Below are 72,089 nucleotides of genomic sequence, written 5' to 3' on the forward strand. Positions count from 1 at the left end.
TTAGAAATGGTACCAGTGTACCAACGATTTAGTTAATTAGAAGAGTACAGGTGAGACCGGTTTATAACCTATAAGTGATGGACTTCATTCCCATTTTATATACTCGACCATATTGACATGTACTATGGAGAAACAATAGGCTCTTTATGCAGTCAAGAATTTGCATGATTGTGCATTATTTTAATGGATAGAGTTGAAGAATATACTTTCATTAGAAATTTAAAAAAAAAAAAAAAAAAAAAAAAAAAAAAATCATGGGAAGTATTTATGGAAAAACTTAAAGAGACATTTTGCAAACAAGATGAAGTAAGAGAGTTAAAAAGTGAATTCTTGAATTAAAGAAAAAATGTGATCTTCGAACAATATTCAACTAAAATTTTAGAATATATAAGTTTTGCTACATGTATCATGTTGGGTAAATCCTCTAAGGTTAGCTTGTTTCTATAAGATTAGCTTGGAGAAATCAAGTACAAGCTCACACCGTGATTACATTCCATGACACTATTTGTGTAGCTAATAAGATTAAGAAAATTCACATTGAGGGCTAGTAGAGAAAAGATGAAGAATGAAGGAAATTCAAACAACAATACCAATCCAAATAATGGGAAATTTAAAATTGAGCCGAAGGAAAATTTGGGGCTTTAAGTAGAGGAAGGAATATGTAAAAAATAAATAAATAAATAAATAAATCTTAATTACAATGTGGTTAGAAAGAGAATAATGCAAGTTTATGTTTAAAAAGTGATAGTAAATATTTTGAGTGCAACGAGTTCATACACATTGCTATAAATTGTTCTAAAACGAACGATGAGAAATGAAATTCATCGAAATCTAAAAACAAAGTAAATTTGTTTGTAGATGACATTATTACTAGAAGTACTTTGAAGAAAAAAAAAACCTTAAAAGAAAATTTTCAAGATGTGATTTTTGGATTTGAGAACTTCAAATTTAGGTCATATTATTAACAAAAAAAATGTGTTGACGTTGACCTAGATAATGATAATAACATTATCTATAACCATTGTAAACGTATTATATATCAGGAAATACAGTTAGACTTCATCTCTCTCTTCCTTGCTGATTCTCTCATTTTATTAAACCTTACCAAACAAATAAATTCCCACATTTCATATAAAACACCACAAGTTAGCATAAGATAAAGATTAAACATAAATATGACAATGGTAAAATACCTTGCATCACAAAAATACTTTGATGTACATCATTCAATTGACTAGAATTAAACATTACTAGACAAATAAATTCGGAAGTTTCACATAAAAAACACCAAACAAACATAAGATGAAGATGAAACATAAATAAATTCGGAAGTTTCACATAAAAATACCTTGCATCACATTTGTACTTTGATGTACATGATTTAATTGCCTAGTATTAAACCTTACTAAGCAAATAAATTCCAAAGTTTCATATAAAAACACCAAACAAGCATAAGATAAAGATGAAAAACAAATATGGCAATGCTAAAATACCTTGTATCACAATAGTATTTTGATGTACATCATTTAATTGACTAGTGTGCACAAAAGCACCAACACATCAATATTTTACATATCTTCAAACAAATCAAATAATACAAATGTCACGCAATAAATACTATCAAAAATACATCTCCTCAAAGAAGAAATATATTTTAAATATTATTTACCATATCTATTATATTCCAAAATTTATATTTTAACGACAAAATATAGTTCCGTGAAAAAAATTTAATAAACTTTTTTGGCGAAGAGGTTTCTCAAATTGAACATATTAGTGCCACGTAGACCTTCACCGTCGGGTTGAACGACGGCGGCGCGTGTTTCATTACCGGTGTTTCCCCCGGCAAATCGTAGAGTTTTTTCTACTTGAATTTCCTCACTCCGACAACTGAAATGATGGCGATAACCGATACATGTCTGGACGTTAAGATTCAACACCATACCCTTTCCTCCGACGCCGGACACGGCAGCCGTCGCATCTCCGCCGGTTGTAGATTTTTTGCTCCGACGAGTGTCGGGTTTTTCCTTTTTGAGAACAACCTTCTCAGCAGCATTCCTGACCACGTTGTCGTGTAAACTCCGACCAGATCCGACTCTGTTAATTTGCCAAACTGGGCTGCTCCTACCTACATGAACCCCACCACGGATTGGGCTGTTTGGCCACTTCCTAGACTTCGACTCTCCGGCGGAGTTGCTCCTCGAGCACGGCGCACTACTGACTTTCCGGTTGCCAGCGATTGGTGGCCGTGGCCTATTCCCGCCGTTCCCAGCTGATTTACTCCTTGAAAAAGGCCATAGATTTATATTCAGCTCCGCCATGCTCATCCCGCCACCACCTCCGAAGCCGGAAACACCTTTCTTTTTCTTATCTTTCTCTTTATTCTCTGGGTTTTTCTTGAAAATGTCTTTCCATCGTTTCGACGCTGTTAATGTCGATGTCGACTCGGATGCAGGTCCAGAAACGGGGCTAACGACGGAGGCAATACTCGCAGAGTCAGGAGGCTCGTCGGAGCTGCGGGCATTGAGTAACTGAAGAGGAACAAGAACACCGCCAGAAAACAATTCGTCGGCAGAATGAAGGAAGGTTTGGGGGCAAGAGGGGTTTCTGACCATCCAAAACTCGAATTCCGGCGAACTAGTTTCACTGCTTCTTCTTCCACTGCTGCTCGTGGAAAGAACTGTGGGATTTTCCATTTCACAGAGAATTTTCAAGATGGAAATTTTTGAAGATCGAAATTGTGTTCAGAGTATTGAAGGTGGATATGACAGTGACCCTACACGTACGTGTGTGTATATATATATATATATATATATATATATATATATATATATATATATATATATAGCCAGGTTCAAATGTTTTTGATAACTATTATGTGACTGAATGCACCAATAGGAATTAAGAAATAATTAAATAATTAAAAAATTGAATAAGGGTAATTATGTAACTTTAGAATGATAATTAAAACAAAATCCCTTAATTAATGGGAATTGCCATAAAAAAATTTCTTTGACCAACTACTTAACCCTAGCCCTAAATCTAACTCATCATCGTTTCTAATACACGGCTTCTGCTTCTTTTTCTACAATCAATCATCAAGATTCAAAATTCATTACCATGTAATTATCCTTCTCCAATCAATTATTAAGATTTTCTTTCTTTGAGTCTCCGATTGCGTCTTCATTCTGTGTTCAAGTCAATCTTTCCTGTTTGTCAAAATTAATAATTCGATGATTGACTGATGCTATTGTCTGTAAACGTTTGAATATAGATCGTTTCTTTAAAGCTATTACAATCGACCCATATGTAAAAGACGTATCTTGAATTTGTTGTTCATCCATTCTGTGTTCATCATTTTCTTTTATTCTCGTTATTTCTGTTGACTTGAGTTCATTTGTTTCTTAAAATTGCTAATGATTTCTAAATGAAATTAATCTTTTAAGTATTAACGTGGTGTTGGATGAACAAGATTTTTGGGTTCTGTGATGTACAATTGTCGAACAGTTGGTCAAATAATGAAAAGTCAAAATTAGATTAAACAATTGAAGGTTGGTGTTGCAATGAACTGGCGATTTTGTTTGTTAATCTAGTTTTTGGAACAAGCCTTTACAATGGTGCGATGCCTTGAAGACTGTCATAACATAGGCTATCGAAGCACTGTTAATTCCATCTCGCAATTTGGTGCTTCACATTTTTCAGGTTCGATGTGTTATAGGTCTTGGAATCGAGGCATATGTCAAAATCAAATGTGTGATGCGAACCATGAAATTGGTAATTGTACCTCAATTGGAATGATTTAGGGACTCAATCGGGAAGAACAACGGTCAAACGTGGGCTCCTGTGTGGTTGGTGTGCCACTTCAAGTCTGTTGTTGATCTGATAAAGAAGGCTACAAATTCTTTAAGAATATTTAAAACCATTCTGCAAGAATAGTTTATTCTGTAAGAATATTTTTGTTGTATTCTGAAAGAATTGCAATTAATTATTTGTATGCTTAAGGTGCAGTTGTTAGGATGATACAGGAATGATGAGGAAACTTATGAAAAAAAGATATATGATACTTCATTCTCAAAGAATGAAGAAAAACAACAATATTCTTTCAGAATTTCAAGATTCAACATCCAAAAACAGCAATATTCTTTCAGAATTCAAGAAGAAAACATGGCACACGATAGTATTCTAGCGGAATGTTTTTATTTTTTTTAAGAATGTTATTCAATTTTGTTTATATTCTTTTAGAATTTTTATAACTATATTAAAATGTATAAGACTTTTAGTCTGTAAGAATATGTATGAATTTGTATTTAAGTTCGAATGTATAAGAATATATTAGAATGTTTGTTATTTGAACATCTTATTCACGAATTTTTTTTTTCTTCAGTAATATTCTGTTAGAATCAAATTCTGAAAGAGTATCATTCTAACAAAAAAATATTCTGATAGAATAAAATCGGTAAAAATTGAAATTGAATTAATTAAAAAATTCATATTTTTTTTAAATTAGGAGAATTAATCATCCCTAAAAATCCGAAAATTTCCTTTTATAAATGTAGTTAATTGTCCAAAATACCCTTTTGATAAAAAATATGTGATTATATGATACATGCTACCCTATTGTAATATCATAGACCCTCAGATCATGATTGTTGATTCTATTCATCCGATGGTCCAGATCTACGCATTCTGGCACACAATAGTTACTGGAAACAATATAACCTAACCCTATATATATATATATATATATATATATATATATATATATATATATATATATATATATATATATATATATATATATATATATATATATATATATATATATATATATGAGTAGTACTCTAGGGTTGTGTGGAGGTGTATATATATATATATATATATATATATATATATATATATATATATATATATATATATATATATATATATATATATATATATATATATATATATATATGAGTAGTACTCTAGGGTTGTGTGGAGGTGGAGGTGGTGGTGGATGCATTGTATTTGCAAATGTCCGTTTATGGTCCATAAAAAGAAAAAAAGAAATATGGATCACCTCGACCATGTAAAAAATCTAAGAAAGATCTAAAAGAAATTTCGAAAAATGTCTCAAACTCAATTTTATCGATAACTACTAAAGCGTGTATTAAATTATAAAAGGTTATGTTGCATAGTGCATACGGCATATGTATATATATCATGGTTTGATTTATAAATATATCACAACATTCATAATGTAAATGAGAATAAATAGCAAAAAGATTATTTTATTTTTATATCCTCAAAACTTGTTAAAATGCTTAAGAATAAAGAGTAAATGGTAAAATGTTAATCATGTACTAGTAACATGATTTTATCCTACGATAAATGATAGAATAAATTGTAAATGAAAAAAAAAAAAAAAAAAAAAAAGGATAATGACTTTAAAGGGTAACGAACTTTCGATTTTGTTCATATTTAGTCACTAAACTTTTTTTCGTTATCTATTTGCCATTGAACTATTGAAACTGTTCATATTTTACCCTTATGACCGGCTGTTGCCGGTCATAAGGGTAAAATGTGAACAGTTTCAATATTTCAATGACAAATAGATAACGAAAAAAGTTTAGTGACTAAATATGAACAAAATCGAAAGTTCGTTTCCCTCTAAAAAGTTCAATGACTAAATGTGAACAAACCTCCTCTTGTATTATGTTTTAGCTAGTTATTTATTTTTGTTAAATTGTAGCAACATTTGTTGATGAAGAAATCTATGAAATAAAAAAAAAAATTAAAAAAAAAAAAACAAAACAAAACAAAACAAAACAAAACAAAACCCTAAAAATATATTTAAAAACAAAACAAAAAACCAAAACCGAAATAAAAAACCAATGGTTTGACATTTTCCAAAATAAAAAATCAAAATTTCCAATCTGATTTTGGTTTTACAAAAAAATGAACCATTCTCACTGATGTGAATTATGACCATTGGTTTGACATGCGAAATTTGTGACATCCCATGGATATGTAGTTACAACATCATCTGAACTCGTAATTCATAGTAAGGGGTTAGAGTATTATCACATGAATACGTAGTTACAACATCACCTAAACTCGTAATTCATCACCTACATGTTATGGGCCTGCTGGTGTTTCCACTGGGTTGTCTAGAATAGTCCGTGGTCGCCATCTATACTCTGGTAGATGACTACATCGCCACATTGCTGGTTAAGGTTATGGTATCTCCTTTCATCCTACATCACATATTCATCATCATCTATTTACCCAATTATCACACCTTTCTATCATCACCTATCTCTCATGTAACAGCCTGAAATTTCCAGGTATTTATTTTTGGCTTATTTTTGGGAATTGTGAGTGGACTCGGCGAATTGGAGCTCGAACTCGTTGAGTAGGATCGCGGATTTGGGCAAGGGTTCGTGTCCGGACTCGACGAGTCCAAGAGTGGACTCGGCGAGTCCACGTTGTGTGGTGAAACCCTAATTTCCGGGGTTTGAGACCTATTTAAAGGGCCTTATGGCCGTCATTTGTGCTCACCCAACCCTTAGAGAGAAACCCTTGAGTGCTTGAACATTTTGAGAGAGAAAGGAAGCATTTCTTGACCTTGTGTGTGTGATTTAGCAAAGAAGGAGAAGATTCTAGGCAAGAGGAAGCAAAGGAGGTTGCTATTCTGTGGATTTGAAGCTTAGATCATCGATCTAGAGGTATGAGTTCGGTTTATCTTCTGTTTTGTGAAGTATAATGGGATTTAGGGTTTCTTATGGACATTTTTGGGTTGATTTGATGCCAAATAGTTCCCTTCTTGTGTTGAGGCTCTGGATCTGGATCCATAGAGGTCCAGGGAGCCTCACTCATCAAGCTTTATGTATAGCAATGGAGGGTTGACTCAGTGAGTCAGGGGGAAGTCAGAGTGGACAGGTGGACTGAGTCAAGTTGGACTCGCTGAGTTGTTCTTGATACTCGGCGAGTTGAGTCATGGTGGCCCTACAACTCATGCCAGGTGGAACTCGTCGAGTTAGGGGAATACTCGACGTGCCAAGTCGCTATAGTGCACTCGCCGAGTCCGATCAAAGTTGACCGTTGACCTAAGTTGACTTGTTAAAGAGTAGTCAACCTTAGTTGGGAAAGTATTAATTAGAGATGTATTGTGATTTAGGAGGACTATAGCTCGGGAGATCGAGCGCTAGTGATTTCAGGATTTATGACTTACCGAGACACGCGAGGTGAGTCTTCTCACTATACTTTACCTTGAGTAGGTAACCAGAGTTATGTGATAGAGTATTTGTATGCTATGTATGTTATGTATTGTACTGCATTATTTCTATGTGATTTATGTTGTGCATGTTTACAGAGTTAGAACCTGAGGGTTCACAGAGCTTGGGTGCACGGACCCACAGAGTTATAGCCTCGAGTGGCTAATATGTGTTATATGTGGTATTTTGGGGAACTCACTAAGCTTTGTGCTTACAGTGTTTGATGTTATTGTTTCAGGTACTAGTGACGACCGCGGGAAGGCGCCAGCTTGATCCGTACACACGCACGGAGTTTATACATTTGTGATCTTGGGATTTTGTATTTACTTGAATTGGATAATTAAATATGGTTGTTTTCTGAATATTAAATGAATTATGTTTTATAAAAATTTGAAAATTTTGTTTTGAAATTTACGGTGTTACATCTCATCATTTTATTTCATCACATACCAACTATTTATCTACCCATGTTTCATCCGCAACATATTTGTAGATATAAAATAAATATACCGTTTAAATCTTTTAAAACATGTATAAAATCATTCATCCAGCATAGACAACAAGTATTCAAATAATATGCACACATAGTACGTAATTTATATAAAATACTTCATATCTATGTGTAACATGAAAGTAACTATATATACCATAAATGCTTCCTAACTTTGAACCCCAAGGTTTACTTTACTAAAGCTTCATATTCTCGGCTCTCTGAACCTAGAAGGGTCCAGATATATCACACCAAAAAGCTCAAGATATCTCTTCCTCTCACTCTACATACTCAAGCTCGCTAGGGTTCTCACTTATGGGAAAGGTAGTCGCAATTGAAGGCCATAAGTGCCTTTGAATATGGCTCGAGCCCAAAGATTTAGGGTTTCTGCCAACAACACGGACTCGTCGAGTCCATTCATTAATCTGAGTCATCAGTCGCAACCTTACTCGACGAGTTAAGGCGTCAACTCGTCGAGTATCTCTTCTTAACTCAAAAGAAAAATACTTAAATGATGATACCTGGAAATCCGGATGTTACATTTTGTTTTTTTATTTCATAGATTTCTTCATCAACAGATGTTGCTACAATTAAATAAAAATAAATAATTTTGCTAAAACATAATACAATAGGAAGTTTGTTCACATTTAGTCATTGAACTTTTTAGAGGAAAACGAACTTTCAATTTTGTTCACATTTAGTCACTAAACTTTTATTCATTATCTATTTGCCACTAAACTATTGAAAATGTTTACATTTTACCCTTATGACCGTTAACAGCCGGTCATAAGGGTAAAATGTGAACAGTTTCAATAACGGTCATAAGGGTAAAATGTGAACAGTTTCAATAGTTCAATGGCAAATAGATAACGAAAAAAAGTTTAGTGACTAAATGTGACAAAAATCGAAAGTTCGTTACCCTTTCAAGTCATTATCCCAAAAAAAAATTCCATATGGTTTGATGATCTCTGTGGTTATAGCTTATAGTCATGTGGTTTTAAAATTGTAGATTTTCACCTTTTCAATACATATAGTTAGTGTCAAATTTCTATATGTGATTAAAATAATATTACACATTAAAGATAATAATGTATTAAAGATAATAATGTGTCAAAATGATAAATAAATAAACCTATAATGCTAATAAAATTTTATGGAACATTAAAAACATTTTGTGACTAACTGACTATAGTATATCTACAAATACATTTTAATTAATTGTTTGTGTTTAAACTATGAACAATTGTCAAACCCACAATATTATGTGTATAAATGATAACATAGGCCTTAATAAAAATAAATTATTGTTTTGATTATAAAAAATGTTGGTTAAAAAGACACTCTATTTTACCATTTAGACAACTCTAATTAATGTTTGAAATATTTTTATTGGTTGAAATTACATTGTTTTCTGAAAAAACTGATTACAAGTAGTTGATTATAGGTTGATTTTTTATAGAAATAATTATATACATCCTAATTTTCCATTTGAACACCCTATTTGATTTTTAAGGCTTTTTATTGGTTAAATTTACATTGTTTTTTGAAAAAGTAAATTGTAAATAGTTTATAGGGTATTTATAGGGTGTCTAAAGGGTACCAATTTAAATGTTTTGATTACAATAATAAGTATTCCTATCCAGTAGTATTATAAGACGTGTACACTTTTTCAATTGATACAATCATTAAATTTCAATAGCCGCATGTCATCTAAAATGACATGACTTTTAGTTACATTTCAAATAAAAAGAAACATGTGACTAAAACCATATAGACATGGTTGTTTTATGTGACCGATGTCGGTCTTTGTATTAGTGTAGATATACTTTCGAAATAGTGAAATACACTGAGTTGATTAAGTTAAAAATAAAAGTTCAATATTATAATAAAAACAAAAATAATGTCATGTTTAGTGCTGATGTTTGCTCTTAATTATAAAAACAAAGAAATGATTGATATTTATAACCAACCATTGATACAAACTTATGGCAACTACTATAAAGGACATTTCACCACAGAACCACATCTAGCTCTAAACCACAAATCGGCATATCTTCACATCTCGACATTCACATTCATTACCAACCCCTCAAATATATGATAGTGATATACATAGTTTTCCAACACAGAGGTCACCATCTTTATTATTATTATTATTATTTTTTTGGCAACAACAAATGACTTGTATTAATAAAACCAAACTAGCAAGTAACTAAGTAGCTAAGTTTGTGAGTACAACAAAGAAGAAATATATAAAAGATACAGGTGAATAAAGATTAAAGAGAAACAAAAAACTAGATAAGAAAAGGATAACAACACCATCTTTATTTATCATGTACTATCTCACGTTTTTCTTAATTAATGAATATCTTGGTTTCTGATCTAATAACTTTTAGGGATAATGATTTAAAAGGGTAACGAACTTTCGATTTTTATCACATTTAGTCACTAAACTTTTTTTCGTTATCTATTTGTCATTGAACTATTAAAACTGTTCACATTTTACCCTTATGACCGGCTGTTACCGGTCATAAGGGTAAAATGTTAACAGTTTCAATAGTTTAGTGGCAAATAGATAACGAAAAAAAGTTTAGTGACTAAATGTGAACAAAATCGAAAGTTTGTTTCCCTCTAAAAAGTTCAATGACTAAATGTGAACAAATTTCCTATTGTATTATGTTTTAGCAAAATTATTTATTTTTGTTTAATTGTAGCAACATTTGTTGATAAATAAATCTATGAAATAAAAAAACAAAATGCAACATCCGGATTTCCAGGTATCATAATTTAAGTATTTTTCTTTTGAGTTAAGAAGAGAGACTCGGCGAGTTGACGCCTCAACTCGTCGAGTAAGGTCGCGACTGATGCCCCGGATTAATGAATGGACTCGACAAGTCGGTGAGGTGACTCGACGAGTCTGCGCTGTCGGCAGAAACCCTAAATCTTTGGGCCCGAGCCATATTTAAAGGCACTTATGGCCTTCAATTGCCACTACCTTTCCCATAAGTGAGAACCCTAGCGAGCTTGAGTGTGTAGAGTGAGAGGTAGAGCTATCTTGAGCTTTTTGGTGTGATAGATCTGGACCCTTCTAGGTTCAGAGAGCCAAGAATATAAAGCTTTAGTAGAGTAAACCTTGGGGTTCGAAGTTAGGAAGCAATTATGGGATTTTTATGGTAGATATGGTTACTTTCATCTTACACATAGATATGAAGTATTTTATATAAATTACGTGCTATGTGTGCATATTATTTGAATACTTGCTGTCCATGTTGGATGAATGATTTTATACATGTTTTAAAAGATTTAAACGATATATTTATTTTATATCTACAAATATGTTGTGGATGAAACATGGGTAGATGAAATAGTTGGTGTGTGATGAAATAAAATGATTAGAGATATGTGATGATAGAAAGGTGATGATAATTAGGTATATAGATGATGATGAATATGTGATGTAGGATGAAAGGAGATACCATAACTTTAACCAGCAATGTGGCGATGTAGTTATCTACCAAAGTATAGATGGCGATCACGGACTATTCTAGACAACACAATGGAAACATCAGCATGCCCATAACCTGTAGGTGATGAATTACGAGTTCAGGTGATATTGTAACTACGTATTCATGCGATGATACTCTAACCCCTTACTATGAATTACGAGTTCAGAACGATGTTGTAACTACATATTCATGGGATGTCACAAATTTCGCATGCCAAACCAATGGTCATAATTCACATCAGTGAGAATGGTTCATTTTTTTGTAAAACCAAAATCAGATTGGAAATTTTGATTTTTTATTTTGGAAAATGTCAAACCATTGGTTTTGTATTTCGGTTTTGGTTTTTTGTTTTTTTTAAATATATTTTCAGGGTTTTGTTTTTTTGTTTTTTTGTTTTTTTTTTCTATTTCATAGATTTCTTCATCAACAAATGTTGCTACAATTTAATAAAGATAAATAATTTGCTAAAACATAATACAAGAGGAAGTTTGTTCACATTTAGTCATTGAACTTTTTAGAGGGAAACAAACTTTCAATTTTGTTCATATTTAGTCACTAAACTTTTTTTCGTTATCTATTTGCCATTGAACTATTGAAACTGTTCACATTTTACCCTTATGAGCGGCAACAGCCGGTCATAAGGGTAAAATGTGAACAGTTTCAATAGTTCAATGACAAATAGATAACGAAAAAAAGTTTAGTGACTAAATGTGACAAAAGTCGAAAGTTCGTTACCCTTTCAAGTCATTATCCCTAACTTTTATAAACGACGTAAGCATGTACAAGGAAATATCATAAGCTAGACTTGATTTTGTATTGTTACAATCAAATAAAACGTTTTTAACACGGTAACCCTAGCATATTTCAAGTGTACATCCATGCAAGAAGGGAAGATTTTATATGTCTTTTCTAAACGTTAAAATATTGTATTTATCAAATTTAATTTCTAAATATCATATTTATATATTATAGACTTTCAAAATATCTCACTTGTCCGCATCTATTTTTTTTCATATTTTATTATATTTGAAATCCGTATTTGTAGCGATCGACTATTATAACTTATAAATGTATGCTTAAAATATCATTTATACGAAAGATAAACTTTCAAAATATCATACTTATCCAAATTATTATTTTAATTAGTTTTAACCACCGTTTTGCGGGATTGGACACACCAAAGAAATGCACAAAACTGAAACCTTTTGTCTTATCTTGTTTTACCTGTTTTTCGGATGAAACAAATTATACCAATTTGAAGTTCATCAAAATTCCAGCAGGTGAAAAGAAAGGTGTGTAACAAGTGAAGTTGTTCCAAACTCAAGGTTAAATCTAGAATGTTTTCGGGTTGTATTTAATTAATATACAAATCTTATCTAAATGGATGGAAACGCAGAGTAGCATAATCATCAAGCATTCACACAACTTTCTGATCGATTTCCATACTCGTATCTTTAATGACCGCCATGATAGGAACCTAAAATAAAAGCCAAACAATTGCTTAGTTTTTCAAATAAAATGACAGTGAAATGATATAAATAATTAGTTCTAATAAAATCATAGTGCAATGTTATATTTGGTTATTATGTGTAGCAAATAATCGTAATCAAATATTTGAATGATTATCATCTACACAATCAAAAGGATAATCCAACAAAATATACAAATTTTAATACACTCATATTATGCTAAATTTTGTATTTTTGTACATATTTACATATACTAAAAAAATTAAATGAACATTCATTATCTTCTTATGGCCAACAAAACATGATTATAGAATGTAATAACTCATTCAATTACCTTGTCTTCCATTCATTCGTCATTCCATTACATACATCAAATCAAACCCCTACTAGGAAATTCTTGTAAACCACTATCTCGGAAAAGGGTAAACTAAAAAATTAAATTAAAAGGGTAAGATGGGAATTCTGCTCACTAATTGTAAAGATCTGAAACTTTTTGCAAAGTTATGGCTTCAATATCAAGGAATGAGATTCCCTTTCCGTGACAATTCAAACAAATTCCCAAAATTCATTTAAAAGAGTAATTACAACTAAAAACGTAAAAAAATCATGCATAAACTATGAATAATATCATTAGAAAACCCAAAAAAAAAATAACAATTACTAAACAGAATCACCTTATATGTTATGAAAGTTAACTCAGTGAAATCAACGTACAATTCCACAACGCTATCATTGTAATCAGAAAACAAACATAAAAACTATCCAAAAGCATTTCCCTCTAGTTGCCTCAAGCAAGTAAATATTTGATTGGTGAATAGGCTTCAGATCTTTAAAAGGAATTGATACTCTTGCATTTGCACTTGTACCAACAGTTATAGTGAAACTATATTACTGTCCTTTTACAATTACCTGAATCAGGACATTTTCCAGTTGGATGAAGATCTTGAGTCTTCCAATTTTGGAATCCATTGCCACCTATGACTTATTCTTCCAACGTTTGATATTTGATTCATTTGTGAAAATAACCTGCAAAAATTAATGATATAAAACAACGTATTAGTGTTTTAGAAAATTGAAAAATATAATAAAATTATAGAGGAGTATATGTATCCAGTAGAAGTAACATGAGATTATATGGGAATTTAATGTGTTTTAGGGTATGAGGAGAAGAAAGTTAATGGATACCTCAATTTCCATGTTAGGAGGTGTAGTGTTCATCACCTGGATTGAAGGGAACAAATATTATTTATTATAATGTAAGTTATTAATCTCAATTAGGAATTTAGATGTAAAAATAAGGCTAAATGATTTAAGAAATAAGAGTGTGTACTTCAATTTATTTTCTAATAATGGTCTGTTGAACATAATTCAACCATAATTGAGCCTGTAAAACCATTCCGAACAAACATTGTCACTAACAATAACAATGAAGGTGTGTTTGGTTGAAAAATTCCAAGTTGTAGATACTCAAATGCCTGTCTGTTGCTTGATATTTCATATATACCTTATAATTCCAAAAGGCCTTAATAATTCCGTTTTTCCCCAAAGAACGATGATCTCCAAATCACAGCATCAGCCAACTTCCCTACCTACAAACAACAATTTCATTTTCATCAAACACAATGCATATGTAAGTTTAATTGATCAAATGAAAAATAAAACTTTTTTACACACCTCAACCAACCCAACATAGTCGGATAACCCGTTAGGCATGACCTGTTGTTTAATTAATCCCAAAAATAAAAATGAAGCAGGGTAATTAATCCCAATACAGAAATCAAGAAAGAACGAAAAAATTATCCAGGTCGTTACTGCCTTTTCGGGAGGAAGATGTTAGCTTCAACGGGTTTCAGATAACCTCAAAACCAAAAATCCACATAGAACAACCACCACCTACAAATTGAACAATCCGTATTTGTAAAACACCAAAATGGATAGTCAAATTAGGGCATGAAATCTTCAAATGAATCTAAATAACTGAAGTCGATGTAATTTATTGAGAGATGAATATGTCTTTGATGGGAAATCGAGGGTTGAAAGCGGTTGAAGTGACTAATCAGATGAGCAGATGCATGTACGAAAGAGGCCTAATGTATTGATGAACATACCTTCAAAACCAATTCAAACAAACATACGTAGAAAGAGATTTGACGATTGTTGAGTTGCCTACATAGAGATTCGATTCGGTGGAGGACACCATCCTAAAAATGATTAGGTGATAGCATCGGGGGCATTAGGCGATATCATCAAAATAAACAAATAGATACAGTTGTAGGAGATGTTTTTCGAGATATATATTGGATAAACATGCAGTGAAGTGATAAGAAGGAAGTTTCTGGTCGTTGCCGGTGATGTAGAGGGAGATGGTGGTTTTTTTTTTTTAAACAAGGTCGATTGTAACCCAGGAAGATATTGAAAGCGGTGGAAGCAACCGTATGTGATTAGGCATGGGAGGCGATGAGGAGGAACAGTGAATGAAACGTGGAAAAATAAGAAGCTACATAGATAGGAACATCACACGTAGTAAGAACTGACCCATGATTTATCAATTAAGTATTATATATATATTAATTTCACAAACTACACAAAAGAGAAAGAAAACTATTTAAAAAAATCAGCCAATCATAGAGAAGTATTGTTGCCTAAGGAGTTCAAAATTAGTATATTATATAATAAGTAAAACACTTAAAATTAATAACCAAACAATTAATTCTTTGATGAAGAAATTTTGCATTTTCATTACTTTTATTTTTATCGTTGAAATTTTGAAAGAGATGGAAGTTCAAAATCCTTATTTATTCTCAAAGATGCACCATAAAGAAATAGAAATAAACCATCATATGTGTCTAAAATTTGCACAAGTGTCCACGATACAATGAGTATGAATATCGTGAAAAGAAATGAAGGAATCATGCATCTCAATGTTTAATCCAAATATGACATTCACCTCCAAAATGATATATAGCATACCAAATTTGAAACCAAAAATTTTATTTTTAAAATAGAGTAAATCATACCATTAAATCATAAAAAGTAATATTCAATTATTTAATACATAAATCAAAGTAATAAATTCATAAGTGCAGAACATCTCGAAAACTTAATAACAGATGCGATGCAATCACGTCACCCTCTTACCCGTACTACCAAAAGACATGCAACATCTAAACTTAAAACAGTAAGTACAAAACTTAGTAAGTTCCATAAAATATCACATACAACACAACACACACACACACACAAACAGTCACACACACACACACATATATATATATATATATATATATATATATATATATATATATATATATATATATACAGGGAAAAGATCAAATGAGAACACCAAAAAGGTTGAGAACGCGAGAACAAGTATATTCATTTGTGATTTCATTTATTCATTTGTGGAGAAATGATAAATTTTTATGCACAATCACCATGAATATGCGTTTTCTCTTTAATCGAAATTAAATGCGTAAAAATTTATCATTTCCAAACAAATGATTACATGCAATCAAAAATAAATATACATTGTTCTCGCGTTCTCAACCTTTTTGGTGTTCTCATTTGATCCTACTTCCATATATACATACATATATATATATATATATATATATATATATATATATATATATATATATATATATATATATATATATATATAACAGCAACGTGTATGTTTCAACCCAGCGAGTCTGCATCAACCCCGAGTCCTCAGCGACTCAAATAGAGTATAGTCTGGTCCTTAGCGTCCCTAAGTCATCAACGACTCAAAGACATCATATAAACATACAACAATAGAGAACTCACTTTTAATACAGCTAGATATATATATATATATATATATATATATATATATATATATATATATATATATATATATATATATATGTAGTCTAACCACGACAACAACATAAGTAATACAATGAGAAAACTCACCTCGCAAACAAACACGCGAATACTAAGAGACTGGTCCCACACATCACCTAGACATTAAATCAAAAACCTAAGATATGACCTAAAAACCAAAATTTTGACCCAAGGTCAAACTTAGTCGAAAGTCAACAACCATTTTGGTCAACTGGCGCACCACTCTTTCTTCTGGGTGACTCGTGCCTATAAAATGACAAAACAGTCGAGATCTTAGGTTAAAACATCCACGTTCCAGAAACCCCTACAGTATGTCGTGTTTATGCCTTTTCCATAAAGTGAAAAGGATAAATCCATTAAGTCTAAACCCCAAACTTTCAAATCTTATCTGTAACAATGTATTAATGAATAAAGTTTCCTACTTTATTCATTAAGTCACTCCAATGAAGCACAATCTAAACTCGTGTGCTCTTAAATGATGTAAAATACCAAATAACTTGCATGGCTTAAAGAACATGAACACGATGCTAATTTTCCAAAATGCATGAGGTTCATAAAGAACTGCTAGATGCTCAAAAGATGTTGGAGTTATCCCAACTCTAAAGCACAACCTTAAAATGTCTAAAAGTCAAAAAAATCAACACATAAAGAGATCTACTAAACCAAAGAGCACGTTAGGAACTTTATAGCCACAAAGGTCTAGAAATGAAGTAACTTTGATGGATCTACATTTTGTCCTTCCTTCAATGGCACCAAGAGAACTTCAATATCTTAAAACTTCTCACAAAATGGGAGAAATACGCTCACAAATCAACCAAATGCTTAAGAAATAGGAAAAGAGAGAGAGAGGGGGGAGAGGGAGAGAGAGAGAAAGAGAGAGAGAGAGAGAGAGAGAGAGAGAGAGTTTGGGTTTCTTAAAAATCACATAAAGGAACATGAAGGCTAAGAATGAAAAAACCCTAGGGGGTTAATAACCTGTAAATACCTCCAAAACCCTAACAAAGCGTACATCCCATTAGGTCGGAGGTGTCTCACGTCAATTAAGAGGCACCCCACGCTTCTTGTGAATAATTCCAAAATTTTGGATTTTCAGCAAATACGATAAATGGCTTCCTACTTTGCCCCATACTTCTAATTTCTTATGGACTATAAAACCCTTAAGTAAGGATTGGAAAAACACCATCGAAAATGACCTCCTACTTTGCCCTATACACTTGAAATAGATTTCGTCCTCGATATCCGCCCTGAATTGAGTTGTAAAAATCAACGTTATGTTTATCCTTCGCGACTTAACCAAACAACACACTAAACTCTTGTATCAACCAAAGATCTCAAAAAGACCACTTGGGAGCTAGACAACACCACCAAAAATGAATCCAAACACATGAAAATGTTGAACTGTGAACACAACCTTCCTTATCATCGATGTTCTGGTCAACTACAACGAATCCACTCAAAGCATAAAAAACACCCAATATTTCAAAAACAACCCACGACCAATAGTATACTCCCAAATACCGGAGAAACAACGTTCTGAAACCCTTAAAATCATACTTTAAGACTGACTATCAATATCTTGATAAACCCATCCTCTAGTCCTTATAACTAGAAACACCTTCATATAGTGTTGAAAGGAGAACCTAACTCATTTTGACCATAACTACCAAACCGATCTCTGATCAATAATTTATGACTGGAAGACCTCGTATGTAAACCTAACTTCAAAACACACAACACACTGCTCCCTTGAGCATAATAATGGATGAACCAAAAGCTCGCATCGTGCCTGGACTTCATCCCAACATAGGTGTGCAACCACCTAATAGATCATCAAAGATACTCACTACGAACTCAATCACTTGTAACTTAACTCACATGAAAAAATTCTTATAAAGTGACAAAACGAAGAAGAATATACTAAGAAGAAACTTAACAACGAACTTCTAATAAACAATCGTAACTGTTCCAACAAATCAACATCCTACCAATGCTCGACTCAACTTAGCGGCTACTGAGCCACCAGTAGTACTCTCATACTGCTCAAATACCCAACTATGCTGAAATACTAACAAACCAACCATACGAGTCTCCACTACACGATTGTCGGGTCCAACTTACATAGGCCATATCCATGATGGTTCATGATATATCATAACACCATCCACTTAATGGAATGAGAAGCTCACGAATCTACATCGTTCTTTCCATCATCCAACCATGGGCATGAAGACTCACAACCAGCACCTTGATAGGTTTACAGACATACATTCATCATCCCACTGACCTACAGGAACCTAGTCGACATCCCTCTCATCACTCTACCAAACACAACTTGAGTCATTCCATACTATAACTATAACACCTGTATTCTAGATTGTTTTGGCTTATTATTTATCAGGGACTAATGATGGAGTTTTAGAAAAAGGTATGTGCCACGACATGGTATAAGGATCCCCATGATATGACATGGAGTAAATAAAATGCATGTTTTAATGAGTTTCACGGCGTAGTAGTGGGTTGGCCACGACATGGCAGCTGTTATGACCCAAGCCCGTATTTTTAGGGTTTCCTCCCATATTTAAGCAACATTTATAGAGGATTAGGGCATCCTCTTCAACCTCTAACCATCTACCTCAATCCCAAGCCTCTCTTAGAGAGTTTTGGCTTATTTTGGTATTCTTGGTGCCTTGAAGAAGAATAAGAAGATGGTGTTTTGGGTACATTAATCTAGCAAGCAACTTCATCATCACCATCTGGAGCATATTTTGGACCCTTGTGAGTATTCAAGTTCCAAGATGTCTACTTTATGTTTCTATATCTAGGGCTCTTGTACCTTTTCTTCATTATGTGAGAGTTTGAAGTAATAGATTCCATAAATTTGGTGATTTTATGGATCCTTAAGGTCCATTCGAAGTTATATGTTCCAAATCTAGTGTTCTTTGGTGTATTTGGCCTCATGTGCAAATTTAAGCCCTTTTTATTACTTGGTTTTGACCTATTTTGGGGGAAACATGAATTAGACATGCATGTCCATAAAGCACAACTTTTCTATGGTGTATCGTGGGTATGAAAGTCTTCTCGAAAGTGTGGTTTGGTGACATGGTTGATTAAGAGCTTAATAAGTTAACTCATGTATTCAGATGGCATTAAGAACTTAGGGTTAAAAGTTTTAGCTTATTGGTATTTCTTAAGGGATAAAGTTGAAAACTTTATCCATTAAGATCTTGAGGTGTATCAGATATGAGCTTTGGAGCTATTAAGAACAAAGATAGCAACTTAATCAATTAAGCTATTAAGCCCTAATTAAAATGCCATGGTACTTTGGCCACCACGACACGGAGACTGATAGGCTACTCGATAGTTTTGTCTTTATGTTGCCAAGATGTGGCCAATGGAAGGCCATGACATTGCGATCAGTTGAGGTAAATGTTTAAGTTATTGACTTTGTGGGTTGACCTTTGACCATTGACTTGTTGACTTGGGTTAACTTTTGGTCAAGATTGTTGGATTCAAGGTGTAGACTAAGATTGGACCTTGTATGTTTTGATAAGAGTGTTGTAGAATCAGTTGCAGAGCATTCAGTTATGGTTTAACTGATTTTGTGAGTAAGGTGAGCCTTCACACTATACTACGTAGGATGCTAATTGTCTATATCAGTCTTGCATGCAAGACCCTCGGGGGCAGCCTGTGGCCTTTGTTTGAGAGGCCATGGGGGTAGCCCATGGCAACTGCATGAAAGACCATGGGGCAGCCGATGGCCCTTGGTTATTAGACCGTAGGGGCAGCCCATGAGATTTCAAGGAAAGACCATGAGGAAGCCCATGACACTTGGACGTAAGACCATGGGGGCAGCTCATGGAATTTCCAGGGAAGACCATGGGGGTAGCCCATGACAATATTGTTGATGAGTTTGTGCAGTCACGCCTTCTCCTTCCCACAATCACTGATTGAACCTGAAAAACAATAACAAGTAGGTAAGCACAAAACTTAGTGAGTTTCCCCAAATACCACACATTGTAAAACATATACAACATGTATACTAGGTCTACAATCATCGGATTGGATTACCCTGCGTTTGTTGGCCTGATGAGATAACCCAACCGCTTCCCGAGCCTCCGTGCCTACAGCTTACAGCCAGTCTGCTCCAGGTATCTTGGCTTCCCGCACACAGCAGGACCGCCTCAACCTCACCTACCACAATATGTCGACATATAAATAAACAAAAAGTCAAGTAAGTATATGCAATTACCAATCTACCTATCATATAGTTCACTATCGCCTATTAGTCCCCTCACAGGACACTGCTCCGCTACCAACAAATCTAAATGGAATTCATAGCAACAACTAAGGTTCTAAATAATATAAGGCATGACTTGCCAGTAATGTCAATCCTCAAGCTTTTCTGAGCCTTGGCGAGCCATGTAGTTTGTAAGGCATGACATATGGCGGCAATTTTGTATGTAATTAATATTTTTATATGTATTTTCAACTATTATTCATTTTTATACATATATATGAGTTAAGGCAGCCTTTTGGTAAATCTTGGTGGCAGGTACAAGCCTTAGAGCCGTAGTGCGCCATGGCGAGCTTTTTAGAACCTTGGCGACAAGTAACCAGAGGTGAGATAGCCATCCGAACAGATGATCCGACTCTAGAGCCACAACCAAACACAAAATAGGAAAGAAAGCCTGGATCAAGAGTTCTCAGGCTATCCTATGTGGTTATATATAATAGCCCCTAGGGAATTCCACTAGATGATAACCAACCTACCATCATATTAATACTCCCACATCCTAACATACAATAATATATATATATATATATAGAGAGAGAGAGAGAGAGAGTTAGGTTCAAATGTTTTTAGCAACTATTGTGTGCATGTATGCACCAATCACAAATTAGTAAACATTAAATAATTAATTAAATCAAATAAGGGAATTTTTGGTTTTTTGTATTTACAATTAATGAGGTCATTTAATTTAATCCTACAATTAAGGAAAGAAAATCAGTATTTTAAAACCCTAAAAATAACCCATGTCATTCATTTTCATCTACAGATATTCTTCCTCCAACGGTTTTTTCTTCCTCCAACGACTCTCCCCTTCGACGACAGAAACATTCTATCGATGCCTCCTCTTTAACAACACCTCCCCCTCATGTTAGCGGTGATGACCCACCACCGTCATCAAGCGACCACCCTCCTCTGTCGGTCTTCATCTTCTTAAGTAAAAGAGTAGAAATCATCAGCCAGCTCACATCTTAATCTTTAATCAGAAGTCAACATCTTCTGTAATTTTTTCTAAACAATTTTATTTTTTCTTCATGACTTCAAATCACTTAGCTTTTCAATAAATTTGATTGTTTTTTATTGTTTCTTTTTCTTTATTCCACATTAGGTCACATATATGTGGTTGTTTCTATGGATTCTTCCTATGTATTTCTATTTCATGGAGTTCCCCTAAGTTTGAGTTTTGATTGGCTCAATTCGCAGTTGTCTGCTTTTGTTTTGTTGGGGCTCCACTACGATTCTTGCTGTTCGGAATGGTTTTTAGGGTTGTTGACCTTTTTACCCGTGGTGTTTTTTTTTTGCTGTGTTGCTGGTTCTTTGGCTTGTGTGCAATTATTTGTTGTTACTTAGTAGGAGTGTGGTCAGTTTTTCCTGGAGTTGCATGCTTTTTGTTGTTGGTTCATTTTACCCTGTATGTGTGTATTGAGCTTCTCCTTTGTTGGTGGTTTTTCTTTTACACAGAAGCATTTGATAATGCACAAAAGGTGTTCGATAGAATGCATAAGAGATGTTTCAAGCCAAATTCTCGGTAATTGACTAATTCTCAGTAGGATACCCTTAGTGTTTGTTTTTATTTAATTTCTTTCTCTTGAAATGTATAAAAAAAAACCCAATTGGTGATGTTTTTTTAGAAGAAATTAGTCTATTATGATGTGAAAGTTGATTATGAGGTGTGAATGGATTTGTGTGTATTCTGTAAGAATTTATTTATATAAATCCATTCTTTCATAATGTTTGTATTCTTTTAGAATGAATTAGTGTTTATTGTTGGATTTTGATGTTTTTGTTACATTTGTGATAAGAATGGCTTGAATGTATTCTATATATTCTTTCAGAATGTATTATGCCAGAATAAAATCTGTGTATTTCTTCCAGAATATATTCTATGTATTCTGTCATATTCTATTTATTCTACCAACTTATATAAAGTGATAGTTAATTGCAAGTAACATGTTTTTAACCATTATTAGTTTTTATTGTATGTGTGATAGGAATGGCTGGAAGAATGCATTAAAGACCTAATAGGAATAACTTGAAGAATGAATAAAGTTTGATGATATTCACAATTTAAGAATGTTGTTATTTTTTAAGAATTTTATTCATTTTTGTTGATATTCTTTTAGAATATGTAAAATTATGTTAAAATGTATAAGACTTTTAGTTTGTAAGAATATACATGAATTTGTATTTAAGTTCAGATGTATAAAAATATATTAGAATGTTGTTATTTTTCAACCTCGGATTCAAGAATATTCTTCAATAATATTCTAATAGAATAAAATTTTGAAAGAACCTCATTCTAACAAAAAATATTCTGGCAGAATAAAATTGGTTATGTTTACAAATTACTTTAGAATTAAAATTGAATTAATTAAAAAAAATCAAATTTTAAAAATTAGGAGAATTTATTATCCCTAAAAATCCAAAAATTTCCTTTTATAAATATAGTTAATTGTCCAAAATACCCTTTTGCTAAAATTTATGTAATTATATGGTACATGTTATCCCATTATACTATCATACACCCTCAAATCATGTTCATTGATTAATTTCACCCGTTGATCCAGATCTATGCATTTTGGCACACAATAGTTAGTAAAAACTAAATAACCTAAGCATATATATATATATATATATATATATATATATATATATATATATATATATATATATATATATATATGGGAAAAGTGAATATACATTACAGCCCCACCTAAGCTTATGTACTAAACCTCATGAAAATACATTGTTTACTATATAACCTCATGAAAATACATTGTTTTACTATATAAACATTGCAGTTAAGGGATTCATGATTAACACTTGATGATTTAGATTCAAGAGAGATGAAATAGTTTTGATAAGGAAACAAGAATATTGATTATCTTCGACCTTGATGACAATGGGAAAATATAATGTTTACTAGGATGAAGTAATAAATGATAATTGAGGAATGAAAACAGGGATGGTAAAATGATAATGTATGAAAGAAATGTTATCAAGGATGGTATATTACCAAGTGAAAGCCAAATTAGGTATATTTATTAAATTAAAACGACATATTTTAGAGGTTTAGTACCTAGGCTTAGGTACGGTTGTAATGTATATTCCCTATCCCCTATATATATATATATATATATATATATATATATATATATATATATATATATATATATATATATATATATATATATATATATATATATAAACCTTTAATCCATCTTGAAGAATTAAACCCTTAATCCATTAAGCCAATAATGTAACTCCTCCAGAAGGCTTCCTAACACCCCGAAAAGCCAAAAAAAATCGATGCTTTAAGGTCTTGCAGCCTAATGTAAGACTTAAGCTCAAATTAGGTCACGCATGAAGAAAAGGAGGTCAAAACATCAAGCATGAGCTCAAACATCACCCAAACTTCATATCTAATGGAATCTGTCAATCTAGAATCTGTGAACAATGGAATCAACCAATCTAGAATCAGTGAACAATAGAATCAATGAACAATGGAATCTTCCAATCTGGAATAAAAAATCATAAAATTGAAAAGATTAACAACTTTGATCATTCATGCCATTTGGATAAAGCCAAAAACAATTAAAATACAAATTACATAACTTAATAATAAAACATTGTGTTTTAATCAAAAGAAATTATATAACATGATGTCAAACAAGAATCTCATTCAAAACAAAACCAAATTATGAGCCCAAACAACTTAAACTTTTTAGGTAATTGAGTTAATGGTTATGTGACACCAAAAATATAAATTCAAAACTTTTTCTATTTTGTATGCTATATTTCTAATGAAATCAATTATATACATATCTAATTGAAATCTCATATGCAATTCCATTATTCCACACGGTTCTGTCAATTATCAGAACCAAAATTGTCAAATACTATCACATGTTAATTTATTATGAAAAAAATCATTCATTAGACTGCAAATAAGGTTAATTTATTATGAAAAAAATCATTCATATGTAGTCTGCTACTGTCAACATTCCTGGCTACAATCAAATAGATTAATAACTATTGATCGTCTGATCCTACAAGAAGTCAAGACTGCCTCGGTAAATTCTATGTATCGGTTCTTCAATTCTATAACAGTTTAACAAATGACAGTTCATTAAAACTTGAAAAATCAAAAATATGTGGTTATGTAATGCCCATTGTCAAAAGATTAACCCTAATTAATTAGCTATTAACCCCAATTAGATAATTAGAGATAATAGAAAAATGAAAATTGAAAAGTGAAAATTCATATTACCGTTTCTGCATTTCAGTGACAGCATCACAACAAATGATAAATTAAGAAGAATAGCTACAAAGTGCAGATCATCAACAGACAACAGAAACCGAGAAGGCGAGAATAAAGAAGCAAGAAGAAGTGAAGAGTGAAGACAGTTGTGATCGCTCACTTAATTGCTTGAAGCCTTGAATCGATTGGAGAAGGGAGGAAAAGAACAGAAGTTTAATTATCGTGCATATTGATCTAGATTGCAGCGTGATTTTTTTGGAAACTCGAAGCTTAGATTGAAATTGAACAGGGCCCCTTTCAATTGGGGCCCTAATTCCTATCTTAACTCATTGAACTATAAGGTTGGGCCTAATACCTACTTTTGTTTTCCATAACAGGTATTATTCCAAGGAGTATAACTTGTTTATGAGACAGGTAGGAGAAATAAAGCATAGAATTTGCTTTATTTTGCTTATAAAAGATGTATTGATGTTAAGTTGTAATGTAGAAGGAGAATATAAAAAAATTATAAGTAAATTGTTATTGTTGAAAAATCGTGGCGTGTCGTGGTCAATGGAAGTCAATGACTAGATCATGATGCAATGAGGTGTTTGATATTGCACACATGCTAAGAGATTGAGACACATGTCAAGTGAGTATGACACGTGATAGCAGGAGATGATACATGGCAGAGGGTCGGACGTGTGGTGTTAGTTGCGACACAACCGCCTTATGGTCGCGTCGTGATTCCTCATTTCTCTCAAGTATATAAATGAATTCTCGTGTTCATTTTGGAGGTTTTGAACACATGGGGATCAGAGAGAGGGGGGAGGAGGAGTGATAGGGTGATGGTTCTCAAGGTGTAGATTGAAGAGTCGGTACTAGAACGTGAAAGTACAAGATGTTGATCAGGCTAAGGTATCCGCTTGTTCTGTTATTACGTTGTCGTGTTTTATAATGTAATTACGATAAAACGTTAGACCCTAAGTTAGTTGTTAGAAGTTTGTTAGACCCTAAGTTAGTTCTTTTCAAAAAAAAAAAGTTGTTAGAAGTTACAACATGGTGTTGTTATAAACTCTGTTGTAAATCTAATATGTAAATTCTACGGATTTGTTTATTGTGGGTGACAAACTCTAACTTTTGGAATTGTTAGAATTTTGAGTTAGCTAATAGTTTATGGGGTTAAGTTAGTAAACAATTGTATCATAGAGTTTGATGAATTTAATGACAATTGACCACAAAGTTCAACCCATAATAAGTTGTAATAGGTCCGGAGGAACTTGTTGTTTTTTGGATAGGTGTAGGGAAGTGGCAAACTGAAGGGCAGCGGAAACCAAAGACCGGAGCAGGAATAGGTCTAGCAACTAACCATGTGAGTAACTCTACTCTAACACCTATCGTTGTTTGTACAATTTATGGAGAAGGTGCATTGTAATATTAAAATATATAATATTAAAGGTGATATGTGTAGTTTAGTGATATAAAACGGTGTTGATAAGGTTTAAATTAATATGTTAGATGTGATGTTTATTTGTTGCTGAAAAATTATTTTAATATCTAAATATATGTTGTTATTTTATTGTAGTAGTTATTCACTAAACTTTATAGTTAATGTTCGGTTCATATCATGTACTTGATGTCAGCATAATTACCGGTGATAACTTCTATTTCAATGTGCTAATGTACAACAAAATGTTCTATAAGGTTGCAAATAAATATATTTTTAAGGGTATATCTAGTAAGAAAATCTAGATGTTCTCAAAAAAACTAAAAGTCAAAAGCTCTCCAAAAACTAATTAAAGTGACCATTGAATTGCGAGTTTTTGTTTAAAACAAAATTTTTAAATTCATAATCCAAAGTGTTAAGTTCGTAATTCCGAAGATGGTTTTCTTATCGAGTAAACGTTTTTTTTTTAAAACTAAAAATTAATTATTATTATTATTATTATTTTTTAAAGTTCTTTGCCAAAAATACGTTTAAAGTAAGTTAATTTGAGCTGTTACGAACCTTTATATATATATATATATATATATATATATATATATATATATATATATATATATATATATATATATATATATATATATATAGAGAGAGAGAGAGAGAGAGAAATTATAACACTTATCATATTTTAACATAAGATTCAAAGTAAAAGGAAATAAAAAAAGGTATGAACTAGTAGTACAGAAATTAACTTTATGTGAGGGAAATAAAAATTTACTTTTCTTTTAGAATAAACTATACAAATAAACGAATTCATAATTGACAAGCCAGTTTCCCAGAGTGATTATTGCTAACTTCAAACAAACTTACAAATGCTACTATTTTAAATACAAAATGGTTGTTGACATTTTTGTGTGGATTTAAAAAGTTTGTGTGGAGAAAAGAAATGTGTGGAAACAATAACTGCAAACTGTGGATTACGCGTCTTTTGATGTTGGTAGTTAAGAAGCACTTCTGTAACGCTCTTTTACACCGTTACATGTACAGACGTTATCCCATGTGATAGGCCCAAGAGAGACCATTGTGAAATGTGAATTATCCTCATTCCTCATTCCTAGCTTTTTATAACCTGTAACTATTTTATTAAATAATTAAAAGTTAAACTTTTAATACCGAAACAATTTTGATATTATTTGTTAAATATTTATATTTTCAACCATTTAATTATCAATTATCAAATTTATCTTCTCCATTTTTTTATAATCTATCAAATTTATCTTCTCCATTTAATATTTATTTATGTGCACAAACTTTTTTTCGCAATATAATTATATATATTTTTTATATTAAAACTATCTAGAGGTGTAATCGAGAGTCGAGAGTCGAGGACTACCAAATTCATATTGAGCTTGATAATGTAATTGACACTTTCGAACTTCGTCTGATTAGTTAATTAGGAAATAAAATTACATTGAATTGCAATAGAAACACAGTAAAGCTTACAAACTCGACTTGATCGGATTGAGGATGCCATATGAATAAAATAAAAGGTAAAAGTATAAATATTACTTATAAGTTTGATTAAGCTTTCGAAATCGATTCAACTCTACTCGTGTATGTATATTGAATAAAATAAAGGGAAAACATTTAAATATAACTAAGTTTACCAACTTCTCAAGCAACATTTTTTAATACTTGAGCAAAGCTCGTCATTATATTCAAATAGTTCGAGCTTGAGTTCGATTTGACTTAAAATGAATTGATTTGGTGTATTTTTCGAATTGATATCAAATATCTCACAAATTGACAACTCGGTTCCGATTGTTAGTTTTGAAGGTCACCATCATATATTGAATTTCTTTTTTATTTTCACTAAAGGCGTACAAATTTAGTAATTTTTTTAATTGTGATACTAACAAATTTTGTGTTAAAAATATATTTTTTAGAAAATGTTTTTAAATTAAAAGAGTACTAAAGACGCTGGTTTTTGTCCTTTCTGACATTTTTTTTGTTTCCTTTTTATATATATATTTTTATAAAAATTCATTTGTTCTCAAACTAATAATATTTTTTAATTCAATAATTTTGATTTATAATATGTTTTTATTTTTTTTTATTTTTTTGCTTATATGGTATTTCTATAATGTAAAATAGGATGTGTAATTTTTAGATAATTTGACAATATCATATTTTTATTTTGTTAGTGTGACACCCCAAAACAAACGTAGTCATGTTTAATGTATTATAAATGTTTTTTATTTTCACTTTCACTTTTAATGTAGTTTAACATGGTTTATATCAAATTCTTTGTAAAAAAAATGTTTAATTTAACAATCTCCATTGGATCTCAAAGAAGCAAAATACACCCGGTCTTCCCCACACTACTACAATTTACATCAAATTGATAATTACCTCGCATCAACTTTACATAGAACAAATCTAACTTTGTCATTTTAGTGTCTTAAACCCCCAAAATACCTATACCATGCTTCATACAAATGTTTTCGCCTCCTCTTCCTACTGCTTTTTATACATGCCATATAGATTTATGGACATAATATTCATTTAGCGCCATTTGGAGCAATCATTCTCTTAATCAATATAGGACATCATCTTTACACCCATTCATTATTTCGTAAATCAACTCATTTCCAAATCCCATGTACTTATAAATAACCTCTATTACCAAGTACATTTAGATTTTTCTATCCTTCCTTGGTTTTAGGCAAATCTCCGATGGAAATTGTCAGAATAATCCCAAGATTTTCAGAAAATTTTACTTTAGTCCCATTTTTTTTTTAACAGAAATAATCTTAATTATTTGATTTTACATGATAATATATCATTTCTTGCTAAAAGAAAAAAAAAATTGTTATTTTAAACTAGAATAAAATAATCTGGATTTTTATATTCAAAAAAAAATTAAGACTAATGAAACTTTTCACATAATATTATAACTTTTCTACTTTTCTGACAATTTCCCTATCTCCAGCTAGGCTACAAGATGCTTATGATGTCAAGTCAGATGATATAGACGAGTGAAGTTTTTCTCCATTAAATACGTGAAATACATGGTTGCTTACTACTCTCAACAAATCCTACTAAAATCCTAAGGGCATTGTTAGAATTGACTAATATCAATCAGTCCTTTTTAAACAACCTTTTCAGACATATTATTACCCCATACTAAGTAAAAAAAACCACACACATTTTGGCTTCAAAACACATCAGAAATCAAAATCCTTTCATTCGTTCAAGTAGCCTTTAACCTAAATGCCAACAAGAACTTAAAATCCAATTATACCAAAAACATATTCAAATTCATAGGAAAAAATACTTGGAATTTTGTCAAACGTTTCACTAAAAGATGAAAAATATTAATATGATTTATATTTGATAACTAGGCTTCAACTCCAAGCTCCAACAATAAGGTGTGGTTAGAAATATCAGCCACTGGTCCACTAAACTGAATCGGACCTAAAAAAGTTTATTCAAAATAAAAAAAAATAATAATAATAAGATAAATATCAAACAAGAAACATGAATAAAGTATTAAATTTTATTATAGATTTGTTAATGGGATATAAGAAAGAACATACCAGGACTAATATATCTGTTATAAATGGCCCAATCCTCCCTCTTTGATGCAAATTTCTTGAATGGTGCGCCTACAATTTTATATATATATATATATTTTAATTAAAAAATTGGTGTGCGAAAAGTTATTTAAATTGGAAAATAAAAATTAAAGCATTTTAAGAAACTCACCATCAAGCTCAACCATTGCCTTCTTTATCACAGGTTTGAATTTACCTACCAAACAAATAATATTGAGATATTATAATCATATTCAAAATAATAATAATAATAATAATGATAATGACCAATAATAATAATGATAATGAATTGATGATAATGATGAGAAAAATAATCATAATAATGATGAGATGATTTCCAACCACAATCTAAAACACAAAAAATGCTGTTGATGAATAGTGACATGTTTGGTGTTATACTATTTACACCAAAACACCAGTTTTAGAATGAATGAATATGATATTTAAAATATTTTTGAGCCATTAATATTATAAAATATTATTATATTACCATGTCTCCTCTCAACGTCCATTAATGAAGTCAACGGAGTTCCTCCAACAGTCCATTCTGCAACTGGTGCAGCTAAATTACCAACCTTCATGTATCATTGAAATTTATAATTATAATTTATAATTTATAATTTATAATAAACAAACATATAAAGATTTTATCAAAGATTAAAGATAGCTAACTCACTGATGATATTAATCCAGTTTTTCCACTTTGAAGCAAAGCTCCAGCACCATAACCCAATGCATAGCAGTATGAAGAATCAAAGTTTGAAGGCAAACCACATCTCCCTTCATACCTAATAAAAATTTATAATTTTTTTTTTTAAAAAAAAAACAATCAAAAAACAATGTCATAATATATATTTCCAATAAAGTTACCCAAAAAAGTGGGATTGGCCTTTAAATTCGCCATTATATTGACTGATTTGCTTCCTTTGATCCAATTCAGTTTCAACCATCTGAATAAGCATCTTCTCTGTTTCAATTTTCGCAACCTATAAAAATAAATAAATAATCATGAATCATGACATTTGATTTAAATTTAAATTAGTAAAAAAAGATAAATTACCTGGACATTTCCATGTGGATCTCTTTCAAGCAACAATTGATCTTGAATTGCTGAAGGAAGCAACTCAAAAAGCTGCAAAGACTGAGGAACAAGTTTTTGTTTCCAAATTCCTCCCTCATCAACAGTTTCATTTGCCAATATTTCATTTAATTCAGAAATCAGCTGTTGCACCTACAAATCATCAACAACAATCATTAGTATGAAAAATGCCTCACAAGGGTATTCTCGTCTTTTCCACTTTTTTATACCTCAGGGATGAAATCAATAAGTCCTTCAGGTATCAGAATAACACCATAGTTATAACCAAGATCTGCACGTTTACAGATTACATCCGCTATGTAATTTGTAACCTTTTTTAATGTCAATTTCTTTGATGCAACCTGTCAGAAAATGAGATTATCACAACAAAAAAAAAACAATTAGTGAATATCTTTACAAAAATAAAAAATAAATAAAAAAAGAATTGAATTGTGTATACCTCTTCTCCAATAAGAGTGATGTTTGGATGAGTTTGTAAAGCACATTCTAATGTAATGTGGGAAGCAGCACGTCCCATAAGCCTTACAACTGCATACATACAAATATACAATACAACCTTATAATTAGCAACCATGTGAATATTAAATATTCCTATTTCCTTGGTCAAAGGTTGACCAAGTTTATATATTTTTATTTTTCAAATTATATAAATGCTTACAGTGATAATATTTCCCTGTGGAACGTGCATCTATCATAACATTTCCAATCTGTTCAGCATAGATCTGTGTATTTAAAAATTAAAATACAAGCAATGTTATCAACCATGAATGAACTGTTATATGAATGTTAAGGGCATAATGGTAATTAGTAATTACCTTACAAGCAGTATCAAATCCAAAGCTTGTAGGAACCTCTTTACATTTCAAGTCTCCATCAATGGTTTTTGGGCATCCAATGACACGAGTCTTCAAATTCTTACTCCTGTGAGATACATTTAGTTGTAAGTAATATAAAGAAACATTTGCATTTTGAAAAAAAATAAAATAAATACTTTTATGAAAAAACAATTCACCTGAAATATTCAGCAAGAAGACAAGCATTTGTGTTTGAATCATCTCCACCAATGACAACAAGCCCATCAAGATCAAGTTTGGCTGCTGTGTCTTCAGCTTGCTTAAACTGTAAATTAGGTCAGTATTTTTGTGAAATTGAACTTTAAAATATTTTATTTGAGAAATGACATCAAAACTACAATTTCACAATAGAAATGTGAAACATGATTTAATTTTTTTTTTTGGAAATATTTTAAGATTCTTTCAAGGTTCTTTATATGGGGACCATTTATAAAGCAAATTTGCAATTCATAATTGACCCCATTGTTCATAAATATCATTATATAATAAATCTGGAACAGAGTATGTTGTAGCCCATAAAATAAATACAAAACCTGTTCTGGAGTTTCAATCTTGTCCCTTCCACTACAGATCATATCGAATCCTCCCTGATACAGAGAACTTAAAGAGAGTTAGAAACTTGGTAAAGATATACAAACTGTGATCATATATTTACATAAAGTTATCTTAATAACCTTGAACAAAAAGTAGATATATTTCATATTAGAAGTAAAAAGGTACCTGATTTCTGTATGGATAAATAAACTCAGGGGTTAAGACAATGTATTTTCCTTGCATGATTCCAGCTGGTCCACCCTTGAATCCATATAAAGTACTTCCTTTGCAGCGTTCCTGTAAGTAATCTACAATGGGTGGAGAAGAAGAAGAAGAAGAAGAAGTAGAAGAAGAAGAAGAAGAAGAAGAAGAAGAAGACTTGAATTAGTTTTTAAAAATTTAAATATATATATTGATTAAATGGGCATTTCAGATAACATGAATTAAGAAAGATGGAATACTAACCAAACATTCCAGATATGACATTGTGTCCTCCTGGAGCTTGACCTCCTGACAACACCACTCCTATCTTCAAGGCTAATGCAGGATCATTTGATTCACTTGGCTTCAACACTGCTGAAGGTTGACCAAATAGGGATGGGAAGAGTTTTGCAATTTCATCTACACAAGTTAAAAATCAACAAAGATCAAGTTAGGGGTACACCATTTAAGAAAACAATGTGATTAAAAGTGATATAAATTGAATTTCATGAACAGGAAAGCACTTTTCATATTCAAAGGTAATTAGTATTAAAGAACTTTTTCAAAAAAACAGAAAGAGAAAAAAGTCCATGTAAGTAGGCTTCTGGGAATAACCACAGGCGATGCCATGGTTTAGCTATTGCTGTTATTTGACCCCATTGAGGGTTTGTTCTTTCTTTTCATGAACTAGTAAATCATGAAATTTCAAAGTCTTAGCCCTTTGAATTCGACCACTTTTTTTCTCCCTCTGGATATTAACATAAAAGTTGATAGATATGTTTTGTCCGCTTTATGCTCATTGCCGGCATGGAAAAAGGGAAGAAACGCAAATGAAGATTATAAGTATTTGTCGATCACATCAACGGTGATCAAAACAATAGACGAAAGTTCCAAAGTTCACTACAAGCTTTCATCCACGATCCGATAGATCTGATATTTGCCGTGGTTTATGTGGACGAAGGATCTAATTTTAAAATTTCGAACCGAATGAATTCGAATAACAGAACTCATAGAGCAACCATTCAAATAATATTAACACAATGTAAATAGTACTATAAACTTATACAGATCTTCATCGCGAATCCACTATGTTTACGCATAAAAACCTTTCTTATATAAAAGGAAGAAGAAAAACATAGTTCGCTGAAAATAAACCTACATCACAAAATACCTGGATTCCCGGCAGCGGAACTCTCAGGGCCGTTGACAACTTTGAACGGCTTTTGGAAAACGGACGGTAAAGCGAGCGGATGATCAAGACGGCTGTTCTGCACTTCGCTGTAGACAGAAGACGCACGGCTAGTCACCGGTGATTTTCCGATGGCTATATCACTGCCATTAGTTACCGAAGGAGTTGGAGCCATCGACTTGATTTCACAGAGATCGGATTAGATCAGAAAGAGAGAAAATCACAGATCTTTCGGCGCTGTGTTTTTCGGTTGTTGCGCCTCAAATATAGTGAGAGAGGAGTTGGTGGAGATGAAGAAGGGCAAACATGTCTTTGGACTTGGAGTCTCCGCCCCCTACGAAAAGAACGTGAGGGGTATCTTTAGAATATTCTAGAACTCGAAGGGTAACAAGTGACTTTCTTTGAATACCCATGTGGTGAATGTTTTTTTTAATATATACGTGAGATTTGTATATTATTTAAAAAAGTTAATATTTTCTTAATATATATATATATATATATATATATATATATATATATATATATATATATATATATATATATATATATATATATATATATATATATATATATCATTTTAGCGAGACAAAATTGCAATGTGAGGTATTCAAAAGAATTTAAATAGAGTCCAAAAAGATTTCAATTTATATGAACCAAAATAAAAATATTTTCATGATTTTTATAAAAAAAAAAACTTAAAAAGACGATTATGTTTTTTTATTTTTATTTTTATATTTTTTTATAATTATTTTAATATTATTTTACTTAAAAAATAAAGAAAAATCTCTCTCTCTCTCTCTCTCTCTCTCTCTCTCTCTCTCTCTCTCTCTCTCTCTCTCTCTCTCTCTCTCTCTCTCTCTCTCTCTCAAGTAAACTTTACTCACCTCTATTGTTGTCTTCTTCACCTTTTGAATTCTTTTTTCTCTTAATCAACTTATACACAGACATCACATTTAAAAGTTATACTTCTCGTAAGTTCAAATAAATATACATATCCCATTGTCTTAATTTCTTTCAAAAGACAGCTTCGACAAAAAACGTCATCCAATCTCGTCTTCTTCAGAGCTTCATTTGTCTTCTTCAGAGCTCACAATAATGATTTACATCAACACTAGGTGACAGCACATCTTTTCTGAATATGATTTTGGCAACTCCGGTGAAGCTTCGTTCTTTGCTTTCAGAGCTATTTATCATTAAAACACTATAACTAAACGAGGTTTTAAATTATGGTAATTAATTGGTACTTATGGTACATAATTGACTAGATGTTTAAATCAATTAAATAAATCTCATTCAAAACTCATTTAAATGGATCAAAACACAAAATACAATTACATCCAAAGATGAAATGCAATAAATCTTGGAACTTTATAACTTACAAAGGTTTAGAAGGTAGATTAAAGTTGAGATCTTTAATTGTAGGCTTCGAGAATCAATCTTACATGAAAACTTTGCTCCATAACCACCAAAAACTCTAAAAAAAAAATGGATGACAGACGAGAGGGGTGGCTCAAATATTGAAAATGGAAGCTAGTGTTTCTCCCAAGGGGTTCTAGATATGATGGAAGCTAATAAAATACCCTAAACATGAATCTTTACATTTAAATACCTTGAAAACCATAAAAATTTTGTGGGCTTAGGCTGCATAGTTTTCACCTTGTGACAGTTTGCTTGTCGCCTCATGAGGGCTCTCACATCGTGAAAATATGCTCCTCACCTCGTGAGAACGAGTTTTCACCCAAATCTATTCCAACTTCAAACAATCATAATTTGTTCGTTTCAACTCTGTTTTAGACGATATTTATATGCACGGAAAGGTATTGGCAAGTATCACAACCCTATAGCAAAACATAAATATTCTTTTAAAATAGAGTAAATACACGAGTGGTCCCATGGTTTAGGGTAATTTACGCGTTTGGTTCCTAACTTATTTTTTAACTCGGTAGGTCCTTACTGTTTGTTTTTGTTACACGCTTGGTTTCTATCTTATATAAAAATACTATTTTGTTATTGATTTTTTTAATTTATTTAAATAAATAAACCCCCATTTCCCACTGTCATCGTCTTACCTTATCTATCTCATCATTTTTTCTTATTTAAATAATAGTATTTTTAGGTAAGATAGGGACCAAACGCGTAACAAAAACAAACAATAGGGAAAACAAATAGTAGGGACTTCATGAGTTAAAAAAATAAGTTAGGAATCAAGCACACAAATAACCCCAAACCATAGGACCATTTGTGTAATTTACTCTTTATAATAAAAAAAATAATTAAAAAAAAAAAAAAAAAAAAAAGAACTTTGTTATGGCATCAAAATTCAAAGAAGCATCACTCCTCACGAATACCACTTCACTGTCGTGTTGCTTTAAACAAGAAGTCAACATCGAAGCTGAATCACTAAAGTGGGCTGATTTTAATAGAGATGCCGGAAGTTTGGTTACATTTAAGTTTAAACCTTGATTTTCAAAGTTCCTAACAGCTAAGCACCTAAGTTTATGGGTGTTTGGATTAGCTTATTAGCTTATTTGTGGTAGGAATAAAAATAAGTAATAATCAAGGGGAAGATGTTTATTAAAATTAATTTATTTAGCTAATTTCTAACACAATACGCTGATTTTTAATTATTTTTTCAAAACACTTAAACTTAGCTTATTGTGGTGGGAATAAACAATAAACAATAAACACCCTTTTTTTTCCTTATCCAAATACCCCTTTAAAATTGACGGTTACAAATAAATCAACTATTTTTTTTTGGGAGATATGATTCATAAAGGTTTAGTTTTTTTTTTTTTTTTTTTTTTTTTTTTTAGTCCTTGACAATCTCAAGCCAATCTTTTTTTGGACCGGTTCACGACAGTTTCAAGTCGGGTCTTTTTCGGACCGCTCGTGATCTTTTTCAGTTTTGTCTTATGGTCTTTTCATGCGGATTTTCAGTTCGGTTTCGGTATTTTTTTTATTTTTCTTTTCGGTTTCGAGTTTTTCCGTTAACAAGTATATGATTAACAAAAAGATGATATATTAAAATCTACTAAAAGTTATAAACCAAAGTTTAATAAAAGAAAGAAGAGAAAATTTGGTTAATGTATTATTATAAAATGTATAATTAATACAAAAATGTTATGTATATTTAAACTTTGGCTTCCACTTTTTTTTTTTTAAGTGGAAGTGGACCGGTCCAATTTTTTTAGACAGTTCTAGAACAATCCCTTTTTATACTGGTTTCGATTGGTCTAGGGTGGGCCTTTTTTGGTCTTTTTAGGACCAACTGTAACAGCCCGAAATCCAGGTATCCTTCTTTTTGGCCCTGCATCTTTGATATGTTGTCATTTTAGGGCTTTCATGTTAGGCGAGTACGCTGGGCGTACAAGGTGTACGCTGCACGCACTCGCGCGCTTCATTTGGACGCGTTCACCCTCAGGTACGCTGGGCGTACCCAAGGTTACGTTGGGCGTAACCGGTCCAAACCTAAAAACCCTAATTCATTTGGAGGGCTATGAAAGGAATGTGTGGATGGACTTCTCAGCCACCATCCCTCAGAGAGAAACCCTAAAGAGAGTGTGCATTCGTTCTTAGGCCACTTTGTGAGTATTCTAAGCTTTGTGGTGCCATTCCAAGGTAGCAAAGGAGAAGAAGAGCTCATTGGGAAGGCTAGAAGTGGTGTTCAAGTGTGGATCTGACCTTTGCAAGGGTTGAAGCTTCATTATCAGGTAAAAAGTTCGGATCTTGTCATATGGTTCATGTTATATGCTTCAAGTACCATTTTCTAGGGTTTTAGTCCCAAAGGTGGAGGCTTTTTGTGCAAATGGTCTCCATAAGCTTAGATCCATCATATTTCTGGTCTATTGGAGTTGTAGACTCATAAAATTGATATCTTGGACGTGAATGTTGCACCATGCATGAGATCTAGGTCCTTGAGTTGGAATAGAATGATGTTAAGAAGTGTTGGAGCCTTTACAGCCATGCCAAGGCTTAAAGGTCTCGACTTTATGGGTTTAGACGCATAAACAGAGTCGGATCTAGATGTTGGAGTAATGGCTTAACTGATTAAGACCAGAAATGATGTATGTTGAAGTCTGATGGTTATGATGGGCGTAACTCCCAGTACGCGCAGCGTACTGGGTGGAAACCCCGATCCTGAGGTTGGCGATGTACGCCCCACGTACATCAAGCAGTACGCCCCGCGTACTAAAAAGGGTTGACTTTTGTTGACTTTTAGGGTTTTGGTCAACATGAAGACTTTGGGTCAAGGAGGGGTAAAATGGTCTTTTACCCTCTGAGGAATGATGATAAGGGGTAAAGTTTAGTTGTGGAAGTCTTTAATTATTGAAATGATATTTTTATGATTAGGCGAGGTAGAGTCGTCGTTGGGATTTGGAGATAGCGAGTTCGCGAGATCTTAGACTTTCCACGAGGTGAGTTTTCTCACTATACTGTACCCGGAAGGGTTTTAGTGTGTGACTGGAAGGTCGGATATGTTATGAGTTATATGCATCGTATGTGATAAGTTAATCGTTTATATGTGCCATGTATGATATGCTTGATATGGGCTGGAAGGCATTATGTTATGGGCTGGAAGGCGTATATGTTATGGGCCGGAAGGCGTTGTGATGTGAACCGTAAGGTTGACGCAGGTAGGACCGGAAGGTTTACCTAGTCGGGACGAAAGTCCCCTGAGACACATGGACCGGAAGGTCAGGGCCTGGAAAGGCGGATGTGCGTAAGTTGTATTTTGGGGAACTCACTAAGCATTTATGCTTACAATTGTTGTGTTATGTGTTTCAGGTACTAGCGAGGACCGTGGGAAGGCACCGACGTGATTGTACACACTGTCGGAGAAACTGTTTTTATGATCATGGGATGTAATTGTTTATGATAACATTGTTCACGTTTGAATTTGGAGTATTAAACGCTGGTTTTTGATGTTGCAAAAATGAAAATTTTGTTTTAAAAATTTATGTTGTTACACCAACCTTTTCTCAAACAATTCTCGTTGTAGACCGTTTCAGTCTCGGTCTTTTTTTGAATCAATCCAGATCGATTTTCCAATCATATCTACTATCTACTGCTAAGCTCTCGTGTATAATTGGAAAGGCGCTAAATAGTTCAATTGCAATGGAGACCTCATAAGTTTACCTCTTATTAATGTTTTTAACATCGAACCACTCATGATTTTCAAAGTTCTTATGTATAAATGTTTTCATGATTTAAGAATTTGGGTTCCACAAAAACATCCATTTTAACTACTTTAAATACATAGTTAAGTTCTAATTAAAAACATCACAATTTTGTTTTTTTGGAAAAGAATAACCTCTACTCTTTTCAAATGTGTTTTGATTAAGCCATGAAATAAAACAATGTAAAACGGAATCAGTGTTACCAAAGACTATATTTGATAAACAAACGCAAAACAATTAAAAAAAAAATTGTTAAGTATTTATGGACAAAAGCAATGTTAGATATAACATTATTGGGCTAACAAGTAAATGAAGGTAAAGAATAATAAGGACACCCGTAATAAGAACAAAAGCACCTCAGCTCCACCTCGCCATCATGAACCACAAACCAACTCTGGTATACATATCACGACCATGAAGAGAAGAACAAAGAAAGAGAGAGAGAGAGAGAGAGAGAGAGAGAGGGAGAGAGAAGAAGTAGAAGGTTGAGAGAGAGAGTCGTTCTCTCATTGGTGGTGGTGGTATGTCCTCCCCACCACAATCGACGACGACAACGAGTTACCACGAACCGGCGGGATAGTATGCACGGTCGTGGTTCGTGGCCACGTAGACAACGAGCGTTTCCATTGTGACCATTACAGATGGCCTAAACAAAAATTCATATGAAAATTAGTCAAACTCAACAATCAAGTTATTTGAAATATTTAGAGTATCCCCATTAGCAATCCAATCCAAACCAATTTTTCTATAAAAAATTAATATATTTCTCTTCCATCTATACAACCTAATCCAATCAAATTATTTACACTTATTAGCAATCAAACCCAACCTATTTTATATTAAAAATTTATATTTATAAAACTATATCAATATTAATCTTATTTTGAAGAGAAAAATAAATTAGGTATTTTGATATATTTTATTTTATTTTTTATTAAAGATAAAATTTACTTATAAACAAAAATTAGTTTTTGATATAAAAAATAATTGGTTTCTTCTAACAAAGTTAGACACGTGGGCATAATTTCCAATACAATATGAGGCGAGCTAAGGGTGTGATGACGAGCTAGTTCACCAAGGATTGTTTGATTCTTATTTTTTTAATATTTCTTTTTCAACGAGCGGCTCGTAGGAAACCCCCAATGGGGGTAGTCTTAGATTTCATTTTGACGGATAAATGAGTTTTTGAAGTGTTTCCAAAATAGATTACCAAAAATAGATGTAATTTCAAATATATTTATCAAAATAGTGTACTAATCAAAATATTTACCATATAGATGTAATTTCAAACATATTTACCAAAATAATATAGCAATCAAAATTGTAACACCCCGACTCTCAGGTATTAATTTTTACAGCTTTATTTTTCATATTGAAAGGTCTACTCGACAAGTTGATTCCCTGACTCGTCGAGTATGAACTTTTGAGGCCACGTGTTTTAAATGACCAACTCGTCAAGTCAGAGACATGACTCAACGAGTTGGAGTTGAAGGATGAAACCCTAATTTCTGGGGTTGTGCACCCTATTTAAAGGGTCATTGGCCTCCCTTACAACCACTTGTGAGTCCAGAAACCCTAATTTGTGTGTGTGCTCCATTCTTGTGTGGTTTTCAAGCTTGGAAGGTGTTTTGCAAGGAAAAGACTTGAAGTATAAGAGGAATAGTGCAAAAGGAGCTAGTGGATCTAACTCTTCTGCTTCTTGGCATCGGTTTGAAGGTAACAAGTCATTACCTTGACCTTCTTTCCTTCTAGATATCATTATGTTAAAGATTAGGGATTTCTAGCATATTTATGTTAGCCATTTTCGGTATGGGCTAGGATTTGAAATTGTAACTTCAGATCTAAACTTACCTTGGTCTCTAAGTCTATAAAGTCTCTAGCTTTAGCAAGTATGAACCTTCTCTTGTGAGTTAAACCCCATTACAAGCTTGGATTTGACATTTTAAGTCTTTAGAACCTTGCATGCATGTAAAGTTTGCAACTTTACGTGATAAACATTGAGACATCCCCAAAATCTCGGTCAGAAAAGACCAATTTTCAATTATGCTTCTAAAATAATTTCAGAGTAAATCCTTTTGATTTGAAAGAGTTGCGGAATTTGTTCCCAAAAATCAAAAAATACAAGGTTCTTTTTCAGGCAAAAAAATAAATTTGATGTTTAATCTGGAAAAAACAAATTTATTTATTTATTTATTATTATTTTTTTCAGCTTGTTAAACTTCCACATTCTCCAAATGTTGATGATATTTTGGCAAAGTATCTTGAATACAGGTCAAAGAAAGATGGGATGTAAGTCAACAAGTGTTTATTTATTTTAAAATTTTTTAATCCTATGAAAAATATTATAATTCTAAATTCTAAAAATGAAAATATTAATTAATCTTCATGAATTCAGGATGACAGATGCAGTTGGAGAGATTTTGAAAGGATTGAGATGTTATTTTTAATCCTATGAAAAATATTATAATTCTAAATTCTAAAAATGAAAATATTAATTAATTTTCATAAAGGTCAAATTCGGGATTTTTCGGGTACCAAAGACCCAGTTTTGGGCAACCTTTGAGATATCAAAAAATCTGTTTAACAACAATAAGATGAGAAAGTTTAGGATTGGCCTGGAAACGTGCGCATTGACAGACTGTAAACATTATGTCTGGACGACTAGCAGTCAGATACATGAGCGAACTGATCATCGATCGATAATACGTTTGATCTATGGAGTTGCCTTTAAGATCAGGAGCCAGTAGAGGTCTCTCCGCTATGGGTGTAAGAGCAGGTTTCGCGTCTCTGAACCCGAACTTCTCCAGTATATCATCCACATACTTTGCTTGATGAATAAGGATTCTGGTAAAAGATTGTTTAACCTGAAGCCCCAAAAACATGGTCATCTCCCCAAGAGATCTCATCTCAAACCTTTTCTTCATTATGCCTTCAAACTCCTTGCAAAGTTGTGGACAAGTTGACCGAAGATAATGTCGTCAACATAGATCTGAACAAGTATCTGATCATTACCCATATACTTAATGAACAAAGTGTAACGAACCGTTCCCGGTACGTTAATTCATTAGTAATTGTTGTAAGTTTTCAAGAGGGACTCGGCGAGTTCTAGCCTGACTCGCCGAGTAGAGTCGCGACTTCGAGCACGCGTGAGCCGGGGACTCGGCGAGTCCATATCCCTGACTCGGCGAGTCCATCCGTCTGGGTGAAACCCTAAATCCCCGGGTTGCCCACTATTTAAACCACCTTATAGCCCCCATTCTCGCCTCCCTCACCCTGAGAACACTGTGAGAAAGAACCCTAATCCTCCCTTGTGTGAGCTAAGTGTTTTGTGCCATTTTGTGAAGGTTTGAAGAAGGAGAAGAAGAAAGAAGCAAGGAGAAGAGCTGTAGTGCAAAGATCCAAGGGCAAATCTGAGTTAATTGAGGTATTTTCGGAGTTTCCTTCTTGTTATATGCTTTAAACTTCCATTAGAGCTCTCCTAAGAGCTAGTTGATGCTTGTTCCAAGCCTTATGCTTGCATGAAGGTCTTAATAAGTCGAAATATCTTTGGATCTGAATGATGGGGTGTTGTAGAGCCCAGATCTACTGTCTTTTTGGAGTTACTTTGCATATTAACCATAGATCTACCCATTTTGTGCATCTTTTAGCCTTATTTCCCTTATTCATGAGGTTGTGCACGTAAAGTTGGAAACTTTACGTGGTAAATCAGCTTATTGGACCCAGATCTGTCAATTGTATGTGTTGGATTCAAACAAAATCGAGTAAAAATCAGTTGCATGGCGGCAACTCGGCGAGTCGGGAAGAACGACTCGGCGAGTTGGGTCGCGAGTTCCCGATTCCTTCATTTTTGCCAGTGTCGAGTGAACCCAGTGAGCTAGAGAGTGGACTCAGCGAGTTTAGGGTAAACTCAGTGATGGAGGGACTCAGCGAGTTGTTCATCAACTCGGCGAGTCCAAGGCAATCTCCTTAAGATCAAGAACAACTCGTCGAGTTTGTTCATCCGGCTCGGCGAGTCGGATGAAGATTGTCTGAGTTCTTGAATCAAGAGGGTACTCGTCGAGTCGATGCCAGACTCGACGAGTAGCAGCGAGTAAGAGTGAAACGTGAGAGTAGGACTCGGCGAGTTGGGTGGCCCAACTCGGCGAGTCAGTCCAAATGAGAGTAACTTTGACCAAGGGTAAAAGAGTCATTTTTACCCCAAGTGCAGTGTTTAGTATTTGATTGAGTGTGTTTATGGACTTGTAGCCGAGGAGATTCAGGAGCAGCAGCCGTTAGCTTCCCGAGCCACACACTCAGCAGCCAGCTTACGAGGTGAGTTTCCTTCCAGTAGGAACGGGCCTAAGGCCACAATGCCGGCCGTTCAGTTAGCAGTAGTTCCGGATTTAGGTTCGATGCAGTAGCTAGTATGTTCGATGCCTTCGTGGCTCGAACAGGATTTGTGTGCTATGTTTTATGCGTTAAGTATTATGTGTTCCGGGCTACGGCCCGATGTAGTATGCCATATATGTGTTTATGCTAGTTGATGTGTTATGCTATGCCACATTCAGTCAGTCGGTTCCGGACTTCGGTCCGATGCAGTTAGTTCCGGACTTCGGTCCGATGCAGGGGACAAGGTCCCAGTCAGTTCCGGACTTCGGTTCGATGCAGTTAGTTCTAGACTTCGGTCCGATGCAGGGGACAAGGTCCCAGTCAGTTCCGGACTTCGGTCCGATGCAGTTTCCGGGTTTCGGCCCGATGCAGTGGGCGGGGCCCAATATGTGTTTATATGTTATTGTATGGTATGTGGTATTTTGGGGGAGCTCACTAAGCTTCGTGCTTACAGTTTCAGTTTTGGTTTCAGGTACTTCCGCAAGCAAAGGGAAGAGCTCGGGGTGACGGCATCGCACACACCACAGTTTTAGCTTTTAGCCTGGGATTCATTTAGTTTGTTTTGATTTGCCGTAGTATGATACAGTTTCCGCACAATGTTTTCTATTATGTTGGGATACATCACGTATGGTTTTATTATATGACACTCTGATTATGGTTTTGATTATATCGAAAAACGAAATTTTTGGGTCGTATTTTTGGGTTGTTTCAAGTTGGTATCAGAGCCCTGGTTTGAGGGATTCGGATACACTTCCGGGTGTATCTGAACTCAAACTAAGGGAAATAAAAGATTTTAGTAAAATAAAAATGTTTTACAAAAGAATTTTGAAAGCACTTAGAAAGAAAGAATAGTTTTTAACAAGATAGAGGTGTGTGCATGCGGTCAGCCGAGCTCAAGTAAGTACTCCCAAATTACCCATACAAGTTAATTGTTCAGTTTCAGTTTCAGTAGAACAACATGCTAGTATAGGGCTAAGGATCTAGGAGAATGCCTTATGTGTTGGGTTTTAACCATAAGAACTTTCCTATGTGCGCATGCAAAACCCTATTGCTTGGATCTAGGCTTTCTAATAAACATGCTTTTGAATCCAAGACTTCTAATGGCTAATTAGATTAAACAACAACATTAAAACAGATCTAGAATCATACCTTTGAATCCCTTGTTGATCTTGTTTGTCTTGGAGCTTCTAGAGTCACAATTGTCACTCCTCTAATGGCTTACAAACACCAATAGCAAGCAAGATGATTTATGAGAGAGGAGAGGGAAGGAATTCGGCCAGAGGTTCCTTGCTTTAGGATGTGTGTCGAATTCCCTCACCCATAGGGTCTATTTATACTTGTAGACTCCTTAAGGGTTTCACCCTAAACCCTAATTGGATAATCTTCTCTTAAGGCTATCCAAATCCATTCCATAGATAACCCTATGGACGATTTTGAGCTATCCTAAAGCTCTTAGAATCCGTCCAAGGTGTATCCTAATGGATTTATAGTCTAAAGTGTAACTATCAAACAATTGACAGTTTATACCCTCTTATTTAATTAATCTCTTTAAGTCACCAAATTAATACCAATTAATTTATGACTTATATTAATCAAATAGCTAAATATTATTCCTTATAATATTTACTCTCTCTTAATAAGTCATCCTTCAAGTTGCTATGGTGAAGGCAACCCAAAAGGACCATGCACCACCGATTATAATTATAGCCTTAGACACTATTCCAACAGTCTCCCACTTGGATAAGTCTAGTAACTATACAAGTACACTTCGATTTGCAATCGTAGCTCTCAAAGACGCTGTCAACTCTGATCTAATCAATCTTGTCCTTTAGATAAGGGATCGTACAGTCCTCTGTTAGATATCATGCTGACAATCCTATGGAATGGTTAGTCTAGCATTTAGATTTCTCGATCTTCGATTTATTTGACATAGAACTTAATCGAACACATCAATTCAGTTCTAACCGGGCCCGACACATAAGTCAAATCAAATCATCGAGTGGCCAAGATATCTCTTCTATCCTCTTAGGATAAAATTTACAGATAAACTTCGACTTATATGCATTTACTTATTCATTAACCAACTATACACAACAATGCGTTTTATAACATCAAGTTACTGATGCGTTTTCGCATTATCAATGCACAATTAATTAACAAATAATAAACCATATATCTAGGTTTTAAGACCATATGATATTATCGTATTGCGATCACCTTTTATATCGTATTCCATAAAGTGATTCCAGCAAGCGCGGGTTTATTCCAATGCTCAAAACCAGTTCATAAGCACTCATGAACGTTGCAGCAACCGTTGCTATGTCTAACACCATTTAGACATTCTACACACCAATTCATGACAATCTTCATTCATATCTACTCCCAACATATGAACGATTGTGGACCATTTGAATAATTCGATTATTCCTAATAAACTCAATTATTCTGGAAGTCAAAACATGCAAAGTGAAACAATAGTTAAACAATCAACATGTGATAGTAACTTTACTCATAAATAAAACTTTTTTATTTAATCATCAAATGTCAATTACATTTATCTATTATACGTTTCTAATACTATCTAATCTATGCTAATATCATCCTTCAGCCCAATACTCCTAGCATGCTGCAAGTGCTTAACCCTACTCAGTCCCTTCGTAAGCGGATCTGCTGGGTTATCTTCTGATGATATCCTCTTCACTACGAGTTGTCCTTCTTCTACACGATGTCTAATGAAGTGATATTTTCTGTCGATATGTCAAGATCTACCATGATCCCTCGGTTCCTTGGTCAAGGCAACCGCACCTTCGTTATCACAGAAAATCTCCATGGGCTCCTTTTTGGCCGGCACAACTCCAAGATCACCGATGAAGTTCTTCAGCCATATTGCCTCCTTCGACTCTTCGCTCGCTGCGATGTACTCTGATTCGCACGTGGAATCAGCTACGGTTTCTTGCTTGGAACTTTTCCATGTCACTGCTCCTTCATTTAGGGTAAAGACCCAGCCCGACTGCGAACGATAGTTGTCCCTGTCGGTTTGAAAGCTGGCGTCACTATACCCTCGCACCTTCAAGTCATCACTCCCTCCAAGGACTAAGAACCATTCTTTCGTCCTCCGAAGGTACTTAAGGATGTTCTTCACCGCAATCCAATGTGCTTTGCCAGGGTTCCCTTGATATCTGCTAACCATGCTCAAAGCGAAGGCTACATCAGGGCGAGTACAATTCATAGCGTACATGATTGAGCCAACTGCGGAAGCGTATGGTACTCGGCTCATTTCTGCTATCTCAGCTTCGGTACTCGGACTTTGAGTCTTACTCAACTTGGCATTTCCTTGTATCGGTAGTTCTCCCTTCTTTGAGTTTTCCATACTAAAACGTTTTAGTACCTTCTCCAAGTAAGTATTCTGACTAAGTCCAATTAGTCTCTTACTTCTTTCTCTTACTATCCTTATTCCCAAAATGTAAGAAGCCTCTCCGAGGTCCTTCATAGCGAAGCACTTCCCGAGCCAGGACTTAACCTCCTGCAGAGTCGGGATGTCGTTTCCTATGAGTAATATGTCATCGACATATAGAACGAGGAAGCTTACTATACTCCCACTGGCTTTGACATATACACAAGATTCGTCTTCGCTTCGTACAAAACCAAACTCTTTGACTTTCTCATCGAAGCAAAGATTCCATCTGCGAGACGCTTGCTTAAGTCCATAAATGGACTTCTCAAGCTTACACACTCTATTCGGATGCTTCGGATCCACAAACCCCTCTGGCTGAGCCATGTAAACATCCTCAGCCAACTTTCCGTTAAGGAAAGCGGTCTTGACATCCATTTGCCAAATCTCATAATCATGAAATGCGACAATTGCTAGCATCACTCTAATAGATTTAATCTTCGCAACTGGTGAGAAGGTCTCATCATAGTCAACTCCGGGAGTTTGAGTAAAGCCCTTCGCAACCAATCGCGCCTTATATGTGTGTACGTTCCCATCCACGTCGGTCTTCTTCTTAAAGATCCACTTGCACCCTACGGTCTTACGTTCGGGCAAGTAATCAACCAAATTCCAAACTTGGTTATCGTACATGGATTGGATCTCGCTATCCATCGCCTCTTTCCATTTTGCAGACTCCGGGCCTGCCATGGCTTCCTTATAGCTATTAGGTTCATCAAGATTTACTAGTGTACCATCACTAATATACGTGTCCCCTTCGGTAGTAATATGAAAACCATAAAACTGGGGATGAACTCTAACTCTATCGGAACGTCTAAGAGGTAAGGATTCGTCAATCGGTTCAATCGGAGTTTCCTCCTCGGGTTGAACGCCAGCGGTAGAGGTTCCTTCATCTATCGATTCTTGAATCTCTTCAAGTTCGATTCGCCTCCCACTGTCTCCTTGGCTTATGAGTTCTCGCTCTCGGAAAACTCCTCTCCTCGCAACAAAGATAACATTATCTTTCGGTCTATAGAAGAGATATCCAAAGGAAGTTTGCGGGTAGCCGATGAAAATGCATCGCTCACTTCGAGGTTCAAGCTTGTCGTGAGTGTCTCGTCTTACGAAAGCCTCGCAACCCCAAACCTTGATATGTGCCAACGAGGGAGCTTTCCCCGTCCACATCTCGTGAGGTGTTTTGGCAACCTTCTTAGTAGGGACTCGGTTAAGGATATGGGCGGCAGTCTCTAAGGCATACCCCCAAAAGAAGATAGGTAGTGAAGCACGACTCATCATAGAGCGAACCATATCCAATAAGGTTCGATTACGCCTTTCTGCCACACCATTCAACTGTGGTGTCCTAGGAGGCGTCAATTGCGAAACTATTCCACACTCCTTGAGATAATCGTGGAATTCAAGACTTAGGTACTCTCCTCCTCGATCGGATCGAAGCATCTTGATTTTCCTGCCCAATTGATTCTCCACTTCATTCTTGAACTCTTTGAACTTTTCAAAGGTTTTTGACTTTTGCTTGATTAAATAGATATACCCATATCTACTATAATCGTCGGTAAAAGTCACATAGAAGCGGTTCCCATCCTTCGTGGTTGATCTAAAAGGTCCACATACATCGGTATGTATTAGGTCTAATAGTCCCTCACCCCTTTCACAAGTACTCGTGAAGGGTGACTTAGTCATCTTTCCAAGTAAACAAGACTCGCATGTGTCATCTTCCCTAAGGTCGAATGACTCCAACACTCCATCCTTTTGGAGTTGGGCTATGCGTTTCTTGTTGACATGTCCAAGACGACAATGCCACAAGGATGCTTTATCCATACTAGTGGAAGAATCAATATTCAAAACATCATTTCCTAAGTTATCAACAATCATAACAGTTTCATATATTCCATTACATGGTATAGCTTCAAAGTAAAAGACACCATTTAGATAAGCCAAAATAGAACCATTCTCATTATTAAAAGAAAATCTAAATCCTTGTCTATATAAACCATGAAATGAAATGATGTTTCTAGCCATTTCTGGCGAATAGCAACAATTGTTCAAATCCAAAACTAAACTATTCTTAAGCACTAAAGAATACACTCCAATCTTGGTCACAGGCGACGATCTTCTGTTCCCCATGATTAGATTGATCCTTCCTTGCTCCACATCCCTACTTCTTCTTAGTCCCTGCACATTAGAACAAATGTGATAACCACAACCGGTGTCAAGAACCCAAGAAATAGCATGATTAGAATCGTTAGATTTGATTGCATATATACCTGCGAAAGATGGCTTGATCTTTCCTTCCTTGATGGCTTGCAGGTAATCCGGGCAGCTTCTCTTCCAATGTCCTATCTTGTGGCAGTGGTGGCACTCTGCCTCCTTCGGGTTAGAGCAGGGCTTAGAGGGATCAACTTTGGTCCCACTAGAAGAGGAACCATCTCGGGCTTTCACCTTTCGATAGTTATTTGAAGAAGCTTTCCTCTTCTTTCCCTTCCCTTGACTAATAGCCAAGACAGGAGCAGCGGATGGATTGGGAGTTGGTGCAACAGACTTGTCCTTGAAATTGCTCTCAGCAACCCTCAAGAGACCTTGGAGTTTACTTAGAGTGACCTCCTCTTTATTCATGTGGTAGGTCATCCTAAATTGATTGTACATCGGAGGCAAAGAGTGAAGCACCATGTCGATCGCCAAGTCTTCGCCGAAGTCAACATTTAACTTGCGAAGGCGGTCGACATACCTTTGCATCTTTTGCAAGTGCACGGTAAGAGATTCACCATGACCCATCTTGGCGGAAATCATGTTAGTGAAGATCTCGTAACGCTCTTGTCTCGCGTTTTGGTGGTACCTCTCCAACAAGTCTTGATGCATCTCGTATGGATACATGTCCTCGTAGGACTTTTGGAATTCGGAGTTCATGGTGGCGATCATGATGCAATGTACCTTCGTTGCATCTCGCTCATGAGTTTCAAAAGCGGTGATTTCGGCGGGAGTAGCAATTTCGGGGTTGATTTTCTCGAGCTTCTCGTCGAGGACATACTCTTTATCCTCATAGCGAGCAATGGTGCGAATGTATCTTATCCATTCGCCAAAGTTTGTTCCATCGAAGGTGACCTTTTGGCAAAGGCTCATCAACGTGAAAGAACTAGCAGCAGCGTTGTTTGCGTTTGACATCTATAGAAAGGACAAAGATAGATTAGAACAAGAATCCCTAATTATCACCCAATAAGAAAAATTAGGGCTAGGATCCAACAATAACATTTACATACTAGAAAAGGGATGCCGTAATCCAACATGCAAATAAATTGAAGGTAAGTGAATGACGATTCACTAATTCTCCATCACAAAACTTTAAACTTTTAGTCCTAAGTGTTTTTTGAGAATTCCTAGGTTCGGATGAGATTCATTGAACTATTCAATGGCATGTTTAAATCTCGATATGCCCCTCTTGTTTGTGACTGGGATGCCGAGGATCACAAAGCGGGTGTGAATTACCATGCAAATTCACATGGTGCCTTCATTGTTACGATCACCTGTTCGATGTGCCGGTAAACCACACACGCTCCATCGAACTATGATAAACAATGAATCACCCTTTGCCACCTTCGCTTAGAACCAATTAGTGTGCCGGTAAACCACACACGCTCCACTAATATCTTAGCAAGGTGCAAAGTGTAATTTCATGGGATTGCATCAATTCACTTTTCCTAAAGTAACTAAGATTGGGAAATTTAAAAAAATTTAATTACTTCGTATTTCTTATTATACTTTTAATGAGAGGATGAGGTTGCCTTATCCTACCCGTTCGGCTAACGACCCTCCACCAATCAAGCAAGCGGTGGGTGTGAGTGTGCACCCATTAAGCGCCATTTTATAGGCCGCAACCTTATACCCACCTTATAGATCGGCTTCGTGAATGAGGCCTACTAGCAGTAAGACTAGCATTTAGTTATACATATATATATTATTCTAGTAATATCATATAAGTATAGGGTTGCATTTTTAAACTTTTCAAAATCTAGGGTTTGAAATTTAAGTTGTCTAAATTAAAACTTTTAATCACAAATATAAATTTCAAAACTTTAGGGTAGGTTTTAAACATTTAAAATATAGAGGATCAAATAACAAATAATTCCAATTAACAATTAATATTCTAATTATCTTTATTTGATTTATCTTGATTTCTTTGGAGATAATTACCAAAATAATTAATTATTATCATATAAGGAAATTAAATATTTTATTAGATGATAAATATCTTTAACTAGATCAAGATAATAGTCATATTTATCAAAAAATCGGATTTACATTGATCTAATATGATTAAGGTAAGTTTCCATAAGATAATTATGAAAAAATCCCGAATCTGGCCATTCCTGACGCCTGGACTCGCCGAGTCAGGCCTACTCGACGAGTTCACCTTGGAACTCGACGAGTCAGTGACTCAAAACCCAAAAAAATCGAATTTTGCAGGTTTGTTTCAGTTATTCAAGCAACAATTTAAAGAAAACCAATCTAGGCTCTGATACCACCGTTAGGGTTTAACCATAAGAACTTTCCTATGTGCGCATGCAAAACCCTATTGCTTGGATCTAGGCTTTCTAATAAACATGCTTTTGAATCCAAGACTTCTAATGGCTAATTAGATTAAACAACAACATTAAAACAGATCTAGAATCATACCTTTGAATCCCTTGTTGATCTTGTTTGTCTTGGAGCTTCTAGAGTCACAATTGTCACTCCTCTAATGGCTTACAAACACCAATAGCAAGCAAGATGATTTAGGAGAGAGGAGAGGGAAGGAATTCGGCCAGAGGTTCCTTGCTTTAGGATGTGTGTCGAATTCCCTCACCCATAGGGTCTATTTATACTTGTAGACTCCTTAAGGGTTTCACCCTAAACCCTAATTGGATAATCTTCTCTTAAGGCTATCCAAATCCATTCCATAGATAACCCTATGGACGATTTTGAGCTATCCTAAAGCTCTTAGAATCCGTCCAAGGTGTATCCTAATGGATTTATAGTCTAAAGTGTAACTATCAAACAATTGACAGTTTATACCCTCTTATTTAATTAATCTCTTTAAGTCACCAAATTAATACCAATTAATTTATGACTTATATTAATCAAATAGCTAAATATTATTCCTTATAATATTTACTCTCTCTTAATAAGTCATCCTTCAAGTTGCTATGGTGAAGGCAACCCAAAAGGACCATGCACCACCGATTATAGTTATAGCCTTAGACACTATTCCAACATTATGTGCCTGCTTATGTGTTACAGCTTTATGGGTATTGCATGCTAGAATTGAGTAGACAGCAGTAGGATAGCCTGTTTAGGTTATGCCTGATAGTATGAGCTTAGCATCCTATGCTAGTGCCGTTTCTTGTTCCGAGGATAGTTTTGCTTGAGTCTGGTTCCCTTGTCCGAATGCTGCTTGCTTCGTGTTTTGTGGGGTTCTGAGTGATGGGATTTAGCCATTAGGTGGACACGTCACACCACATGTAATCAGGTTTGAATAATCCCAGAGTGCTGGAACTGGCCCTATTGCGCAGCTCTTGTTTGAGTCCAACCGTTCTAGGGACGGATCTTTTACTTGAAGGATTATCTGATCCTCATCACATGTGATGGTGTTTAGGTGGTGGCTAGCTGGCATTATGAGGAGACCTACAGCAGCTGAGGACCAGTCGTGTTGAGCTTGAGGTTTCCCTAGGGCAAGCCTAGGATGAGAGTAGCAGAGAATGGCGGTAGTAGAAGTGACTTGGTGGAGTCAAGGCAGTTCTTGAGAAAAGTACGGATAGATGTGGAAGGTAGTATGGGCCCGTACTACTGAAAGTAGAGGATCCGTACTCGAATCAAGGAAGGCCAAGACAAGACCAGGAAGCTAGTAGTAGTATCATGATCCCTTGAGATATTTCAGTGTTCTGATGTTGTTATGATATGTTTCAGAATGGTAGTTTTGCGTCCGAGACCAGCAGTCGGCAGCTCAGATGCCGGAGGGGGATCCAGATCGGGATCAGGCCCGAAGGTTGGGCAGATGGATGAGCAGACCAGAGAGTTCCTTTCTTCTGAGGTTACCCGCATCATACTGGAGCAGACTCCTGTGATCTTCGGTTCGATCAAGGAGGGTATTTTAGAGCTGATGGATGAGAGATTGAGTACTTTCCGTGCTGAGATGGCGGCCGTGATGGGGTCGCGCACACTTACGTTCAGGGAGTTCAGGGCATGCGGAGCTCCAGACTATCATGGGGCGCGGGACCCCATAGTGAGTACCAGATGGTTGGCGGATGTGGCCAACGCTTTCCGCACTAGTAGGTGTCCCGAGGGGGAGAAGGTCAGATTGGCGTCCTGTCTTCTGAAGGACAGGGCACGGGACTGGTGGGAGGAGGTCGGACATGCCATCGGGGATGATGCGGCATTGGATGCCATGACCTGGGCTGATTTCTCTACCAGGTTCAGGGCGGAGTTTGCACCGGTCATTGAGGTGCAACAGTTAGGTAGGGAGTTCCAGGACCTTACCCAGACTACCGAGACAGTGGCGGAGATCACCGCCAAGTTCAGGGAGAGGGCTCTTCTTGTTCCACAATATGTAGCCAATGAGGAGATGAAGAAGGCCCGTTATCATGAGATGTTGCGGAGTGACATTCGCATGTTTGTGAGCCGGTCCAGTTGTAAAACGCTGGACGATATGATTGCTAGAGCTAGGGAGAGGGAGATTGATCTCGAGATGGAGAAGAAGAGGAAACCGGAGGCGGTTTCGGGTTCAGGCAGTATGGGCAAAAAGCCCAAGGTTTCAGATCACAGGTCTAGGGGTCAGCAGAGCCACGGTCGGTGTGGCAAGTGTGGGAGACTGCACGAGGGGGCGTGCAAGGCAGGGAGTTCCGGCTGCTACAAGTGCGGTCGGACTGGGCATTTGAGTAGGGATTGTACAGCCCCTGCTACTACGGTTACAGCACCAGATCTGATTTGCTTTCAGTGCAATCAGAGGGGACATAAAAAGTCCCAGTGTCCCAGTTTAGCTGCAGCAGGGAAGGTGTTTGCACCTGCCCCTGCCACCTTGAGGATTACGGATGGCCGGCAGGGCCGAGCTGATGCGCCAGTGGCGAAGAGCAGGGCATTTCAAATGACAGCAGAGGAGGCGCGAGCGACTCCTGATGTGGTGACGGGTATGAATCTTTCCTTCATCTTTAATTGTTATTATATCGGTTGAGTACTACTTATGTGGGTATGTTTTATTTAGGGTCGTTCTCTGTGAACGGCATTTTTGCTTTGGTATTGTTCGATTCGGGGGCTACCCGATCATTTGTATCACTTGCGCTTAGCAAGAGATTTAGCAGAGCTCCCGGGGAGCTGGATTGCCCACTAGAGGTTGAGATAGCAGATGATAGGACTGTGAGGGTCGGCAGAGTACATAGAGGGTGTTCCCTTCAGATATTTGATGAGCAGTTTTCAGTGGACCTGGTTCCTATTCCCCTGCGTGGGAATAAAGTTATTGTGGGCATGGATTGGTTGAGCCCCAATGGGGCGGTGATTGATTGTGAGCTTCAGCTAGTGAGGGTTCGCACTCCCAGTGGGGGAGAGATAGTGATTCAGGGCGAGAGGCCCTAGCGAGGACCGATCTTTTGTTCCGCCACAAGGGCGAGGCGCTATGTTCAGCAGGGTTGCGCCGGTTTTGTAGCTTACGTCTTGGATGCCCGGGAGAAGGGCAAGACGACGATTGACGATGTTCCTATTGTTCGTGATTACCCGGATGTGTTTCCCGAGGATTTGCCGGGGATACCTCCTGAGAGGCAGGTTGAGTTCAGGATCGACCTAGCTCCTGGTGCGGCTCCGATAGCCAAAGCGCCGTATCGACTTGCTCCCCCTGAGATGCAGGAGTTGTCTACACAGCTTCAGGAGCTGTTAGACAAGGGTTTCATTCGGCCGAGCAGTTCGCCTTGGGGTGCGCCGATCTTATTTGTGAGGAAGAAGGATGGGTCGCATCGTATGTGCATTGATTATCGGGAGTTGAACAAAGTAACGGTGAAGAACCGTTACCCACTTCCGAGGATAGATGACTTGTTTGATCAGCTTCAGGGAGCGTCTTGGTTCTCCAAGATCGATCTACGCTCCGGTTATCATCAGATGAGGGTTAGAGATGAGGATGTACAGAAGATTGCTTTCAGGACCCGGTATGGTCATTATGAGTTCGTGGTGATGCCATTTGGGCTCACCAATGCCCCAGCAGCGTTCATGGATCTCATGAACCGCGTGTGCAGACCGATGCTGGATCGGTCGGTGATAGTATTCATAGATGACATCTTGGTATATTCCAAGACACAGGAGCAGCACGAGGAGCACCTGCGGGAGGTGTTGGAGACTTTGAGGAGGGAGAGACTTTTCGCAAAGTTCTCCAAGTGTGAGTTCTGGTTGCGCGAGGTGCAGTTTCTTGGTCATCTCGTCAACCAGAAGGGTATTTTGGTAGATCCGGCCAAGATTGAGGCCGTGATGCAGTGGGAGGTCCCGAGGTCTCCATCTGAGATTCGGAGCTTTCTGGGGTTGGCAGGGTATTATCGGAGATTTATTCAGGACTTCTCCAAGATAGTAGTGCCGCTCACCCGACTAACCAAGAAGTCGGTGGTTTTTCGTTGGGGGCCTGAGCAGCAGGCGGCGTTCGAGACTCTCAGGCAGAGATTGTGCGAGGCTCCGATCCTTACCTTGCCAGAGGGAGTAGAGGATTTCGTAGTCTATTGTGATGCTTCGATCACAGGTATGGGAGCAGTATTGATGCAGCGAGGCCATGTGGTAGCTTATGCCTCGAGACAGTTGAAGCCTCACGAGGCTAATTATCCTACCCACGATTTGGAGTTGGGGGCAGTTGTGTTTGCCCTCAAGATTTGGAGACATTACCTTTATGGGGTCCGCTGTACTATATACACGGATCACAAGAGTTTGCGATATCTTATGGATCAGCCGAGTTTGAACATGAGGCAGAGGAGATGGTTAGACGTGCTGAAGGACTATGACTGTGAGATCCTTTATCATCCAGGGAAGGCCAATGTGGTGGCCGACGCCCTGAGCCGCAAAGTGTCGACGGCCCCTATCAGAGGTCTGTGTATGAGGATGACAGTGATCACTCCGTTGTTGGAGCGGATCAAGGAGGCTCAGATGGAGGGCCTCAAGGAGGAGAGGCAGAAGTGTGAGAGGATAGTGGGCCGAGTAGCTTCATTTGACTACGACAGTCGGGGTTTATTGATGCTTCATGGTAGGATATGGGTACCGTACTGGGGTGGGGTACGGCAAGTATTGATGGACGAGGCTCATAAGTCTCGATTTTCTATCCACCCAGGAGCGACGAAGATGTATCGAGATCTTCGACCTGATTATTGGTGGCCCTGCATGAAGCGAGACGTCGCCTGGTATGTTGAGAGATGTTTGACCTGTCGGAAGGTCAAAGCAGAGCATCAAAGACCTCACGGCAAGATGCAGCCGTTAGACATTCCCGTGTGGAAATGGGAGGATATCACCATGGATTTTGTCACCAAACTCCCCAGGACCGCACGTGGAGTGGACTCGATATGGGTAGTAGTGGATCGGTTGACGAAGAGTGCCCATTTTATTCCGATTCAGGAGAGTATATCGGCGGAAAAGTTAGCCGATATCTATGTGCGGGAGATTGTGGCACGTCATGGAGTGCCAGTATCGGTGGTGTCGGACCGACATGTTCGATTCACGTCCAGATTCTGGAAGCGGTTCCACGACGAGATGGGTACTTGTCTCCATTTCAGCACCGCTTTTCATCCTCAGACAGATGGGCAGAGCGAGAGGACGATTCAGACTCTTGAGGACATGCTTAGGGCATGTGTTCTAGATTTTGGGGGCAGTTGGGATACGTATCTTCCGTTAGCGGAATTCTCATATAACAACAGTTATCATGAGAGCATTGATCGACCTCCTTTTGAGATGTTATATGGCAGGAAGTGCAGGACCCCGATTTGTTGGGGCGAGGTCGGTCAGCGAGTCATAGGGAGCACCGAAGTGGTGCTCAAGACGACGGAGTTGATCCAGCAGGTCCGTAGTAGGCTGCAGACTGCGCAGAGTCGACAGAAGAGCTACGCCGACAGGAGGCGTTCGGACTTGGTGTTCCAAGTGGGAGATATGGTTCTTCTGAAAGTCTCACCTTGGAAAGGTGTCATCAGGTTCCGGAAGAGGGGCAAGTTGGGCCCCAGATTTATTGGTCCTTTCAGGGTTTTGGCCCGGGCGGGTCGGGTTGCTTATCGGTTAGATCTTCCTGAGGAGCTTAGTCAGATACACAACACATTCCACGTGTCGCAGTTAAGGAAGTGTTTGGTGGATGAGACGGCAGTCGTTCCCTTAGAGGATATCCAGGTTGATAGCGGCCTGAATTATATTGAGAGGCCGGTCGCGATTCTGGAACGGAAGATCAAGACCTTGAGGAACAAGGTAATTCAGCTAGTAAAGGTGCAGTGGCAGCACCGGAAAGGGTCTGAATGGACGTGGGAGGCTGAGGAGGAGATGAGAGCGCACTACCCGGAAATTTTTGCAGATCCAGCCGTAGCAGACTTCGAGGACAAAGTCTGAGACAAGTGGGGGAGAATTGTAACGACCCATTCCCGGTACGTTAATTCATTAGTAATTGTTGTAAGTTTTCAAGAGGGACTCGGCAAGTTCTAGCCTGACTCGCCGAGTAGGGTCGCGACTTCGAGCACGCGTGAGCCGGGGACTCGGCGAGTCCATATCCCTGACTCGGCGAGTCCATCCGTCTGGGTGAAACCCTAAATCCCCGGGTTGCCCACTATTTAAACCACCTTATAGCCCCCATTCTCGCCTCCCTCACCCTGAGAACACTGTGAGAAAGAACCCTAATCCTCCCTTGTGTGAGCTAAGTGTTTTGTGCCATTTTGTGAAGGTTTGAAGAAGGAGAAGAAGAAAGAAGCAAGGAGAAGAGCTGTAGTGCAAAGATCCAAGGGCAAATCTGAGTTAATTGAGGTATTTTCGGAGTTTCCTTCTTGTTATATGCTTTAAACTTCCATTAGAGCTCTCCTAAGAGCTAGTTGATGCTTGTTCCAAGCCTTATGCTTGCATGAAGGTCTTAATAAGTCGAAATATCTTTGGATCTGAATGATGGGGTGTTGTAGAGCCCAGATCTACTGTCTTTTTGGAGTTACTTTGCATATTAACCATAGATCTACCCATTTTGTGCATCTTTTAGCCTTATTTCCCTTATTCATGAGGTTGTGCACGTAAAGTTGGAAACTTTACGTGGTAAATCAGCTTATTGGACCCAGATCTGTCAATTGTATGTGTTGGATTCAAACAAAATCGAGTAAAAATCAGTTGCATGGCGGCAACTCGGCGAGTCGGGACGAACGACTCGGCGAGTTGGGTCGCGAGTTCCCGATTCCTTCATTTTTGCCAGTGTCGAGTGAACCCAGTGAGCTAGAGAGTGGACTCAGCGAGTTGAGGGTAAACTCAGTGATGGAGGGACTCGGCGAGTTGTTCATCAACTCGGCGAGTCCAAGGCAATCTCCTTAAGATCAAGAACAACTCGTCGAGTTTGTTCATCCGGCTCGGCGAGTCGGATGAAGATTGTCTGAGTTCTTGAATCAAGAGGGTACTCGTCGAGTCGATGCCAGACTCGACGAGTAGCAGCGAGTAAGAGTGAAACGTGAGAGTAGGACTCGACGAGTTGGGTGGCCCAACTCGGCGAGTCAGTCCAAATGAGAGTAACTTTGACCAAGGGTAAAAGAGTCATTTTTACCCCAAGTGCAGTGTTTAGTATTTGATTGAGTGTGTTTATGGACTTGTAGCCGAGGAGATTCAGGAGCAGCAGCCGTTAGCTTCCCGAGCCACACACTCAGCAGCCAGCTTACGAGGTGAGTTTCCTTCCAGTAGGAACGGGCCTAAGGCCACAATGCCGACCGTTCAGTTAGCAGTAGTTCCGGATTTAGGTCCGATGCAGTAGCTAGTATGTTCGATGCCTTCGTGGCTCGAACAGGATTGGTGTGCTATGTTTTATGCGTTAAGTATTATGTGTTCCGGGCTACAGCCCGATGTAGTATGCCGTATATGTGTTTATGCTAGTTGATGTGTTATGCTATGCCACATTCAATCTGTCGGTTCCGGACTTCGGTCCGATGCAGTTAGTTTCGGAATTCGGTCCGATGCAGTTAGTTCCGGACTTCGGTCCGATGCAGGGGACAAGGTCCCAGTCAGTTCCGGACTTCGGTCCGATGCAGTTAGTTCCGGACTTCGGTCCGCTGCAGGGGACAAGGTCCCAGTCAGTTCCGGACTTCGGTCCGATGCAGTTTCCGGGTTTCGGCCCGATGCAGTGGGCGGGGCCCAATATGTGTTTATATGTTATTGTATGTTATGTGGTATTTTGGGGGAGCTCACTAAGCTTCGTGCTTACAGTTTCGGTTTTGGTTTCAGGTACTTCCGCAAGCAAAGGGAAGAGCTCGGGGTGACGGCATCGCACACACCACGGTTTTAGCTTTTAGCCTGGGATTGATTTAGTTTGTTTTGATTTGCCGTAGTATGATACAGTTTCCGCACAGTGTTTTCTATTATGTTGGGATACATCACGTATGGTTTTATTATATGACACTCTGATTATGGTTTTGATTATATCGAAAAACGAAATTTTTGGGTCGTATTTTTGGGTTGTTTCACAAAGTTTGATCAATGGTGTCGCGAGAGTATCCATGCTCGAGCAAATGCTTTTTAAGAGTCGCATACCATGCTCGAGGAGCTTGATGTAACCCATACAATGCTTTGTCCAACTTGTAGACACGATTAGGGAACTTTAAGTCAACAAACCCAGGGGGTTGATCAACATAGATTTCTTCCTTCACCTTTCCATACAAGAAGGCAGTCTTGACATCCATTTGGTAGACCGTGAAATTCATGTAGGAAGCATATGCGAGAAAGATGCGAATAGCCTCCAACCGAGCCACAGGAGCAAATACCTCAGTATAGTCAAGACCCTCAATCTGTCGAAACCCGCGAACCACCAACCTTGCTTTATTTCTCACGATCACTCCCGAATCATCTTGCTTATTACGATAGACCCAACGCGTGTCAAGAGCCCTTTTTCCCCTTGGTAAGTCAACCAATTTCCAAACCCCAAGCTTTTCAAATTGATTAAGCTCCTCATGCATTGCATCCACCCAGCTGGGATCATTCAAAGCCATTTCCACATTATTTGGCTCTATTTGAGATATAAAGCAAGAATAGAGACATGCATTAACATCTCCACTCTGACTTCTGGTTTTAAATCCATCTCCCAGCTGGCTAATGACGTTTTCGATCGGATGATCACGTTGAATTCTTGAGGGTATCTCTTGGCTGATATCATTGATAGAAATAGGAAGAGTGTGAATATTGAAACCTCCATCATTTACTGATTGATTCACACTAAATTGATCTGCTACAAACTCATTAGCGATTTCTTCAGGAAAGAGTAGTTCCATAAAAGTTGAAGTGGCAGTGGAAGCATCTCTAGACATGAACTCTCTTTCAATAGGGGTAAGAGGTGTAGCATCAACATCAGGAGTTCCATCTTGAATTATAGACTCTAGACTAGATGGTTGATCAGATGACTCCCCCTCAGGTGTAGCAGAGGACTCTCAAGCACGTGGAGTAGAGAACTTCACCTCAACCGATGGGGGTCTGTAGACAACTTCTTCATCTTCATCTTCATACACAATCTTTGAACCAGAAGAGGATCCACTTGAACCATCTGAAAACATGTTGAGAGATTTGAAAAGTGATGTGTAATCAAATAACCAGTCGGGACCCACTCGAGCATCTGTTTCATTCTCCTCCAGCCAACGCACGTCATAGGATTCAACTATCTGCTTAGTCTTCTTGTTGTAAACCCTATACACAGTTGAGAGATGTCTCCAGTCATATGCCAGTCGGGACCCCATTCAAAGATTGAATTTCGCTCAGTTGAGAGATGTCTCCATTCATATGCTAGGAGCAGCCATTGTCGACGTACCAAGGACGAACGACATTCCTCCGCAACTGTCCCTGCAAAATGAGCGGAATCATTTAGATTTAGGAACCCAGTTCATCACTGTCCTGGGTTTCTTTTTCACTTTTTCTGATTTTGATTTTAAAAATTTTAAATTAGGATCTTCATTCTTAATCACTTCAGAGGGTGGTAAAGATGGATGAGAAAGTGATTTGGGCTTCCATTGAAGTTTAGGTTTTACAACATTCTCTGGTGGTTTTGAAGTAGATTTCATAGGAGTTTGCACAAACCTTCTGGATGTTCTACCAAAACTGGTTGAAGATCTAGAATTGCTTTTTGACGAAATCGATCTTGGCGGAGCCTTGTTCGGTTTTGGCAAACTGTTTTGAGCTTTATTAGTAAAAACCTTTTTATTTATTTGAAGACCAGCCCTTTTTCTGTTTTTATCATCTTTCTGATCATTATTTCGAGAACGAGCTCTTGAGGATTTTCTAATTAAAGACCTTCCTCGAGATTCATTCTCCCCTCTTGGTGACAGATAGTTTACAAAGATCCTATTTTGACAATTCCTAGCTATGTGACCACTAACACCACAATTAAAACAAATTTGTTTATTATTTGAACTTTTATTGCATTTTTCATATTTTTTTTGTACAAACACTCTTACTCTTCTCAGAAGAACATGCATGTGAATATAGGTTGAGAAATAATAGAAGGTGCCTCATTCGTTTTGACTTGTGGAGTTGATGATTCTTCATGAGAATCACAAGCATCAGAATTACCAAACAATTCATCAAACATATCGAAAAAATTAAATTCAACAATATCAGATGATGAGCCAACACAAGAAACATTTCCAGTCTTAACATCAGAAACACACTCAAAATTATTCATAACAGAAACATCAGGTTTAAAAACAGATATAGATTCTCCAGCTTCACGCTTTGCCCGATCTAATGATCGATCTACAGAGGAAGTAGAAACATTAGTACTTTCAATGTTAATAAAACCACTTGAAACAAAACTAGCTAGTTTGCCATATCGAAGATGTGGTTGCCTATCAATTTCGTCCCGTGTCATAGGGATGGATGTGTAGTTATGATTGAAAGATGGAGGAACACAATCATACCCTAGACCCTTGTTTTGATTTTCTTTGAATTTTAATTAGGTTTCACACAAGGACTCAACTGTCTTGCTTGACGCAGTCTAATATTTGAAACAAACATCTATTTTATCATTCTTAATTTTCAAAGCGTCAAGTTCTTTGGTTATTTTCTCAAATTGTCTCTTAACATAATCATACAATTCACATTTTTAACTGTATTCTGATTGAATTCTTCTAAAGTCCTTTATTTTAGCTTCTAGTTGGGCCTTAAGGGGTTTTGGTCCTTTCCTAAGTTGATAACCCTCATATTTAAGGTCCTCTACTTGCCTACGTAAGACTTGTATTTCATCACGAAGAAGTTTAACATATTCTTTACAAGCAAATGAACAAGATGGTAGATTTACCTCGCTTTTCTTGCGCTCGGAAGGTAGATACCATTAGGGCAAGCTGTAGTTCCATCATCGCTGCTTCTGGATCAACATCATTATTCTTTGAAGCAATCTCATCAATTTGAGCTAGGTGAGCATTTTCTGGCCCTGAGATACTCAAGGCTTGAATTTGGTCCTCCCAGTCAAATGATTGAGCAACCATAACTGTTTCTCCATTAGCTGTAGCTCATGCACAATTGTTTCCCACTGCAACCATCTGCCTGTTGTTGATTCTGCGATCTGGTTTCGGGCAGTCACGAGCGAAATGACCTAGCTCGTGGAAGTTGAAACATCTTAGCATGCTTTTATTGAATCCCACCTTCTTGTCAGCATTCATGGCCTAATTGATTTTCTTGGTCTTCTTGGCGAATTGTTTGGCTCTGAAGACAGCCATGGCAATTTGCCATGTAATGTCTATTTCCTCTACATCTTCAGGATGTATCTGATCCAAATCAGCAAATGATAGCTGAGGTGGAAGAGCTCCAGCTACAAAGGCATTGTAACAGTTAACTAGCCCAGTGGCTAGAGCCATATTTTCATCAGATTCTTTGGAGTTTGAAGAAGAGGCTTTATCTGACACATTGGGAGTAGAAACGTTTTGAGGAATGGCAAGTGGCACATTTGGAGTTTGATGATGATGGATGGATGGTGCAACATTGAAGGTTTGAATCTGAGGTTGTTGAACAACGAAAGCTTGACCTAAGGGAGTCATGAAAGATGATAGAGCATTGCTCGATGAAACACCAAGATTTGCAGTAGAGTATGAATTCACATGGTTGATTTCTCTCTACTTGTCATCAATGTCACAACTTTCATAACCGCCATGACTTCTGCAAGAGAGAGGCGATTTAAATCCTTGATTTTCTTAATTACAGCAACATTCATATCCCATGATCTAGGAAGAGCATTCAAAAGTTTCTTGTTGATTTCTGACTTGGTCAAGAAAATCCCTAAAATATTCATGTTAGTTGTGAGTGCAGTGAACCTCTGTAATTGAGCTTCAAGAGTCTCTCCTGGAATGTAGTTGAACATGTTGAATTTTTGTCTCAGCATATCCTGCTGACTCTCTTTCATATCTTCATTTCCCTCATAGACCTCAATAAGTGCTTCCCATAGAGCTTTAGCTGAAGTGTACTCACGAAAGCCTTGAGCAATATCAGGAGATAATGCCATGGTTAAAGTGGCTAATGCTCTTTCCTGTTCCTCAATTAATTCAAAATCCTCATCAGTGTAGTTTTCATCAGATTTGTCAACCAGTTGACCTCCAACTGTCACAGTGATTCTGATAGGATCTCTAAGAATGCTTCTCCAGATCTTGAAATCTTTCATTTTAATATATTTCTCTATTCTGTACTTCCACCCAGGAAAACCTTCAGCAGACATCAACCTTGGAATACATGTAGTCGTTCCCATAACAACATCAAGTTCTTGAAATTGAGTTTGACTTTGAGAATCCATTTGAAATTAAGCAAATTAAGTTCAAAATTTTAGTTTACAGTTGAAAGGGATTACGACTGTAAACAGAGTTTACGGATGGGAGTTTATGACCGTAAACTTGGTTTACGGTTCAAGAGCTTATGACTGTAAACAGGGTTTACGGTATCTGAATTTACAGTTTGAGTGATTCCGGTTTATGCGTTTACGGTCCTTGAAGGTTTGTTTACGGTCTATGAAGATTTAAGGTTTACGGTTTTTGATGTTCTTGATTTAACAACCGTAAATTGAGATTATGGTTCACTGTAAGCTCACAGAAATCCTCAGAAACATGATTTTTCAGTAGAGTCACTTTCTCTTCACCTCGTAAACACTCACAACAGGTTCGATCTTCAAAGAAAACGATTAAAAATACCCCAAAAATAACCCAAAAGTTGATTGAAAGAAGCTTTAAGACCGGTTTCTGCTCTGATACCACTTGTTAGGTCCAAATATGGATCTTCACCAGTAGATAAAACAACAATCAATCACAAGAAGAAGAATAAGATGAAAAGAAACCAAGCTTGCACACGATTGTATTCAGAAAATCGTCTAGTACAACTCGATAGGGCTCTATGGCCTCAACAACCATCAAAAGACTAACACCTCCACTATATATACAAGACCAGAACCGTAAACAGAGTTTGCTACCGTAAACTGAGTTTACGGCCGTAAACTCAGTTTACGGTCGTAAACACCCAAAAAGTCCAACACCCCAATAAACAACCCTTAAACACTATTACAGACTCATACTTAACTAAAATACATTAAAGCCTAGACCAAACCAACCAAACCACAAATTGGATCCTTCATGAAAGTTCCACTTTAGACACGGGATCCTACGACGAGAACATTGTGGATCTATTTTCTTTATTGTAACTTCGAGACAATGTTGCCACTTCTAACTCAAAGGTTGACAAGGTCACTCAGCAAGTCACAGGTCTTGACTCCAAACTTGAACTTGTACTCAAATCTCTTTCCGATATAAAAGATGCTCCTCCATCTAGACTTGATCATAATCAAGTAGACCAACTTATCTCTCTTTGTCTGAGTCATACTCTCGAAGATGTCGAAGCATGTTACAAGGATAGTACGGATCATCATATTCTACCATTAACACTATGCTCAAAATTGATGATGACATGGACTCTACTGCAAATACTCTAATCAAGTAAACTTATATTTTTCATGAGAAATAGATTCAAAGATTGGAAAAAGAAATTCATCACAAGGATGTTGTGAACATGGTTATGCAAGAAGTTCTTATCAAAGTCATCCGTGCAACTCAACATCATCTGGATGTTCCGAACTACAAGTTTGATAAAATGATCATCATTCTCGACGAAATCTTTGCCCACCTCAAAGCTTAAGCTCCAACTACCGAATCTTATGAATCACTTTCTAAGAAAATCAACATGAGCTTTCAGTGTGTATTTGAACATTTAAGAGACCTAAAGTTAAATCTATTGCTAGAATCGGAGGTAGGACCATCCTATGCAAGATGGGGAGAACAACAAACAGTACAATGAAGATTAATCTCGGAACTTGCTCTCTGAGATGAAGATTCTAATATAGAGATTGTGGAATTTGAAACTTCTAAAGAAAATGTTGATGATGATGAAGATGATTTTGTGAATGATGTAATTCTTGGACTTCAAGCTATTAGGGAAAAATCTACCAAAGTCCTTTCGGAAGCAGAGAAGATGAAATGGCCCTCAATCTCTTGGCCGTCATCTTTATCAGAAGCATTCAAAAGGAGTCGAGGCATGTCTAAGGTCAAAACCATACTGACAATCGATGTCTTCCGAGCCACCCAACCAATGTCTCCTCTAATTCCTGCTCCAAGGATTATCCAAATCGATGAATGTTCTCCTATCAGGAAACTGGATGAGATCTCTGAAGAGCCTTTGCTTACTCCTCCATCCGAGCTATTCATCACTCAATTTGGCCAACAAATTATCTCCTCCATCTCCTTTAAAGTTGATCAATCCATAGACAAAGGAAAGCAAATAGCTACTGGTTCGGATAACCAACTTGACTTACTAATCTCTCCTCATGGACTTTATGTACTTCAATCTTCTACGCGAAATACATTTTGTGCCCTTTATTTACTTTGACATTCTGAAAAAATGATGCATACCTATCTCTCCTCATGGACGCTACTACATCAAGTTTGGCCCCTTGCATACATCAGATGATAAATAAATCATCATCCGAATTGAGCGTGAGAGATTGAAAACCTTTTACTCCACCAACTCACGACCTTAAAAGGAAGTGTGGTCTCGGAAATGAAGTACCAAGATTGTTGGATATGGTAATAAGGTTCAAATCAAGTTTGATATTGATTGTTTTCTACACACACACACACACACACATATATATATATATATATATATATATATATATATATATATATATTATATCTCGAAACAAGAATCCACTATCACCATCACTAATGCAAAGTTTCCCTCGATAAATCCATACAACATTCTTATTATACATGCTCATATATGAGATCGCCAATAAAATGAATCAAGCATTGGAGCTTACAACTTCATAATCAGCATTCTCATGAACTACATTGCTGAATTCTATAGATTCGACGTGCAGTTTGCTTATCTTTTCACAACCGAAAACTTTTTGGCCAAAATCACCACTAAGCTTCCTAAAGCCTAGATCTTAGCAGAAGGTCCAATCAAAAAACCAAAACTTGGTTATGTCTATCTTAAGAAAAAGAATATTCAAAAAGAATTTTAAAGTTCTTGACAAACACCTCGTTCCCACCAAGATTCTTCAGAAGTTCATTTCAAATGTTGCCAAGAGTGATTACTCCGAACACATCAAAAATAAATTTATTACGCATCTCAAATGGTACATTGAAGTCAGAAGTTGGCTCAAGAGTGCTTATCTATTTGTAATTGATGAAGTCAAGTGATGAATAAGATGATCGCTAAGGTCACTTAGGGGAGATTGTTAGAACATGCAAAGTGATCCTTAAGCAATCCGAGATGAAGCAATCTGAGGTGGAAGCATTCCGAAGTCAAAGATTAGTCCGAAATAAATCTTTATGTTAAAGTATTCTGAGATATAAGATTCAAGATCAACAGAAACGACCGTGTCAGTCTGTTGATCTTCAAAAGTCTAGCAGTCCACGCTCACTTTATCATATTTGTTTTTTTTAGTTACTGCTTCAAAAGTCTATGCAAACCCGTGGAGATGCTTTGTCTAACACAAATCAAATTTATAGCCTTTAGCCAGTACAATTTTTATCGGTTAAAAATATTTATGATAGATATACAATTCACACCTAACAAGTCTCTGTAATGATTTATGAGCCACCTTTTTATGTAGTGGATGTTAATATTTTTCTTGTTTCTTACGTACCGTTCAACCATGCACATATACAGTCATAGTTTATCATGGATTAAAAGTTGTCACTACTACAAAAAAAGAATTACCGATGGCCAAAACCGTCGGTAATGCGTTGCTAATACCCTTTACCGACAGAATTGTAACAGACCAAAATGCGTCGGTATTCTTGTCGCTATTGTTTGTAACGGATTTCCGAAGGCTACTACTAATTTTTAGCAATGGAATTTTCCGTCAGTAATTAGTAACGGATCACCGATAATTTTTTTTTTTGCAATAGACTACCGATAGAATAATTCACTAACAGATTACCGACGAAATTTGGAATAAATTACTAACAGACTACCAACATAATCTTGAAATAACTCACTAACGAATTACAGACGGATTTTTGTGACAGATTAGCAACGGATTTTGGCATTATAAAAACATTATAAATTAATAAAAATATTAAAAATAATTACATATTCAATACAGAAAAATATTAAACATACATCAAATTTATATTTTAAAACCAACAATATATAAAGATGAAAAATTCGATTTTTGACATACATTAAATCCATATTCAACATTTAATGAATAATACTAAAAAATAGCATCAAAAGTTTCATCAAAAGGAGTTGGAAAGTATTCTTAGCTAGTGGATTCCACACCTGAGAGATAAAATCTCATTATGTACTAACTTTTTATAGATTTCCCCTTCCATTTCCTAAGCTTGTCATTATTTTCTCGATATAATTTTCAAACATTAGTTATTTAGACAATATTTATTCAATAAAAAAATAAAACCTTACTTTTGCACATGATCATGAAGCTATAATCTCTCCAACTCCTAATAAAACCTGCATAATAAGAACAAGAATGATAATAAATTATTCTAAGAACTTAATAAGTCATTATTCAAGAAATAAAAAAAATAAAATGCGTTAATTGTTAAATGAGATGTAATAACTAGTGAAGAAGAGCTTCAAGTAGAATCCACATTTCTCAACTATTTTAGAACAAATGGATTTACAGTAGGAAACACCTGCATAACCACCACCACAAATAAACTTCTTAACAATTTTGAAATATTTTTTTACAAATTTATACATAAAATAAACAAGATGAATTCACCTCATGCAATACATTGCTTCCTTCACTTGACATGTAGAAACTCGTTTTTTTTTTCTTGTATGTAAAATGGAAGAAATTACATGTATGAAAGATTCAGGCAATTAAAAAAAAGGTAAATTTAATGAGATAATCCCAAAAAGAAAGGCATATTAGATAACTGAAAATATAGCAGAGTACTTTAATTGATTTATTTATTATTATAATTTATAGCATCTTACTTTCATTTCTTTAACAATTATAGCAATGTCATCCAACTAGCTAGATAGTCGTTTTCACTGATGTAATTGTGTAAAGTGTAATCTAATCAAACTACGATGTCACAATAAGAACCAGTGTTGTAAAGCTCGCCGAGTTGTCCGATTACTCATCCGAGTACTCACTACTCGACTCCTTACCGAGGCGAGTTGTAGAATCTTGAGTACTCCCCGATTGGCCCATTACTGAACTAACCAATTTTGTAAAACCTGTTCAACTTGGTGATTAATTAATATACTTAATGGTTTATTATTTAATACACACACATCTGTTTATTACTACATATATATCTTCAATTTTCAGCAATTATTTACAAACTGAGACCATTATGCGTTTTTCTGTTTTTGTGTATTCACATGTATCTAGTTTTGTTAAATATTTCAATCAACTTTTGATTTGAACTTATGATTTTGACATATATAATTTCACTAAAAATATTTATACATGAATTACCGAATCCTAGTACTCCTTGAGGACTCCTGAGTACTCGCTACTCGTTAGTCGGCCGAACAGGTACCGAGTAACGAGTTTTACAACCTTGATAAGAACAAAAAAATGAAAATATATAGTTATGATTTTTTAGATTGCTTGATAAAAATACAGTTTTTACCTTATATATAAGTTGCAATGATCCATTAGTGGGATGAGATATCTCATTCTGACCACACATTATCATTCCATCCTAAACTTCATAACAAAAACAACATGTAAAAAGTAGTTTTTTTTATCCTACCCACAATTCACAACCTAAAGTAAGGCGATCATTAGTGAATGTAACTGGAAGGATAAGACAATTTGTGGGAATCTGAGAAACACATGAAAAAAAAAATTACAACATCCACAACCTGAAAGAATATACGAGCACCTGCAAAGATAAAGTTACCAATGCCATTCCATTCAATTTAGCGACAAAATAAAACTGATTCAAGTTAGTGTCTGGTATGATGGAAATGAGGAAGGAATGGAATCATTCATTCCGTTCCATTCAATCCATTGGAATGAAAAAGATAACATTTACACATACCTTCCATTGATAAAACAAAATGACTCATTTGTTCTCTGAAGAATCTGCAAGAAAAGAATACTAACGTGTTTCAGAATACAAAAATATATGAATGAACAATAATAAATACACATTAATGAAGAAAGGAACCTGGTTTTGAAAATAAGCCAAAAAGGCACAAATGGTTTCTCTGTAGGCCTTTGAAACATCTTTCCATAAATAATGATTTCCTTCAACAATACTGTACCTATTAAAAAAAAGACAAAAATACCCTCATCATCAAGAGCTGAAATTGGGAAGGAGTTGATTAAGTAATATATATAAGGAAGTTACCATTCTAAATTTCAAATTATTCAGATATCATAAAATTTACTAATTTTTTTTTCTAAAAATTATTAACAATAATAATTGAAAATGAGAAACAGATAATGGTTTACAAATAACAAATGTCAAGAAGTACATCTTTAGGTAGACATCTAAAATTCTCTAGTTCTGAAATAGGCATTGTTAATCAGACATGGTTAGTAGTAAAAAAGAGAGTGATCCGGGAATTCGTTTCCAAGACACAAGCATTCCCTAAAGTCTAAAAATAAGACTTATTTTTTATTTTTTTATTTTTTTTGTAATATGCATTTTTTACAACTTATTTAAGCTTAATAGTATTGGTTTTTAGCTTGTTTATTAGTTATAATTAACAATTAGATGCAGGTAAAAGTAGTATTCATTTTTTAATAGACACTAACTCACTAACTGTCTGCAGGTGTAGTCTCAACTTCTAAGGAAAACAACTGTGAGTAGATTGTTCCTAACTGTTTCACATTCTATAGGGTTAAAAAATTATAAAGTAATAAATCATACTTCTTTTTTCATACTAAAATGTAAAATCTGATACACAGAACTTGTTGTATAGGTTTTGGTGAAATGAGAAACTAGAAAGACAAATTGATGTATGATGAGAAACTAGAGTAGAAAAGAGTTCTGATGAGTCTGATAAAACAACAAGCGAATCATAGCTTTTGGTTAGGAGATAATAATTTGACTTCTCTACTTTTTTTTTTCTATCAAAATCAAATAAATTGGCCAAAAAGAAAAGATTTTGAATTTTGTTGGTGAAATGAACCAACACATCAAAACAAGAAATGACTTTTGAAACTGATGTCATTCTCATTTGAAACAAACTAAAGAAGTACCATTGTAAACACAAAGTTATAACTGATGGACCAAAAATATATGACCAAAAGCTGGGTCTCATAATCGTATGTTAAGAAGTTCAGGGCCCATATAAGTAAGCTTAACAACTTCCTTAATTTCATGGTGACGAGTGTACATAAGATGGTTATTGGATGCAATCAAAAGTACATAGCCAGTTATAAGAATCAATACTGCTAAAGGAACAAAGTATAAAGATGATGAGTATGAGAAGATGCATTTGCAAGGGAGGAGATAGGATGGGAAGATTACTGTTAAGTTTAATATTGCTAAAGAAACAGAGTATAAGGGCTCAATTTATGATGCTGGAACTACATTTGAATCTTATGGTGTTCCTCATGGATCTTCTGGTATGGATTTCACTTTTGGTTTCTTTTTAGGGTTACATTATGAATTATATAAAAACTATATGATTAAGTTGTGATTGGTTTGTACAGATTTGATGAAAGCAGTTCCTGATAACCACAAAAAAATTCTTTCTAATTTGGTTTGGATCTATGAAGAGGTTAGAGTTTTACCTTATTTTTGATCTTAAGATATTATCTATTATCCTATTCAGATGACAAGTGATGGAGTAGCTTTTTGCTTAGGTGACATTAACCTTTTTGATAGAACAACAGTTGCTGAGTCAGATTTTAGCAATCTTTCAAACCAAACTTAAAAAAGATTATAAAGCTATCTAAAAAATTATTTTTCATAACAAAACCACCAAAATTGCATTCCAAAAGATCCAAAAGAATGAACTCAGATTAACATTAAATATATGCAAAACATAGAAAGATGAAATTCATAAAACTTGAGTTATGATGATACAAACTACTAATAATCATTCAAATCTCAACATTCAATTCCAACGAAAACAAAGCAACTCATACAGGCAAATCGTATTAAGGTATAAAAATCGCACTTGTGCTGTAAGCTATGCAAAGAGAATTAATCAGCACTCAAAGAATTCCAAAAGTCGCAGTGTTGATGCCTTCAACTCCGTCGTGGGCAGCGGCGGTAAGAGAGCTAGAGCCCGGAGGTGATGCTTCGTGTATCGGCCTTCGTTCATAGTTCTGGGAGTGTCTTCTTGATTTAGGTTAAAAGTCGATATGCAGCACCACAACCCCCAC

At 35.9% G+C, this 72,089-nt stretch overlaps 2 protein-coding genes across 2 annotated transcripts; both read right to left on the minus strand.

The window, feature by feature from the left end:
• Window positions 1-1,474: 1,474 nt before the first annotated feature.
• Window positions 1,475-2,776, minus strand: LOC145042179 (uncharacterized). Its single transcript, XM_078990567.1, has one exon. It carries the CDS (start codon window positions 2,694-2,696, stop codon window positions 1,731-1,733), a length of 966 nt encoding a protein of 321 aa, XP_078846693.1. The 5' UTR covers window positions 2,697-2,776; the 3' UTR covers window positions 1,475-1,730.
• A 27,012-nt stretch (window positions 2,777-29,788) lies between these two features.
• On the minus strand, window positions 29,789-34,348 carry LOC145042180 (pyrophosphate--fructose 6-phosphate 1-phosphotransferase subunit beta-like). Its single transcript, XM_078990568.1, has 16 exons — window positions 34,040-34,348; window positions 33,133-33,288; window positions 32,854-32,975; window positions 32,667-32,720; window positions 32,292-32,398; window positions 32,095-32,200; window positions 31,938-32,001; window positions 31,719-31,807; window positions 31,489-31,620; window positions 31,241-31,411; window positions 31,051-31,166; window positions 30,857-30,968; window positions 30,671-30,755; window positions 30,332-30,376; window positions 30,163-30,231; window positions 29,789-30,040 (listed from the first exon to the last, which is right to left on the minus strand). The coding sequence occupies exons 1-16, from the start codon at window positions 34,230-34,232 to the stop codon at window positions 29,964-29,966; spliced, it is 1,698 nt and encodes a 565-aa protein (XP_078846694.1). The 5' UTR covers window positions 34,233-34,348; the 3' UTR covers window positions 29,789-29,963.
• Window positions 34,349-72,089: the final 37,741 nt, after the last annotated feature.

The sequence above is a fragment of the Lactuca saligna genome, chromosome 4, assembly GCF_052625555.1.
Source record: "Lactuca saligna cultivar CGN05327 chromosome 4, ASM5262555v1, whole genome shotgun sequence".
In the NCBI taxonomy this organism is placed as follows: Eukaryota; Viridiplantae; Streptophyta; class Magnoliopsida; order Asterales; family Asteraceae; genus Lactuca; species Lactuca saligna.

Bases quoted from the DNA above. Each gene is read 5' to 3' on its own strand.
- LOC145042180 (XM_078990568.1), bottom strand. From the start codon at position 34,232: ATGGCTCCAACTCCTTCGGTAACTAATGGCAGTGATATAGCCATCGGA. The intron at 32,399-32,666 runs GTTTTGTATTTA...CCTAATTTACAG, and splicing joins AGATTGAAACTCCAGAACAG to TTTAAGCAAGCTGAAGACAC. The intron at 32,002-32,094 runs GTAATTACTAAT...TTAAATACACAG, and splicing joins GATTTGATACTGCTTGTAAG to ATCTATGCTGAACAGATTGG.
- LOC145042179 (XM_078990567.1), bottom strand. From the start codon at position 2,696: ATGGAAAATCCCACAGTTCTTTCCACGAGCAGCAGTGGAAGAAGAAGC.